The 71,604-nt window shown below is 37.5% G+C and overlaps 4 protein-coding genes and 4 long non-coding RNA genes across 13 annotated transcripts; 3 read left to right on the forward strand and 5 right to left on the reverse strand.

Annotated features, from left to right (window-relative positions):
• Nucleotides 1-2,025: 2,025 nt before the first annotated feature.
• Nucleotides 2,026-3,790, forward strand: LOC149667280 (uncharacterized). Its single transcript, XM_089841403.1, has 2 exons — nt 2,026-2,446; nt 3,455-3,790. The coding sequence occupies exons 1-2, from the start codon at nt 2,156-2,158 to the stop codon at nt 3,713-3,715; spliced, it is 552 nt and encodes a 183-aa protein (XP_089697529.1). The 5' UTR covers nt 2,026-2,155; the 3' UTR covers nt 3,716-3,790.
• A 10,964-nt stretch (nt 3,791-14,754) lies between these two features.
• Nucleotides 14,755-15,196, reverse strand: LOC149667281 (uncharacterized). The gene is made up of 2 exons (XR_016368179.1): nt 15,053-15,196; nt 14,755-14,850 (listed from the first exon to the last, which is right to left on the reverse strand). It is a non-coding gene; the product is annotated as an uncharacterized LOC149667281 (long non-coding RNA).
• A 5,894-nt stretch (nt 15,197-21,090) lies between these two features.
• Nucleotides 21,091-22,436, reverse strand: LOC149667282 (uncharacterized). 2 transcript variants are annotated; one of them, XM_089841406.1, is made up of 5 exons: nt 22,213-22,436; nt 21,892-22,078; nt 21,563-21,825; nt 21,314-21,485; nt 21,091-21,244 (listed from the first exon to the last, which is right to left on the reverse strand). In XM_089841406.1, exons 1-3 carry the CDS (start codon nt 22,249-22,251, stop codon nt 21,686-21,688), a joined length of 366 nt encoding a protein of 121 aa, XP_089697532.1. In that variant the 5' UTR covers nt 22,252-22,436; the 3' UTR covers nt 21,091-21,244; nt 21,314-21,485; nt 21,563-21,685. The 2 variants fall into 2 exon arrangements, with proteins under 2 accessions (XP_089697532.1, XP_089697531.1); XM_089841405.1 differs by having other exon boundaries at nt 22,154-22,436.
• Nucleotide 22,437: 1 nt separating this feature from the next.
• On the reverse strand, nt 22,438-23,543 carry LOC149667283 (uncharacterized). Its single transcript, XM_089841391.1, has 5 exons — nt 23,417-23,543; nt 23,190-23,345; nt 23,005-23,125; nt 22,781-22,934; nt 22,438-22,705 (listed from the first exon to the last, which is right to left on the reverse strand). Exons 2-5 carry the CDS (start codon nt 23,277-23,279, stop codon nt 22,438-22,440), a joined length of 633 nt encoding a protein of 210 aa, XP_089697517.1. The 5' UTR covers nt 23,280-23,345; nt 23,417-23,543.
• Nucleotides 23,544-24,207: 664 nt separating this feature from the next.
• On the reverse strand, nt 24,208-35,781 carry LOC149667284 (uncharacterized). Of its 5 annotated transcripts, XR_016368181.1 has the most exons (7): nt 35,599-35,781; nt 35,269-35,474; nt 26,492-26,579; nt 25,479-26,428; nt 25,038-25,394; nt 24,429-24,797; nt 24,208-24,357 (listed from the first exon to the last, which is right to left on the reverse strand). It is a non-coding gene; the product is annotated as an uncharacterized LOC149667284 (long non-coding RNA). The 5 variants fall into 5 exon arrangements; XR_016368184.1 differs by having other exon boundaries at nt 24,429-25,394; nt 26,492-26,576; XR_016368180.1 differs by having other exon boundaries at nt 24,429-25,394.
• Nucleotides 35,782-47,214: 11,433 nt separating this feature from the next.
• Nucleotides 47,215-47,912, forward strand: LOC149667285 (uncharacterized). Its single transcript, XR_016368185.1, has 2 exons — nt 47,215-47,667; nt 47,732-47,912. It is a non-coding gene; the product is annotated as an uncharacterized LOC149667285 (long non-coding RNA).
• Nucleotides 47,913-48,209: 297 nt separating this feature from the next.
• Nucleotides 48,210-48,750, forward strand: LOC149667286 (uncharacterized). Its single transcript, XR_016368186.1, has 2 exons — nt 48,210-48,453; nt 48,518-48,750. It is a non-coding gene; the product is annotated as an uncharacterized LOC149667286 (long non-coding RNA).
• A 1,356-nt stretch (nt 48,751-50,106) lies between these two features.
• LOC149667287 (uncharacterized) lies at nt 50,107-55,863 on the reverse strand. Its single transcript, XM_089841392.1, has 4 exons — nt 55,126-55,863; nt 54,757-54,801; nt 54,258-54,633; nt 50,107-50,189 (listed from the first exon to the last, which is right to left on the reverse strand). Exons 3-4 carry the CDS (start codon nt 54,622-54,624, stop codon nt 50,107-50,109), a joined length of 450 nt encoding a protein of 149 aa, XP_089697518.1. The 5' UTR covers nt 54,625-54,633; nt 54,757-54,801; nt 55,126-55,863.
• Nucleotides 55,864-71,604: the final 15,741 nt, after the last annotated feature.

Raw genomic sequence — 71,604 nt, forward strand, 5'->3', positions numbered from 1 at the left:
TACTCCTCAATCTCCCATTGACGTTTTGTTTTCCCGGTTCAAACATACAAAACCAAAAACCGGACTCCTTTCCGCATGTATAAAATTACATGACGACAGTGAACTAACTACATATACTTCAGAAGTGATACCTTCATCGGACGTTCTGGTAATTAAATACTATCCAACATCTGAAATAGCTTACGAATACTCGTCAGAATGGTGGCGTCATTGTCAACTAGATATGACCTTACCTTTATTAAGTAACGTAGAAGACGACCAACCAATTTTAAACGCCTTGTCGATCTTTATGGGATGGGCCATGAAAATAATGGACTATCCAAAAACGCAAAACTCAACAAAATCTATTCGCTCTTGGAAAGAAAAGTAAGTTTTCCTGCTTGGCGCAAGGGAGACGTGAATATAAAAGAAATTACTTAGTAAAATATATAATTAAAAAAATTTAAAATATTTTGTGAAAAAAATACCCAAGTAGCGTTACTTCACGGGAAAGACTACATTGCAAGGGTGGATATATCTGGAAGTAAACTTAACGAGGTTTGAGAAATAAAAATTGTTACAACTTGTGGTTTGCCCAATAATGTCATAAACAAAAGACTCCACCTTTACTCTTACATTCTATTCTCATGAAACTCAATAGTTCTCCAAGACAATAGCAATTTATCGGCTAGCACGCTTGAGAGGGTAAAGGTGTGTGCATTTCGAGAAAGTCAACTTTACTGGGGGTTTCCAAGTAGCAATACTTCATGGGAAAGACTACATTACAAATGTAGGTATTGCTGGAAAGTACACTTTACGGAAATTACCGGAAAGACTACGATACAAGGATAGGTAATTCTGGAAAGTAGACTTCACGGGGAATACTAAATTGCAAGGGTAGGTATTGTTGGAGAGTAAACTTTAAGGGGATTACCGGAAAGACTACGTTACAAGGGTAGGTAATGCTGGAAAGTAAATTTTACGGGTAATACCGGAAACACTACATTACAAGGGTTGGTAATGCTGGAAAGTAAACTTTACAGAGGTAAAACAAGGTGCGCAAGGCGTAATTATCCGGCTAGAAAATCCGCTGAACGAAGACTCCTCCCTACTCATGCCATTTAAAGTCAGTAAAAGAGTTGGCCGCAAGCTGTAATTTGAGATGGAAAGTAGTATTTTGGAAAATTTCAAAGCCTACTAAATTGATTTCATAAAGGTATTTTAGCTTCGGCAACAAGCTTAAAGTTCTAACGGCCAACAGTTGAAAGCCCAAAAAATAGAATGTTTTGCTCGCATATTTGAAATCGGTTAACTAATACAATTCCCACCGGTTAGTATGACAGTAAAGAGAAGGACAAAGGTCTGTTTTAGTTCAACGAAAGGTTCACTATTTGGCGCTTGGGACATTTCGACGTCGCACCGGCTAGCCACGAAACTAAATTTAAACCAATCGTTCGAAAGGCTGTGGTTCTACTGGGGTTGTCTGTTACTTAACAGATAAGCTTAATTAAAAGAAAAAGATTTATGTTACAATATACTATAATGCATTGTTTTCTTAGAACCAGTACAATTTTATTACGAGAACGTACGAATTGAATCATTATCATACAGCGGACAAAATTTTCCATGAATTCCTCGTGTTTCCGACAGGGAGGTAATATTTCCATCGTCAACATTAACAATTTTACCAGAGAACATAATTTTTTCTCTATTTCAGGGTGAATGTTACGTTCATTGCTGTGATGGAAAAAAATTACGCAGAGGTATTATTTCTACATGACACACTTGTGGAAAATTATATTGATTTTATGTTTCGTTTTAGCCCTTCGATGTAGAAATTGATTATCGTAGACTTGACAGTTCTTGCGTTCATTCAATGAATGAACATAACGAAACTTGCACGCACCCCTTTTGGTTCACAGAGCACAACATGCTTTCGTATTTCCGCGAAGCCGAATACCAAATATCATTGACCGGAGTCCTCGAAGTCTTTCGTCCTCAGGCATGTTTGTTTTCTAATTTTTTATAACTGGTCAGCAGGTGGATGAATATGACTAGAGCTGTGTTCCACAATTTCACATTTCAAATAACAATGGGCAGAAGCTAACCATTTTTACATTTAAGATTTTTTAAATTTACTTTTTAGGTGTGGATTTTAATCAATCTTTTCCTCATCATGTTCAATTTCAAACTTTGGAATCTCTTGTTTGCATATGCCGGTCGATTCGTGCCCGGACTACGATTGGTTCCTCTTATCTTGGCTAAGAAATGCGACACTACCAAGAAGTTTATATTTGTGATCTATTTCGTCGGTTGTTTTATTTTGGTAGAAAACTTTAAGGCACATCTGTCAACGAAATTGACGGTACACATTGATCGCAACATAAATAACTTCGACGATATTTTGAAATATCCGGACTTGCGTATTCTCTTACATGATGATGTTGCCAGCTACGATTATGTTAAGGTACAAAGTGGCTTCAAGTTTAGTGCCATGTTAAATTCTGTGTTTCTTTGAAGTGAGGGTTGGGAGGTATCATAATTCCGGTTTTCCCCATTTTTTAATTTGGCAATAGTATAGCTTTAAGCTAGGTTCTCACTCGGTAGAAAACACGACGCAAACACGGCAGAAATTTGTTCGACGGAAATTTTCTTACGCTGAGCTCGACGGAATTGCTCTTCGGTCGGACAGAAATCGTGTTCTACTTTTTCCGTCGAGCGCGGCGTAAGGCTGGGGTATTGTCCAATGAGATTTCGAGCTACCTATGATGTACGGGCTGCCTGGGATGAACTTTGGTTTTTGTTTTTTGGAAATCTATGCGTAGTTTTTCTTCGGCCTTATAATGCCAGCCAAGAAAAACAAGAAACTCTCTGATTCAAGCGAAGGAATAAAATTTGGATGAAAACAAGGAAATAATTAGAGAGAAGTTTAGAAAATGTCCATATCTCTATAATTTAAGCCATAAGGAATACAAAGATAAAATTTTAAAAGAGAAGTGATGGAGATCTATTAGAGCGCTTTTTTAAAATATCGATCAAGTAAATAATGTGAAAAGTTTTATTATAATTAATCTAAAATCAATTATTGTTTATTTAACAAACAAAATTGAAGTTGTAAATGCTTAAAAACCTTTTATCGTCACTGAAAAATCCTCCATTTTCGTTTTTTCTCGCCACACTCTCTATCTCGCGACTTAGCGCCAATTTCGTGAAAACGCGAGAAAATCCTTCCCATTGATTACGTGACAAGATACCTTCCGTCAAGTGTGAACGGTCATAATTTCTACCGGCGGATTCATGATTTCCGTCGTGATTTTTCTGTCGAGTGAGAACCTAGCATTAGACGTAAAGGACCAACTCGTTTTCTGAGGCTCAGAAGGATGTATAGACCAAACCCATAAAACATTATCATGCCAACCTAGCTTATAATGGATTTGGAGAATGCAATGTTGAGTTAAAAAAATTCCATTAATAGGCCACCCGCCAGGATATCTTTAAAGAAAACAGAAGAAGATCGAAGCAATTCAAGACGGAGGGGAGCAATGATTTCATCTTCAACAAGGGAAACGCAGTTTTTATCAGCACTCTATCTCATCTGGAATATTTTTGTCTTCATGGTTACAAACAGAAAAAGGCGTTATACTACGGGAAAGACCCTTTCTTATCGATATTTTCAAGTGTTACAATGTCAAATAACGCATCTACTTTTATCAAAAACGTCATAAACATGAGGTAAAATATTCCACTCGTTATGAAGGAACAGGTATATCATAAGTTAGGCACTTAGGGCTCTATTTTGTCCAAAACTACATCGCGGGAAGCATAAACGGTAACTTTAAGTATTCGTTTTTGAACCAAAACGTAAAAAAGCATGCACTGCTATTCGACAGCGTCAAAATTAGGCACAATATAGATCCTTTCCAAAAGTAAGGGGTAAAAAGAGCCTCTTGTTTGACCACTTTATTTTCCTAAGAGCGGTCATCCAGTCTGTGGATCCAAAGACGTTAAATATGTAAAAGGATTTAAGTGGACTGGTAACTTTCAAGCCCCTAGCTAACCTCTTTGGATCCATATACCGGTTGTTCCATCTTATTCCTATAGAAAACAAACGATGCGGCGGAACTTCTTTTGAAACGAGTTCTTGAAAAGGGTTTTCAGGTGCAAAAGACAAATTTTATCCCACTTTTATTATACGCTTTTATAGCAAATACTGTTAATTGGCAAAAACGTTAAGCGGAAAGACTTTTGGTAACCAGAGCATGCTTTATGATTTTTACGTCCTGAGTTCTCCAACCTAAAGTGCTTCCTAAACCTGTGGTAGCAAAGATAAGCGCACTCAATGGTAAAGGTATTTATACATATACACATATACAAAAATATCTCGGTCAAGGGGGCGAAAGGGTGCCAGGTCATACGCGTTCTATAAATGCCCTATCCTCTTTGAAATCGACCGAACTTAAGACCATAGGTCCGGCGTTAGGTGAAAAATGGGGCGAAAGTAACTTAGGCGTGTCACGTACATTCTTTGAGGGCCACGTTAATGCTGTCTTTATGGGGCACGATTTCTTCCATTTCCCCAGGGTTCTTATAATCTATGGCCCTGCGAGTCCCGGAAACAATCAAGAGATCTACGCCTAAAACTTGTTACTTTACTTGCTGTTTCAAGTATTTTTTGCGTACTTATGACAAAAGCAATAATGTAGTTGGCTGAGTCGTGTTGAAATTCCGAGGCTACAATTTTTTTGTTATATGAAAAACCCATTTTATCACGGTTGGAAATTTGTTTAGATTTGGTTAGTTTTATAAATAGTGTTAGAATTACGTCCCTTTGTAAAAGACCAATAATTGGAGGTGCTAAAAATCTTTACGCTTAAAACAGTTTTCGAGTAGAATAAATAGTGACTCACCGACTCATTCACCGTACACGATGAAATGAACAAGAACATCACTGCCAGTTTCAAATGCATGGGATAAAAAATACGGAACCGGACATTTGGGCGCCGACCTTTAGCCGCCGGTCATTTAGGCACCGCCACTTAGGCGCCGCGACATTTAGGCTCCGCGACAATTTGGCGCCGCGACATTTAGGCTCCGCGACAATTTGGCGCCGCGACATTTAGGCTCCGCGACATTTAGGCTCCGCGACAATTTGGCACCGAGACATTTAGGCGCCGAGACAATTAGGCGCCGCGACATTGCCGTAAAATTTTCGTGAAAGATTTGAGATATTTAATAAAGGAACATGACAAGTACTTTTAGGCTTATATTCTTTTAATTCAACTGACATCAGAGTTCAACGATGTTGTTGTTTATCTTCATTGACTTCCCAAAATAATATGCCTTTTCCAAATTTTTTTTTATCTTCTTTGACTTCCCAGAATAATATGACTTTTCCAAATTATTGTTGTTTATCTTCATTGACTTCCTAAAATAATGTCTTTTCCAAAATATTGTTTTTTATCTTCATTGACTTTCCAAAATAATATGCATTTTCCAAATTATTGTTTATCTTCTTTGACTTCACAAAATAATATGCCTTTTCCAAATTATTGTTTATCTTTTTTGACTTCCCAAAATAATATGCCTTTTCCAAAATACTGTTGTTTATCTTCTTTGACTTCCCAGAATATTATGCCTTTTCCAAAATATTGCTGTTTATCTTCTTTGACTTCCCAAAAAAAATTTGCCTTTTCCTAAATATTGTTTTTATCTTTATTGACTTCCCAAAAAATTTGCCTTTTCCTAAATATTGTTTTTATCTTCATTAAATTCCCAAAATAATATGCCTTTTCCAAAATATTGTAGTTCATGTGCGTTGACTTCCAAAATAATATGGCTTTTCCAAAATATTTTTTCTGGTTATATTCATTGACTTCCCAACTTAGGTTAGGTTAGGTTATGTTTATTTTTATTATTTCAAGATTGTTTTGTGAAAACAAGTAAGGTTTCGTGCCCTTTAATGGGGATTGCGAACATAGTCATGCAGTGACGCACAGGGACAATACACGGGTTGCCAAATTGAGAAGTCTTTACGAATATTTAGAAGAAATAATGGAAATATTATTGGCACGTAAATGGCTCGACGCCTAAATGTCGCGGAGCCTAAGTGTCACGGTGCCGAAATGTCGCGGCGCCTAAATGTCGCGACGCCTAAATGTCACGGCGCCTTATTGTCTCGGCGCCTAAATAACCAGCGCCTAAGTGGCGGCGCCTAAATGTCACGGACCGTAAAAAATACTCCCAATTTTTCGTAAGATTTTCATCCCACACTTTAAAGGAAAAAAAAATATATAGAACTAGGGCTTTCATACAGCCGGGCTGCCAGATATCTAGTTGGGGATTGCTTTGCAAAAGCAGTCTATTTGGTTTTTCGTACTGAACGCATTGCAATTTTTAGTGTAAGGGATTCTCACTCACTATTTCCCAATGTAAGAATTTTACAACTCAAAACGTTTCAAAAAAAGAAACTCGCCGTCTCTAGTGTGGTTTCATAGTTCGTATTTCCAAAAATAGTTCCTTTTTCGCATTATATCAACGTTTTTCTCTTGGATCCCTGATATTGTTCTGTTAACCCTTGGCTAGCTGAGTTGTAGCCAAAGGGTCGATAGTAGAAACACTGTGTAAGTTACAGAGATAAGACTTCAAAAAAGACAAAATAGTGAACCGTTGCTTGTCCATTTTGGAAATAGATATTTAGCGTTTGTCTACTGTTACATATTTCCTACCTCATTAATGGACTGGTGCATTTTTTAAATGACTTGCCAACTGTATGTGATTGGCAAGAACTCGATGTTCATTGTCTGCTAAGTGAATATAGTGGAAAAACACAAAAAAGGTCAATATTTTGTTATAATCTTAAACAATTCTAACATTATCGACGCAAATTCGATTTTCCCACAAACCTTTATCGAACAAAACATTTAAAACTTTAATTATGTTATCCCCCTTAAATTAATCCCTCCTTTACATTTAATGTGCCAGCCCTTGCTGGAACCTAAACCAAGATTCTGTTGACAGACAGTAAAGTTTTATTCTATTCTATATATATATTTTTAAACCGATATAAGGACTCGGATTTTGTGGTTGAGATGACAGTCCGTTGATTTTTGAATGTAGTTCGGTTCTTTCGCTCGTCAATGTTACACGTGTGGATCAAATAAATGTCATTGTAAAGCGAGCTAGCGCAATATTGGAAGCGATTTCAATGAAACGCCAAGTCCTTTAGATTTTTTCAGCCTTTTTAGTAATGTATGTAATTCCGATTGCAGAATAATGCATTTTTGGGAAACTGGACATATGGTCCGAGCGAATTACCTTCTGAACCGACAACGGTGCTCGAGATATATGATTCAAAAAGGAAATATGGAATTTTCAAAGACGTCTTTCCATGATATCAGCGTCTTGTTTATAGTATTCGGGGCTTTGACCATGCTCTCCATTCTGGCCTTGATCGGTGAAATCTGGTACGCCTCGAAAAATTGAAGCTTGGAGCGACCTCTCAGAGAAATGGAACAGGATACGTATTTCGGTTAAATCTTGAAAATTGCTTTTCCTGTAAGTACATTCTATTCAAGTTTATTTTCTCCATCGAAGTTCAATTTTATACTTCTCAAAGACTGTAGTGTTGTCTCAAACGTCCCCTTCTTTCATTGATTCACTTGATTATGTGTGTAAATAAACTTAGAATTTTTTGCAGCAAGAATATCTATATATAGTTCACTCTCCCTTTGAGCAACAAAAAGATTAGAGCTCACACCTACATCTAACATTTTTCGTTGTACATTTGAATTCCCTAAATTTTATTAAGAGTGACTTTCCTCACAAAAATAATCACACAATTTTTTCAAAAACTTGTAACGTGTTTAAAACGTACCACGTTACATTTTTGGGTGTAGACAGTAAATATTGACTTAAGTGGAACAATAACAATTGTTTAAAGTTATTATTTCTGCATGCCACGATGTATAAATATTTTTTTTGCTCTTGACGCGAAAGTTCAAACCAACTCAAATAGTGCACGTTTGACATTGCCCTACATTAAAGGCTAGAAATGTATAGTAAAACGATGTTGCAGCGATTAAACAGTTTATGGGACTTTGTCAAACCTAAAGTCCTTATTCACACTTGAGGTTCGAAAACCTTCCAAATTTAATTGTAAACTGATAATCGTGAACCTAATTACAACTACTCTTTCCTTACTTTCTCTACGAACCAACTTGAAGGTTCTACTATTAAGAATATTGTCAACTGGGATTAGGATAGTCTTAAGTACACACGTTAGCTTCTTGCAACACCAAAGAAAATATATATATTCTGTAGACTTTTACTATCCCATAGAAGCTATTGGCCACAAATACCGAAACCACCCTAATCCAATGAGAATAATAAGAGCCTCTGCAGACAGTAATTATTAGAACGTCTTTAAGTGTGAGCTAGGACTGTCAAACTCGCTTAAAATTTCAACCTTAGAAGAAATTTCAAAACTAGTTGGACAAACCAGTTTTTAACCAATTCCCATGTAATTTTGAACATATCTTAAAATAATTGTCAAATTAATCAATAAAGAAATCCATTGGTTTTACTGTTTTTCCCAAGACCTATAAAGTTTTTCGAAGCTTAAATTAGACAATTAGCATATTCCCTTTGTTCCCGCTTGTGTCAATCATCAGAAAACAAAACGTGTTAACTCATCAATATTCCAACGTTACTACATAATAAAATATCCAGTTATTGTTCATATACGAACTTACTAAGCGTGTGTTTTAAGCGTAAATTTGCACCTATTGAAATTCCACTCGGTTAATCCACTGTTAAGTAACGTGTATTGGTTAATTATTGGTAAAGCTACACTTTAAAAAATTATGGTACCTAAATAGTGTTGTAGTGGTGAAAATGTTATTCGGCACTATTTGTACACCTTGACCGGTCATTGAAATGGTATGAAAATAGTGCCATATTTTATTAACAGCATTAGCTATAATGAATGGAATAAAAAAAGTATTCAAAAAACATCGTTCGATAAAAGGTGCTCAATGGATTAAACTAACCCCGTCGATTATACCAATAAATGGTGTTAAAATAACATGAAATTGGAGCTAATTTTTTAAAAACCATTTGCTCACAAATAAGGTGTAAAAAACTCCATTTAGAGGTGCGCAAATGATACCTATGTTAAATAAAATAACCCCTTCGCACACCACAATAAAAGGTGTTAAACTAATTTGGAACAGAAGCTAAATTCTTATATGCCATTTGATTAAATAAAAAGTGTAAAGAAGCCACCATTTATTCAATGAAATTTAAATAGTGCATCAAATAGTAACTAGAAATGGGATGAATTAGGCCTTGAAATAGGGAAAATAGGGGTTTGAATTGGTGTATATAAAGGCTCGAAATATGGGTAAATGTGGACTTGAAGTGGGGTAAACAATTATTAGAAATATGGTGATTAGGGCCGCTTTGAAATGGTGTAAACAATTATTAGAAATATGGTGATTAGGGCCGCTTTGAAATGGTGCAAATAGGAACTTTCAAAGGGATAAATAAAGGTTTGAACGGGAGGGAGGTAAATGTAGACTAAAAATGAGGTATATAAGAACTTGAAATGGGAGAAATAGGGACTTGAAATGGGAGAAATAGGAACTTGAAATGGGAGAAATAGGGACTTGAAATGGTGTTTTAATGGGTTTGTTTTACACCACAATCGTGCGGCTAATATAGAAAAATAAATATTTAACTAATTCACTTCATTTGGATTAGTAATGTGACGTGGCGTGATTTTGCCTAATTTTAACATCATTTAACTTAGTAGTAATATTAGAAGTCCAACAGACTGCCCAAAGAAGATGTTAAAAAGCACTATAAATGCGTAATAATTATTTAGTATTTGTAAATAGTATTTTTAAATTAAACATAAAAATGGTGTTAAAGTACACTTTAAATGGTGTAATAGTTGGTGTCGAAAAAAGCATACACGGTTTTTGAATGCACAGTATTTTTAGAGTGTAAGAACAGTAATAGTGCATTAATAAGAATGATCTACTATTTATCGGTAATTCAAGCGGTAAAAGGGATAGCGTTTTTAAAATTCTTATGCAGGTCTGCAATTGGATGTACTTAGTTAACTATTAAGACCTAAACACCAATTCTAGTTAACCAAAAATTCAAATTTTATTTTCAAATTGTTTAATTTTTAAACCTGAACGGTTATAGAACTGTTTAGGATTTTGAATCTAAAGCTACCTTCGCAAGGAAGCAGATAAGGTGAGGGAAGCTTAAAGCTGAATCTGAAACTGGTCTTAAAAGCTGGCTTATTTTTGTAGGAAACCAATTTTGAGTTTACGAAACCACTTTCATCTTCCCATCGGACCTTTTGCAAATGAGATGTTTTAAGAATCGGGTTTAATTAAAAACAAGAAATCGGTCAAAGTAAAATGCCGACGTTAAACAAGGAAGTTTTATTACTGTTATTATTGTAATGGAAATAATTTCTGCTAAAGAAAGAGAACAAGAAACCAAAAAGGTGCGATCGTGGGAACATCCCATATGGTGAACTTGACTATAGCATTCATTGTGATGGCTCAACACGAAAAGGTCATTTCGCGCCAAAAAAAAGAGATATCGCCTTTTCTTTCTTTTACCTTCTCTTTATTGGCTAGTGAAATTCACGTGAAATATCAAAATGAAATTGATTTTTGAGCTTGGTTTAAAAAGACCTGATTTGATCGTCTGCTTTTGAAATTAGGTTTCTGATTTGCACTCCTTTGCGAAGGTAGCTTGAGCGTTTATTGGGATTTTCTATAATTTGGAATCTGGGCTTTACTTGGAATTGTTTCGGATTTTAAATCAGAGCCATCATTAGAATTGTTTAATTTTTAATCTAAAAGTTGATGCCATCAATAATGTCGAAAGTATTTTTTTTTTTGCTTAGGGCAACAATTTCCGCGGAGATCGTCATGGTATTCACCCTAGACGGAAATAGATGGATTCGAACAACCCCTCCCAAGTTGTGGTGGGAACACAGCAAGGGGAATAAATGCTCTTATTAACTGAGACTCGACAGAACGATACGTAGGAAGCAGGCACAGTACAAAATTAGTGACTCGCCCACTCTGCTTGTCAACAAGATAATTTCCCCTCGTCCTTAGGTGAATTTCATGACGAACACCGCTGGAAAAGACGATGATTCGATTTATAGCAAATGTGTTTCATTGACGTTGTACATAGTTTATTTTGTTTTATCTGTAAGAGTTGGAACAAAAACATTTTTCATACACCTTGTATTTTGCAATTAATTAAATATTAAATGTCCATGTTTGTCAATATTTTTCGTTATTTAAACATATAAAATAAAAAGAAGAACAAGAAATTGTTTACTAAATTGGTCCTCCTAATTGCAACAGAAACACCGACTCATAAAACTTATTTAATTCATTTATTATTTTACCTAGATTTAAATATGCCACCTTGCGAAATCTAACCGACAAGTAGAAATGAAATGAGCCTACGAGAAATTGATTCCAGCAGCTAATTAATGGTGAGGACGATTGTTGACTTCATGTAGGGATGTTAACATAAAGTTTCATTTTCACCAAATTTGAAAATACCCCAGTAGCACGTGAAGTTCTAATGAGAGTTGGGATAGAGTCTCAGCAGTCATGCTAGAGACGTACAATCTTGATATTATATTAGAGGTCAAATCACTTTGTTCGCCAACAGCGTTTATCAGTGTGATTCTACAAATTTTTCTGAGCTCTAATTTTATGCGGTCTGCCGACACTCCTTTTGTTGGCCATTTTTTAAGGAATACATTTCAACAAACCGATCATTCGGCCAACTTCTCTTTTGATGGTCTTATCGATTAGTCGGTTGGCAGTCTGCCCGGGAGTAGGGAGAAAAGGGGGGTTCTAACTCGCGGTACAACCATGTTATTTCTCATAGGGAACCCTTTGGAACCCACACTATATATTTTCTATGGCTACGAGAATCTAATATAATCTCTCCGCGCGTTGAGTTTTTATGACGTAAAGAATGAATAACAATAGCACGACGCACATCTTAGACCTACCTTAAGTTCTTTTTTTTAAATATAACACTCCTACGTTAAAACCATTTGCATGGTTGCCAAATTGGCGTTAAATAATTATAAAAGATGTTTAATAAGCCTCTTCTATGATAACTTTGTTTATTCTTGCTTAATTATCTTCCATGATTTTAAAATCCTAGGGGTTACGTATATTTTATGATATTCCTACGAGATATTATTTTACCGTTATTTCATTGTTGTCAAATCTCATTTTTAACGAGTCAATCCTTTGAGATACTTCGAGGTACAAGATAAACACTGCTATTTTCCAAAATATCAGCCGATATTTCTAAAACAGCAGTTTTGAACAACGCCGCTGTTTTTTGGAATCGCGGCTGCTATTTCGAGAACTGCTCTTCTGGGAACTGATGATACGAGGTACACCGAGTTTCAAGATGGCTCAAAATTTTGGCAGAAAAACGTTTAGTTTCGTCCAGGAATATCTTTCTATGTGGACCAAAGTCAACCCTTTAACTTAAGCTAACTCATGGTTCCCCCTATTGTCAACTTCTCGAGCATTAAAGTAAATTATTTGATTTCATCCTTTCCTAACGTGACCCTTTATTGTGGAGTCTTTTCATCCATTGTTTTGTGAGTGATGCAAAGCAATAATCATATTTTTTAGCTGATGTGCAAAGCATTAAACATATTTTTAAGCTAATGTGCAAAGCATGAATCATATTTTTTTAGCTGATGTGCAAAGCTAAATACCGCAAAAGCAAAAACACCGTAAATGTGTGTGAAATTAATAATCCCTAACTTTGTCTATGAAGGGATTTCCACACTAAGCCTGTGGCTTGTTTACAGGTGGGTCCCTTTACAATGCATAGAGGGGTGGTGGCTAGCTCCTATGCCACAGCTTACCTACAGTGCCCTATACTAACTATTACCGTTAACCTCTGCAAGTTTTGATGGAAAGGAGAAACCGGGTTAGACCGCGGAGGAAAACTCCTTTTACCAAGCGGGGAGAGAACTTGCAAACTATACGCAGAAGGATTTGTTCCCAGATTTTCACCCAGTGCCACAGTCCGGGATCGAACCCGGGATCCTCTTGCTGCGAGGCGAAAGCGCTAACCGCTACGCCATCCCACCTAATTCTGACGAAAGTCGTGAACAGGCTATTTAACGATTTGACATGTAGAAAAATTAGAGTTCATCAGGGCCAGACTTCTTTCTCGGTTACTCTCCGTAAAATGGAAGTGAAAAGTTACTGAGTTACTTTCTCGTTTACTCTCCGCAAACTCTTGGCGAAAAGTAACTTGAAAGTAACTGGGTTACTTTCTCTGTTACTCTCCGTAAAGTGCAAGTGAAAAGTAACTTGAATGTATCGTCAAAATAAATTTGTAACATTCTTCAATGAAAAATGAATATATTTATTAAACAATGAAATTGTTACAAAAAGAATTTAAACACTTTTTCAATAGTGATATTTGTACTCTTTTAAAATATAACACTGACAAAATTTAAATTTTTAAATTTTGGAATTATACAAAAACAATGAATTTATTACAAAATTAATTTAGTTATATCTTTTTATACACTTTTTAAATAGTGATATTTGTACTCTTTTAAAATATTACACTGAATAAATTTTACGTTTTAAACTTTGGAATTATTTCGAAACTACTATCAGAGTCTGAATTTTCACTCTCACTTTAACTACCGATAAAATCACTTTCATTTTCTTCGTCCTCTTTGAGATTATCGTCTATATACAAGGAATAAAATTAGGAAAATATATTTAGGGAACTAAAAATTTCACCTTTGCCTTACACTCCGCAAACTCGAGGCGAAAAGTAACTAGAAGTAGCTGGGTCACTTTCTCTGTTACTCTCCGTAATGTGGAATTAACAAGTAACTTGAAAGTAATTGGGTTACTTTCTCTGTTACTCTCCGTAAAGTGGAAGTGATAAGTAGCTTGAATGTATCGTCAAAATGAATTTGTAACATTCTTCAATTAAAAATGAATATATTTATTAAACAATGAATTTGTTACAAAATGAATTTAGTAATATTTTTTATACACTTTTTAAATAGTGATATTTGTATTTTTTAAATTATTGCACTGACTAAATTTTACTTTTTAAATTATGGAATTATTTCCGAACTACTATCAGAGTCTGAATTTTCATTCTCACTTTCTTTACCATCGAAATCACTTTCATTTTCTTCGTTCTCTTTGAGATTATCGTCTATATACAAGGAATAAAATCAGGAAATTATATTTAGGAACTAATAATCTCACCCTTACCATTAGACTCTTCGATTGCAACTGACTCCTCACTAAAATCGTCTTCCTCCTCTTCTGCTTTTTTATCCTTCTCCCATTTTTAATTTTCTTCTTTGTCTCTTAAGTTTAGTAGTTTATCCTTTTTGGCATTTTTTTTGTTTATCCTCTTTGGTATTGTGCCTTTTCTGCTTTTCTACCATTTTTTTTACCTCTTGCACCTTTTTTCTTTTGTCCTCTTCAAAATTTTTTCTTTCTTCCTCTTTCTTTTGTATTCTTGAATTTTTTGTATTTTCTTCTCCTCTATCTTTCTTTTGTTCGACTTAAGCTTTGACTTTTCAATTACATGACTATTTGGAATTTCATTTTTTGTTTTTTGGAGGTTTCGGTTGAAGGTGTGGCTTTTCCTTGTTCTAGTGTGGTCGAGCAACTCTGTTCTCCCATACCTTCTTTAAAAATATGTACTCGTTAGCGTTTCTTTAAATAGTGTAAGTAAATCGCCAACCCTCGAAATTTCTTCCAGGAGTAGCTGGAATCGAAGAATCCTCACTTTCATTTTCTAGAAGAATAAATATGATTAAAAGAATATAAAGATTAGAGAATATATGTATCCTCTAAACGCGTTCGTGTAGGTACATTCCACAGGGCATTAGACCAATGAACTGTCAAAGTTACACTTACGCGTGTTGCCATTACCTAAAGGCCCACATGTATCATTTAACATTGCATTGGTCCAATGCATTTTCGAATGTCTAACTAACCTGAATCAATAAAAAGTCCTTGATTTACATCAATTCTTTTTAAGGTTTGGCAAAAATCTTCGTCGCCGAAATGAACTTTTATTCTGCTCAAAATGTCCAATACTTTCTGAAAGTCAGAAGGAGTCATGGACTCTTTCACCATAGCCCCCAACCTCTCGTACTCTTCTTCTTCATTAACTCTTTGCTTTAAACGGTTGATTTTCTTTAGATTCGATTCAATTTTATCCTCAATCATTTTAACTTCGTTTAAATATTTCCTTTTGATTGCTTCTAAAAAGGCGTTTTCATTTTCCAATCCATCAATTATGCTTGGAAGTTGGGAATAGGGGCCGTCTACATTTATCTCAGGCATTTTCAAGATTCCCCCTATTTGCATAAAATTATTATTAACGTGATGAGATTTACCTGCGCTCGCAATGGCGCTGAAACCTGCTGTCGAAGCTGAAGGATCAATATCATTTGATGGTTTCTTCTCAACGTTTCAACATTCGTAAAAAACCTCATTGAATAAGGCCCATCTTTCAGCTTCGGCTTTCATTTTCAACTTTCAGCGAACCCTGAAATTAATAAAGCAAATATAACCTTGGACGCCAAAACGCGGTTCCAAATGAGTTGAATCTCCGCAATTCGGGTACATTTTTAAATTCTCTTGATGGCAGACACAAGGGCTTCGTCCATAATGCCTCTTTTTGCAGGTGTTTTCGTAGCATCTCACCACGCTTTCGGGTAAAAGGTCAGGAAGATCAACCCGAATCCCTTTATCGCTTGTAACGGAAAAGATTGAATGTCCGTTCCGTTGACAAGGGCGTTCAAATCCTTTAACTTAAATTAGAAGGCATAGCAAGCGGTTAATCAAAACTTTTGATTTTATTCACATAAACTAAATAAAAAATTAAACATAACTGAAGAGACTGAACCATGAGGTTCAGTAAATTATAACGACTACATTTACCCGGGTGTTAATGAGAACTGCCTTATGCAATGGAAAATTTCTCTTTATATATAATTCCATTTGGATGCTAACTCCTATCCGCAAAAGGGGGAAGGGTGGCAACCGGAACGATCTAGGATGTTTGGGGTTGATGTAGTTACGCGACAGCAGTGGACTGAGCATAAACCGGAAGTTTTAAAATGTGAGGCTTCCGTCCACTGTCGTCTGCAATGGGTCGTCTGCAACGGTAGGCCTGAACCGTTGCATCCTACCCCCCCCCCCCAAAGAAAAATTTTACATTGGTATAAAGTTAATTAAAAATAAAGGATTTTAATCTAGTCTGCATAGCGCGTCTTCAACTGTTCCTTGGGATGGCGGTGCGGATGTCCGATGGTGGTGTGGTTGTCCGATAGTGGTGCGGTTGCGGGGAGTTCGTCGGTCTTGGGATGTGGCTTACGTCTTGATGAAGGATCCGTAGTGGATGTCAAGAATTGTGTTGTGGATTTCCATTCCGGGATCAATCTGATCTGCGGCGGCGATGTCCATGTGGGGTCTCAGGTTCAGTTTTTCACGTCTTAGCCGGGGATTGTCAAATCCGCAGGCGCGCGATTTTTGGTCGGTTTTGTACATATCGTTACGACGCGCAGCACTATTACGCCGGAAGTTAATACTTGTGGCCCATCTTGTCATGAGACGTTAGTCTGGGTAGTGGAATACTCCGTAATTACGCGAGACTTTAGTTATTAATTAAGCGCGAGTAATCGAAATAAATCGAGAAAAAAAAGGAATAATAATTAACCCTTAAATCGCGAGAAAATAAAAAAAATCATAATTATCTCTTAACGCGAGATACTAAAAGAAAAAAGAACCCTTAACCCTTAAGAAGAATATGGAAGAGGAGCAACTTGTCGTAAAAACTTAAAAACGTGAAACTATTTTGATAAACTGACTTTAAACTATCCAAGAGGTTAGCTGTATGTTAAATGATGAAATTGAACCTCCAACCAGCTCTACTAGTACATATGAAAGCCCATTAAAGTCAACTACCCGTCACAATTTAAGTATAACCACCAATTTGAATTCGCCGGTACGTTTTTTCCACCAACAACCAGTACACCAAAATCATGCACGACTCAGCTTTCACTAAGAAAGTCACCATCCAAAATGAACCAAGAAAACCAAGAAATGGAGGATGATAATTCGCTATATGATTTCAATCAACACGAAGAAGCAGGTCTTGAATATTTAGCGGGTTGGGTCGGAAAGAAATTTATTTCTAAATACCCTAACTTAAATTTAATGTCAAAATGCAGAAGCAGACTTGAGCATGATTACGGAGTTCCATCGTGGGTCTCTCAACTGTCGTATGGTGGAATAATTGTACCATCAACTGAATTCGTAAATAATGTTAAACATTTTGAAACCATTTTTCTCAACCATCATTGTAATAATAATAATCTACAACCTACAGTGTCAAATGAAGTTGGAATCGTCCGCAATGTTACCGATAAGATTGGTCTAGTATTCACATTATACCCTAGGGATCTTGTTCATACATTTGTAAAAATGCGCACTTTCATAAGAATGAAATTTGTTACCTAAGAAAAACAAAGATAAATTCAAAGATACCTGATTTTTTGAAAATAAATTATTCTCGTTGTGATAAATTCAAATGATACCTGATTTTTTGAAAATAAATTATTCTCGTTGTGATAAATTCAAATTATACCTGATTTTTGAAAATAAAAGTATTAAATAATTTCTATTTAATAGGCTTCCGTATTGAAATTAAATATATATTAGTAATTAAAAAACGAATTATAAAAAATCTCAATTCCGAAGGTAAAAGATTCCCGCTATAACTTTTGAATAATATCTCAACTTGTGACGTCACACGTTATATAAAGCAGACGTCACTTCAAGCCATCCCAAAACTTTTTTCAAACCGTAGAGGGATCGAGACCCCCTTGGTATCGGAGCACCCCAAAAACTCATGGACCATCACCTTCAGAAATGCTTATAGGCCGACGTATTAGAACACCATTGACAACAAATGGGGAATCTCTTAAACCACACTACCCAACGAATCACATTGACCGTATATTAATACGAAATCAAGAAAGAAGCAAACGACAAAAGAATGCGAGAGTTGTCCTTCCGTCACTTCACGTGGGTCAAAACGTGAGATACTTCGCCGCCCATAGAACATGGCTTCCTGCCGTCATCACAGCTCGAGCGAAAGAACCGGAATCATATTATATACAAACAACGAGAGGTCAAACGTTCCGGAGAAATCGCATACACTTGAGGCCAGACACTAGTTCACCGACATCATACCAGTTTGAGACCACCAAACCAGTTTCACGAACTCCACCTTGCTATCAGTACCAGAGACCAACACCAGAGAGTCATGCTGTACGAGTCGAGATTGGACCTTCTGATCAAGACACTACACGACAATCACTGCCGGTTCAACCACTACGACAACCAGATCCACCACTTCCGGCTCAATCACTACGTCAAGCAGTATTCGCTCAATCACAACAGCAAACATCTCCTTTACCTCTACAGCCTGAAATAACAATCTTCAACCAAGACAATCCTCGTCTATCAACACGAGTTCGACGTCCTCCAGAACGCTATTCCGATTTACAAAATTTTAGATATTAAATTCTTTTAACTATGTATATAACTTAAATTTAAGAATTATAATATTAACTTTATTTATTACAATGGAAAAAGAAGGATGTTATGAAGCGGAAGGGACATTTGGGCGCCGATATATAGACGCCGGTCATTTAGGCACCGCCACTTAGGTGCCGGGACAGTTAGGCGCCGCGACATGTAGGCTCCGCGACAATTTGGCGCCGCGACATTTAGGCTCCGCGACAATTTGGCACCGAGACATTTAGGCACCGCGACATTGCCGTAAAATTTTCGCGAAAGATTTGAGATATTTAATAAAGGAACATAACAAGTACTTTTAGACTTATATTCTTTTTATTCAACTGACATCAGAGTTCAACCATGTTGTTTTTTATCTTCATTGACTTCCCAAACTAATATGCCTTTTCCTAAATTATTGTTTATCTTCTTTGACTTCCCAAAATAATATGCCTTTTCCTAAATTATTGTTTATCTTCTTTGACTTCCCAAAATAATATGCCTTTTCCAAGATATTGTTGTTTATCATCATTGACTTCCCAAAATAATATGCCTTTTCCAAAATATTGTTGTTTATCTTCATTGAATTCCCAAAATAATATGCCTTTTCCAAGACATTTTTGTTTATCATCATTGACTTCCCAAAATAATATGCCTTTTCCAAGATATTGTTGTTTTTCTTCATTGAATTCCCAAAATAATATGCCTTTTCCAAATTATTGTTTATCTTCTTTGACTTCCCAAAATAATATGCCTTTTCCAAATTATTGTTTATCTTCTTTGACTTCCCAAAATAATATGCCTTTTCCAAAACATTTTTGTTTATCTTTATTGAATTCGCAAAATAATATGTCTTTTCCAAAACATTGTTGTTTATCTTTATTGAATTCGCAAAATAATATGCCTTTTCCAAATTATTGTTCATCTTCTTTGACTTCCCAAAATAATATGCCTATTCCTAAATAATGTTGTTTATCTTCATTGACTTCCCAAAATAATATGCCTTTTCCAAAATAATGCTGTTTATATTCATTGACTTCCCAGAATAATATGCCTTTTCCAAAATATTGTTGTTTATCTTCATTGAATTCCCAAAATAATATGCCTTTTCCAAATTATTGTTTATCTTCTTTGACTTCCCAAAGTAATATGCCTTTTCCTAATTATTGTTGTTTATCTTCATTGACTTCCCAACTTAGGTTAGGTTATGTTTTTTTTTATTATTTTAGGATTGTTTTGTAAAAACAAGTAAGTTCCCGTGTCCTTTAATGGGGATTGCGAACATAGTCATGCAGTGACACACAGGGACAATACACGGGTTGCCAAATTGAGAGGTCATTACGGATTTTTAGAAGAAATAATGGAAAAATTATTGGCACGTAAATGTCTCGACGCCTAGATGTCGCGGAGCCTAAATGTCACGGTGCCTAAATGTCGCGGCGCCTGAAGGTCACGGCGCCTAAATGTCACGGCGCCTAATTGTCTTGGCGGCTAAATTGCGGCGCCTAAATAACCAGCGCCTAATTGGCGGCGCCTAAATGTCACGGACCGCACGTGGTAGGCTATTTTGCACTATAGTAATTTTATGTGTAGAAATTATTATAATATAGACTAAAAACTTTTATAGGTGCATATATCATCAGTGTCAGGTAATGGAGACTGAGGAGGAACGTATTTGTTGTAGAGAGCAACTATAGTTGTGAGAAACAAAACTGATGAAGAAAATTACGGGTGCATAACAATGCACCAAGACTTTCCCGGAGTATGTCTCAATGTTGCAGTTTTGGATGCAGTGTGGGTCCTCTACACCCGTAGAGAAATGCGGCAACAACACCTTCAAAATGCATTAGATCCAAACAAGTTGGTTTAGGAAATTGTTGGGGTTAATTCCGTTAACGTGAATCTCGCCAAATAGTTTAATCTATATTTCTAATTTCAACTCCAAATATGGAAATATCGCTACACAGCCTATCGTATGTTCATTGGTTTTGTTTATCGCACAAATCTTGGAAGAAACAACAGAACAGTGATACCAGCTTGTGTAATCAAAAGTATCAGAGAAAGATTTCCTAGTCCTGACAACGTTTGCAAAGGATTTGTGGATATTTAATAACTTTCAGCAGCAACAATGATTTTATTTTCAATTAAAATTAGCCATAAAATTTGTGATAAAAAGTTCCTTTACAAGATTATATGTCATATTTTTTAAATCTGCTTTCACGGTTTCTTTTCAGTTGTGCCTTGTCAGGTTTTTCGTATGAATGCGAGGGGGGTGGGAGTGGTATAAGGCTAGGTTCTAAATTCTTATCAGCATCTACATAATTAGGATATTGCTCTCTTCTGCGCAAAACTTCCTTAAATAGATCTTGTACGTAAGTACGTAATCTAAGGACAATGTCATTGATAATTAATGTAGGTTCAATAAGTTTTAAATGCATTTTAACTCACTATAAGTTGAATTTTCCTTTTTGTACGATAAAACTGCTTCACCTTTCTTGGCTTTTGGGTATTTCACTGTGCACTGAGCCTCATCATCCTCATTATATTTAATTTTCTTTTCACAGTTTTCGTTATGATGCATTGCTGCTAATGCAATCCTAAGAAAATAAATACTCTTGAAACAACACATTAACCGAAAGACCTTTTAAGAAAATAAAATAGCAAACCTTGATTGCATTCCTTCGTAGAAAAAGTGGGTATTTTTTGGAGCAAAATGTAAAATTGTTGAATGAAATACCTGCAAAGAGCTTGTTTCACCATTACCACACATCATAGCAATATCTTTCTGAAATCTTTTGTTCTCAACAATTTGAAGGATTTTATGATGTGGCATTGTCCCTTTGTTGGAAGGAATTGATTTATTTTATAATATGATTCTGTGATAAGTAATCAGAAATAACTCGATAGGAATTTACCAATCTTTATCCATTTCTCTTTTCGCTTTTTTAAAGCTCGCCTGCTAAAGGGAGCATGTGTGCATTTTGGAAATAATTTTCCTTCATGGTTCTTATGAATATTGGCTACGTGATTTGGAAGACTCAACCACTTATCCACTTTTTCCTCGTTAGTAGTACTAGAAGAAGCGCAAAAATACAGATGGTTGGAAATGCTTTGAGTCCATTCTGAAATGATGCCACATCCAGCTGATTGTGAGGCTTTGGATAGTTTTTTAACACAGCTGAAAATATAATACACATTAATTAGTTACACAACGCTATTGTTTCTTTTTGTTCAAAATATTCACTTTTCACAAGGTGCCAAGCGTCAAATTCGTGTATAATATGTGGACATTTTTCTCTTAAAAACTTTCTTGTCTGGACATGTCGATCGGTAATTGCTTTATTTACAGTTATATTGTAACTATTAAGCAGAGCCATACATCTTTGAAAGCATTCTAGCTCCATGGTGTTCGATGATTTTACTTCATTTGACTAAATTATAATCAAATCAAAGTTCATAAATTTCGTGACAGTTCAGTTAAATAGTATTGATTTGGCTTCACTTGCCTGAACAAGATGGAAAGTTATTATTTTGTTAGAATCCATGTCCATAACTGTATAACTACCTTATTTTGCGCAGTGTCCCGGAGAATCACATCTTGCATCTCCTCCAATAGTTACCTCCTTGAGCCCTCGAACAATTTATAAGGGTATTTCGTTCTTGATCTCTCCACAATTTCATAATTGAGGGATATAGATAGTATTTCTGTACAGTGTAGTACGTAGACAAAGATACGAATGCTATTTTTAGTGACTTGAACATTCTAATAATTGACGTTGCATGTTGGCCATTAAACTAACAGATTTCCAACTGGCATCTTTCTATCCATTGGTTGGCTCATCCACGAAAAAGTATGACCCTTTACGCACAACGCCTGTATACAGACTATAGACCCCTTGATATATTTTATACTGGCCGTAGTTTCATGAAAGCATGTTTTACAAATAGTAAAAAGTTGCATAAGGCAACTAAGAAACACTATAAATTTTGAATTATCGTTTTCATTTTTATTATCTCTATTTGTTCCCTCATCGGTATGGTAGTCTGTTTCATCACTTCTGTTGGAAATATGTCGTGAAATAAATATTTCTTCTAAGGACTATGTTTTATTTTGGCTTGATGATGATACTTACTCTGACTCTGATGGAATGTAAAATGGTGAATTTAGGTCCTCAACCTCAGCAATTTCTTCTATAACAATATCTTCATGAAGATATTGCGTGCCAGCATCTTTCAATTCTTTAAACGAGCCATCTAGGAAACCTCCTTTTTTATATTTATTGTCAGCTAATTTATATTAATTTTGAATGTAATGCTAATTATAGAGCTAGTGGTACATGTTACTTTAGTACTTTACCATCACGACAAAAACAAATTCCAAGAGTTTGGCAATGCTTTGAACGATATTGTGGTTTAAGTGACTGAGTTTTCTTTGATTTTGTTTCTAACAAATCAGCTGTACTAGATCCTTCATCAATCTAGAAAATGATCGCATCCAGATAAATATTTATTATCAATATAAGATATTATTTCTTTAAATACCAAAACATAAGAGGTCGTTTGGGTAAACATATCAAGCCCATTAATTGCTTCATTCTCTTCCAATTGTGGTAATGTGTCGAAGGTTTCCATTTCTACACTTTCTTCTACCTCAGGTGGTTTGGAAGTTGTAGCATTGTTTAAAATGTTTGTTATTTCCTAACCAGTGGAAGGATATGTCATTAACTAAGATTTTGGTATCCAATAATCAACTTCTATAAACAAAATACTTAGACTTTCTTTACGCCGTTTCTCAGCAGCCATTCTTGGACTCTTAGACTTTTTTGTATAAACAAACAAAGTTGGAACCGCGTTGGCCTTTAATTTTGGATAAGTTCGGCTTGTACTCGTTACTCCGATTGTTTTAAGAAAAAAACTATTTCCACTTAATTCAAGACAGTCACTTTCAAAATGTTTATAACACAGCCCAGAGTATTGGGTAGGCTTAAAGTTCTTCCTCTTTACCTTTAATAACCACTGCTTTAAAAGCTTTGAATTTTTAAACGGAAATTTGAAGAAACTAATTCCCGGTGCACTAACTGTGTTGCAACCAAAAGCCGAGCAAAAAACCATTTTAATTCACGTTAAATTTAGCTTTTAAATTGAAGAATTCTCCTTCCTAGTCCTAGCTAAGTAAACAGACTACGACTCAAGTGACGTCACGCGTTTAAAGACCAAGAAACTCGCGTTGCTCGCGCCATCTACCAGAACAAACGCCACAGTGAGAGATTTTTTCCTGGAGGTGTCCTTTAAAGGTGATTCTGTTGAGGCTTTCGTAAAATCTTTTTCAGCCTATGTAACATTAATAACCCAAGTTTAAAGGTTATTATGAAACACTTTATTTAATTGCGCAAATGATAAAAACCTTGGACTGCAAAATAATAAAAAAAAATTTGGGGTTAAAATATTAAAATAATAGTTAAAATAAATAATATAGTAAAATACTTAAAGAATGGGTATTATTATGATAGAATATATCCATAAAGTTTACTCACACAACTGATTGCCAATTAGTGGGATAACGTTGTTCCCTGACTTTATCCAAGTGATTTTTGCGTGCAAGTTCCCTTGTTTGGGCATTAAAATTGTTCCTAAGATCTTCTTTGGCTCGCTTACAAATGCTGTCGTATTTAGATAAATTTTGAACAATTCCGCTATCAATTCGTTCAATCTAAATGATGAAATTAGGCTTAATCAAAGACTGAAAATGTTTCTTTCGAGATTTAGGCCTAGGCTAATTACCTCGGCCGTTCTATAATCTTGTAAAATGATGGCTAAATTATCAGCAAATGCAAGCGAAATTTAAGATACATTTGGAAAGTTCATCTCCTTTATCCCTAACGCTGCTGGATAATTTTCTTAAATAACCCTATAAGCCTCGGCAGATTTCCGAAAGATGTTTTTCTAGTTTTCTACTATTCCAATTCGATTACCAACGAGTGTAACTTGAATTTCACTATTTAGCGGAAAGTAATTGATTTTAATAGCGAACCACTACCACGCCACCCAGCTCTATAATCCATTATTTACACAATGAAATCGGTTTTCAAAATCACGCCCAAGTAACCACGCTTCTCGAAAGGTTTTTGAAATTGACGGGGAAACAACAAACTACAAAGAAAAGACCTAAATCGTAAGCAGACGAAAGGTCACGAGGAATGTGATGCTGTCAGCAATCTGCCACCATGGAGCAATATTGGTATAGACGTAAGTACATTTAAGGCAATTTTAATAGAAATACCATTATCACTCCACTAAAACTACTCCATGGAAAATGGCAAAAAATGTAAGCCTATTAAGGGCCAGCGCCGATTGGATGGCCCACTATGTGACGGTGATTGGCTTGATTACCGAGTTGTATTTAAAGCGCGAAAAATAGTTGTTGTTTGTGACACGCTTTTGGTGATTGCAGCGAGACAGTCCTTATATTTTGTTCTATCTTTTAATTGTCTAAATTCGCGCACCGTTATTAAGTTCAGTTTTATTTTCACGTCGCTAGATCGCCATCAATTTACTATAATGCCACCCAAAAGTAAACAATGGTCCCAAGGGAAACCCTTACAATTTTGTCACGCTTTATAATGTATTTTAGCAATGTATAATGAACTCCATATTGATACAATAGCAAAGGATAATTATTACAAAAACTATATTTAGGCACTATATAATTTATGCCTTAATAATAATATCTCCTAAACAGTTTTTCTTCTGTAAAATAATGAGTAAATTTACATGAATATTCAAATAATTTTTACTGAGTGAAATTATGTAAATGTTTAAATAATTTAATACCTAATTTTAAAGAAAATAATAGTCTCCCGCAGTTGGATTCGAACCCACCCGCCGCTCCGTAATATTTTGACTCTATCATAGATGGCGACAAAGTCACTTGTGATAGGGGAATAGTTTAAAGAGGGCGAAGGCGAGACGACGACGAAAAAATGCGACGACGAAGGCGGAGCTAATTTTCCGTTTTATGTCTCCGTAATATTTTGAATCCATCATAGATGGCGACAAAATAAAAATCATCCAAGAAAGTAAAGCAACAAAATGAAGGCAAATCATTGCTTGAAAACGTTGAGGCGCTATGCCAAAATGAAATAAGAAAACTGAAAAGAGGTTTCGACTCCAAAGTAAAAAACCTGACGGCCGAGTTTCAACTAGCCGTAGAGCAGATACCAAGGGTAAGATTGTAACTAATCAAAACGGTAAAAGTTTGTATAACACATGTAACATGTTACATTGTGTCACTCTAGGAAGTTGTACGACAGATGAAAATGGGCGATGACCTAAAATTAGATGGTAGATTATTAACTTGCCTCGCATTGTAATGTTCTAGTTACTGGTAATTACTAATATATATATATTTACATAATTACTTATAGCCAAGCAGCTTCAAGAGGAAAAGGGAGCCACAGCAAATGCTGTGGATGATGACAGCGATAGCGATAGCGATAGTGAGATGGATTTATCTGGAAAGAAAGTCTTCACCGAAGTTAGAGAAAGTAAAATCTACTACAGACCTCTGGGTGGAACGAAAAAAATCACCAACATTACACCCAAAGTTGATCTCAGGTATAATGGGGGGAGAATGGTTCCATGTTAAGTAGATGTCCGTTATTTTATTAACAATTGCAAATATTTCTCTTTATAGCAAACCTCTCGCGGGTTCATCAATGAGGAAAGCACTCCCGGGTGAATTACTCCTTTCCTTGTCTGGCAGTCCGGTGGACTATAGTTCGCTTCTTGCCCAGGTGAAAATTGATAAGGATATAAGTTCTAATCATTGCATTAAAAATAATTACAAGCATTATCATCTTCTTCTTTTCCTAGCCCCAGACTACAATTGCCGCCGAGTTGCAAAAGGCAGCAGAAATGCCGTGAAAGAGTCTGCTGCAAAAATAGTTAATAGTTTTTTTAATTTTATAAATTTGTTTTTCTAATTTCAACTAATTACATGTTAAATATTATTTTGAATTTTATAAATTTGTTTTTCTAATTTCAACTAATTACATGTTAAATATTATTTTTAATTTTATAAATTCGTTTTTCTAGTTCTAATTAATTACCATGTTAAATATTATTTTTAATTTTATAAATTCGTTTTTCTAGTTCTAATTAATTACCATGTTAAATATTATTTTGTCTAAATTTGTTCTCTAAAATTATTCTTGGAAAAAAAAATTAGTTCATATCTAAAACGCCTAAAGTTGATATTAAAAAGTGTTCGTGCATTTTCTACAATAAAGAATGCTGGTTAAAATATATTTACACGCTCTTTGAATATCAAAATATGATAAATTATCAATTGCAAGTTAAAAACCACATCTGTTTAAATTATTGAAGAAAATACAATCTATTAATTACATTTTTATTGTAGCCAAGAACCTTATAGAAATCTCAGGGAAATTTGTTTTCCAAAAGTTGTATGAACCCTGGTATTTTTGTCGTGAAACGCAAATTTAAATTCTAAAATAAGTTTTTGTTTCTTTGTTTGTTTGTAGGATCACGAATGAGATGTTAAATTCATCAAAAATCATGTCATCAATTAGTAAATGAATAAATTTTAAAAGTTGTCCATTTTTTAACGTAACAATCGCGACTCAAAAACAGGGAAATAAATAGTTGACAAAAAACCCGAGGGGAAATTTCGAATTTTTAGAGGGGCCGAGTAATTAAGCAAAAATGTTCGTAAACATACCGCCCCCCCTCCTCCATAGGATTAACGTTACACTCAACTTTGGAGGCTCATAACGCTGGTTATATTAGAGATACGGGGATGTCCTTTGAGTATGTTATAGTCCAATTTGTTCCCCATCCAACCATACTAAAAACATAGGGCTACGACAAACAGGGGCCGAGGAATTGTACAAAACGTAATCAAACTTAACTCCCTCCATAGGATTAACATTACACTCAACTTTGGAGGCTCGTAACGCTGGTTCTACTAGAGTAGTCGAATGCTTCTCCCCCGTCCTTCTCGCACTAACTTATTGCGCGACTCCTTTTTCCTACGCACTGTCCCTCTGTGGAATTCTCTTACTGACACCGCTATCAAAAGTCTATAAGTGCATAACCGTAAAGTGCGACTCCCAGAACGATGAACTTTCTGAATAATTGTTTTTGGTCTCTGGTTAATTTACAGATACTACCGAAATGTAAATAAGTATAGAAACTAAGAAGAAATGAAGCATATTATCATTAATAACTGTAATCTCCTAATTAATATTAGCTGCGTTCCATCCTGGCAGCTATTATCATATGGACATTGGATTGGAATTCCATCCAATGTCTACCGCTTATTACGCGTCATATCTTAACATTGGCGCTTGACACTCGGCCCGTTTTCAGGAGAGAGTTCCCTTCGCCGTATGTCCTAGCAACACGGTAATCGAAGTTCGTGGCAAGAAAGTGCGAGGACGCAAATATCCCTGGGGCCTCGTTAAGGGTAAATTGGTTTTGCCCTTAGAAAAACCAGAAGTAAGATAAGGGACTAGAAGTGAAGTGCTCTAGCATTGGGTAGTAGCAATTGATCCTGCAGGCACTAGTGGAAAAATTTGAGAGGATTTTATTCGCCATCGCTTCCATCCCTGTAGGGCCTACACTTGAGAGAGAGAAAACAAGGGTTGGTCGAGTTCCAAAAAAAACGGTTTCCTACCCCTGTTCCGTTCCCCTCAAGCTAAAGCCGGGGGTGTACACGGACGCCGATGCTCGAATCCAGTTCGGCCCCTGTCTTCCGCCCACGCGTCTCACCAGGGAGGAAGAGGGAAAATTGAGAAACCGCCGCTACCAGAGGGCCAACCGTTGGTGTCTTAACAAGAATATTTCACTTTCGCCAAGCGAAGAATTTTAGTAAACTCGATACTTCTAGTCTCTTATCTTACTTCTGTTAAAACGGATAACACGTATTTTGTTGAAATCGGCCGTGGTGTTTAGAGATAGGCGTATACTTTAAAAAAAATATTATTGTTCATAGTGGAAGACTTGGAGCATTGCGATTTCGTCGCGTTCAGGAACATGGTCATCAGGACGCACTTCCAAGACCTGAAAGACGTCACTAGCAATGTCCATTACGAAAATTTCCCTAGGCGAAAGCTAGCCTAACTTATAGAGTACCGTATGTAGTTAAGCCTATTTAATTAACAGTAGTTAATTAGAAAGGCTTAAATAAAAAAGGTGGTTTCAGTTTCAGTCTGAATGGGTATTTTTCGAAGTGTAAAGAAGCTAGAACGCCAAAGACCCCTGAAACAAACGAGCATCGATTCATCTATGGAAAACCCCAACTTGACTTTGCCAACATTAGACTTTTAATTTCGTTTAGTTTGGGCTTTTTCAATTATAGCAAGTACCTGAATTTAAAACTTTTAGCGTGATTGAGAAAAAAAAATTAGTTTAAAAATTTGTGAGAGAAACAAAGAAAAAAAAATATAATTAATTACGCGAGAGAGCAACAATATTTTTGTAAAAAAACGTGTTTTTATTTCGTAAAATATTAAGTGTATATATAAAAAGTTTAAAATGTTTGGATGTTCCGATGGTAAACCCTTTCTTTTGTACATATCCAAAATGCTACACTCGAGAATTGTTATTAAAAAATACGCTTGAGATTTCTTGGTTTTTAATAGAAAATGATTCTGAACTTGAGATTTTTAACAATAACACCTCATTAATAAGGGTAAAGAGGAAAAACTTTACGCTTTAGCACGCACATTCAAAATAAAGTTTTCCCAATAAATATCATTTTTTTTCCATTATTTCGTCGAGCTAGGGTCACAAGGGATCATACAGCTCCAATACTATATACATATACATAGATAGTTACATAGTCACAAGGGATCACACGGCTCCAATGCTATATACATATACATGGATAGTTACATAGATAGTTATATTAAAAATTGTGTCTGAGGGTTAGATATTTAGAAATTTATTTAGTCCTAGTTTAAATGTGGGAAGGGTAGTCGAGGAAACTAGTTCATTAGGGAGTGAATTCCATATGGGAATTGACCTTCGAAAAAACGAGTGCTTCATCGGGTCCTTACGGGAGGGCGGAAGAAACAGCTTAAAGTCGTGGCCGCGGGTGGTATACAAAGTAGGGGCATTTCTAAAATAAGGCTGACCGGGTGTGTGGAGTATGCGAAACAAGCTGACGAGGTCTAGATATGTACGTCGCGATGACAAAGACCCCCACCCCAAGGAGGAAAGCCTAGAGGAGCGAGGGAGCTGCCGTAGATGAGAAGGGATTTTCGAAGCACGAGCTTGGACGTTGTTAACTAATTGGATATCACGGGCTTGATAAGGGTTCCATAGTTGACTACCGAATTCCAATATAGGAAGGACATAACAGTTAAATAGGCGTGTCATTAAGGGATTCGAGATTTTGGGGAAATTAGCTTTGATCGTTGCTAATAGGCCATTGGCACGACTACAAGCTTTCTTGATGTGGCTATGAAAAGTTAAATTGTGGGAGATGTGCACTCCTAGATCGCGACACTCATTGACCCGCTGTATGTTTTGATTGTTAAGGAAATAAGGGGATGGAAAATTGACGTCAATTTTTGAACGCTGAATGGACAAGACTAAAGGTTTTTGGCCATTGAAGGCCAGACCATTTATTTTTGACCAAGCTTCAAGGCGAATAAGGTCAGACTGCAATAGGTGCACATCATTATAACAACGGATCACTCGATAAATTTTTAAATCGTCCGCAAAGAGGCACAGCTGGGAGACGAGGTTAGTAGGGAGATCATTGATATATATTGGGAACAATAGGGGCCCAAGTACGCTTCCTTGGAGACACCGCTAGTGACTGGAAGGGGATCACTAAGACAGGCACCAACACGTACCGATTGGGTTCGATGGAGAAGATACGATTGAATCCAACGATAAATATTATTACAGATGCCTAAGGCCTGAAGCTTGGCCAAAAGACGCTGATAGGGTACCGTATCAAAAGCCTTAGCAATATCCAGATAAATAATGTCCACACTGTGACCATCATCAAAAGCCTGATACCATGTGTGAAGGGCACATAGGAGATTGGACTCAACTGATCGATTGTTTAGGAAACCGTGTTGAAACGAACTTAGGTGAGGGGTAACAAACTCTAACAGGGGTACGCGGAGACACTTCTCTAAAACTTTGCAAATAGTTGAAGTAAGGCTAATCGGTCGATAAGTTGTCGCGTCACTTCGACTGCCCTTGCCCTTATAAATAGGGGTTACATGAGCGGTGCACCAATCCAAGGGGAGAATGCCTTCGGAAAGGGAGAGGCTAGAAAGAGCGTGAAGGGGGTGAGATAGGGACGAAGCACATGTTTTTGGAAGGCGATTTGGTATGTTATCCGGGCCAGAGGCACTTTTTGCATCAAGTGCGTGGAGTATATGGTAAATATCACGGCTAGTGGGAAGGAAGTCAGGCATGGTAGATGAGAGCTGTGACGGTAGGTCGGTAAGATCTTGATGGTTAGAATTAAAGTTGCTGACGAGGGTCTCATTGAGAAAGTTTGCCATTTCGTAATCCGAGTCTGTTTTCTGGCCATTGCGTAAGTGGATATTGAGACGTGACGGAAGCGAACGAATTTGATTGCGCACAAACCGGTAAAAAGCACGAGGGTTAGTTTTAACAGATTTGAGTTTACGCTGAAACGATTTGGCTGTAGCGGAACGGAGACAATTTTTGACTAGTTGGGTTTGGGTTTTGTACTGAAGTTGTAAGGCGGAGTGACGACGCTGGTCCCCGGTATTAGCGGTATGACGTAACTTCTTCCAAAGACGTTCTTTTTTTCGGATCGCACGCTTGGTGGACAGAGAAAGCCATGGCTTGGGATTGCGTTTTGCCGAATGGTTAAATAAAGGTATACTTTGAGAGACGTAGTCAAAGAGAGTGGTTTTGAAGTATTACCAAGCTTCCTCAGTTGGTAATTGATGTAAGGCGGACCAGTCATGACCAGCTAGTAATAAGTTAAGTCACGTGTAGTCACCCTGGCTGTAGTCATAATCGAGGACATAGTTTTTTCGGGTAGGTTAGTTACTGAAGGAAGGGGATAGATCGCATGTATCGTAGCGTGGTCACTGCCCCCAACTGGCGTAAGGGAAGTAACTGTCGGTTTAACGTGAGACTTTGTTATGAAAAGGTCGAGAGTACTTGCTTTCGTTGATGCGCTCTGACTGTAACGAGTTGGAAAAGTTATATGTTGACAGAGGGCTGAAGAGTGAAGTAAATTAATAAAGTCGGCTTGTATAACAGATGAGCCAGATGTAGTTGTCACGGTATCCCAACAAATTGTCGGCATATTAAAATCGCCAGTGATAATAGTTTCGCTATTACGGGTAGAAAGATTTTTGATATCGTTGAGGAGTTTATAAGAATCTTCTTTAGACGATTTCGGAGGACGATAGACGCATGCAAGGGTAATCCAAGATGATGATGAGTGTGGTTTAAGTTCGAGCCGTAATGATTCGGGATGGGTCACCGGGACGTTAGTGAAGTTTGTGAAATACAATATCTTCACGTATAAAAATCAATACCCCACCACCAGTGCGATCCTGACGATCACGACGCACGACAGTATATCCTGGCAGATTATAAACTGCATCACTATGGGTTGGGGTAGCCCAGGTTTCAGTAACGCAAATGCAGTCAGCAGTCCAGGAAGGAGAAAGGGCTATGAGATCGAGGCGTTTACCGTAGAGATGTTGGGCGTTAAAAGCATCACAACAAGATTGGAGGGTGGGGGTGGGGTTGTATTTAGTTTTTTAGAGCTTGGAAAGGCGGGAGAGAATGTTGTTGGTGAGTGAGTGGTACGCTGACAGAGGCAGATAGGGATGGAGACAATTGAGGGCCAGGATTGGCGTAGGATGGTGCAATTACTGTAGGGACGTAAGGGACATGATCATTGGTCGTTTTGGGACGGGAGTGATTTCGAACAATTTGGCCTTGGCGAATCACGAGTTTGTTCACCGTTTGCGCGACGTTCATGAAGTTCGGCGACCAGTCGTCTGCGGGTAATGCGTTGAGATGCAGTACGATGTGGGGCGACAGGGTACTCGAAGGCATAGTGGTATCTCCACTCAGTGAGACCCTGAACAAAATATTGGCGGTGATTTACTGATTGAAATTCGAAACGTAGAGGCCGATTTTTTCCAGGTTGGTAGTGGCCAATCCGCGTGACACGAATGGAGTTACGTTGGTAGTAGTCAAAGTCTAGATCTTGAAGAATAGTGGTCGAAAAATGGGCATCTTCATCCGAGTTATCGGAATCAGGGACTTGGAACACAATGGCATTAAGTTTACGCCACGAGATTTCAAGAGTCTCATCAGAGTGATTGTTAGAAAATTCACGATGGGCGCTTGTGGTAGTTGATGAGTTCTGATGGTGGCGGGCAGAATTGTGGTAGGATAGGGTTTGATTGCGCCTATTGTTGATAGGAACTGTAGTAGAAGAATCGCTGGCAGTGATATTGGCGTCCGGATGAAGGTTCAGTACAGTGTTCGACTTACTGGCTACTTGAGACCGCGGCTGCTGAGCGGGAGTGCTGTTAGTATTTGAGTCTTTGGCGCTTGTAGTGGGGGGGGGGGAAACTGGGGCCGATGGCACGGTTAGGCTTGACAGGGAGGATTTCAGTGACAGTATTTCATCGCTTTGAGCCTCTAGTGGTTGCGTAAGGATCGTCTGAAAATACTTCAGAGACTCAATGTCACACGTGAGTTGGTCAGATGGTTGAAGAATAGGGGGAACTTCGACCGAACCCTGCTTGCTGGTAGGGAGGCCAGATAGTAGTTGTTGGGAACGTTCTTCTATGTCCTGAAGCTTGGCCAAGGATGGTATAGTATTGCGAAGGTCGAGTAATTCTTTTTTTAGGACAGTAATGTCAGCAGTTATCCCAGGGAACGAGGCAAGAAGGGGTCTACAACCATCTTAGTGGAGGCAGCTTCTTGGGAAAGAGTTGATACCGCTTTGAAAATCTTGGGACCCAATGTAATACAGTTTGGGCAGAAAAAAACCAGGCTATCACAGGGATGTGCATTATGAAAGTCAAATAAGTCATCGGAGATGTTGACACACGAAGTGTGACACCAAGCTAGACAAGCTTCACATTGGAAGGCTTTGTGATCATCACTCACTAGTTGCGAGCAGGTTGGGCAATTATTGGTAATCTTCTTGGTATTGCGTTTAACAGTTTGAGTGGTGGGCTTGGGAATGGTTACGGAGACTGTCTTGGGTTTGAGATTGTGTTTGGCCCAGAGAGTCATCGAAGAGATTGATTGCTAATGAGTTTGTACTTATGGAGACTGAAGATGGTAGAGTGGAATCACTAGAAGTATCACATGTGAGGATTGACTGGGAAGCAACATCTAAAGGACAATCCTGTTGTTTCTTTGGTTCATGAATATCACAGGGTTTATCACAGGATAACTCATAAGTTGTGGGACTAGACGGAGTTGTGGTTGTACAATTGGCAGGAACATCAGAACCAAAGACTTCAATATTTGGGTTATTACTCGTAGTATGCAGGAACTTCGATTGATCTTCACAAAGTTTTTCAACTGTCGGGGAGAGCATCTGAACGCGGGCTTTGAGCGATTGGATTTTAGTTAGGTCAGCGGGTGAGAGCCGTACGGCAGGCGGCGTGCGAAAAAGTAAGTGGGGCATCGCTAAGCCTTGGCGGGCAACAGTAGTATCACAGTAGTATAAAGTTTAAACGCTTAAAGATCACAGTGGTGCAATTTGGTTACTCCTTTAGTTTTGGATCACACTCGCGACATTAAATCACCCGAAAAAAACCGGCTTAATAAATGTTAATACAGTTATCCTTGATATCAAAGACGACGAGATAGAGAAGTTTGAAGGCCCAGAGTTCCGAGTTTAATATTATTTGTTTTATGAATAACAATAACATCTCGTGGTGATTTCTTGGAGGTTGATAATTAATTATATTTAAGTCGCAGAAACTATTTTAATCGATATTTTCATGACCTAAAAAACCCCACCAGTTCCTTCTTCCTAGCCACCAAATACCATGATAAAATATCTAAAAATACATATAACCCAACCCAACAAATTGGACTATAACATGCTCAAAGGACATTCCCGTATCACTAGTAGAACATGAGTTACGAACCCCCAAAATTGGGTCTAAGGTTAATCCCAAGGAGGGGAACATTTTGCTCAATTACTCGGTCCCTGTTTATTCGATCCCCTAGTTTTTAGTATGGTTGGATGGGGGACAAATAGGACTATAACATACTCAAAGGACATCCCCCTATCTCTACTAGAACCAGAGTTATGGGCCTCCAAAATTTAGTGTAATGCTATTCCTATGGAGGGGGTTCTTTGTTTACGTTTTGCTTCATTACTTGGCCCCTGTTTGTCGTAACCCTAAGTTTTCAGTATGGTTAGATGGGGGACAAATTGGACTATAACATACTCAAAGGACATCCCCGTATCTCTACTAGAACCAGAGTTACGAGCCATAAAAACTAAGCCTAACGTAAACCATTTGGAGCCTTTACCTTTTGAGTTCATTTCATTTTAATGCTATAATAATTGGACACCATAATTAATTAAAGAGGTACTTACCAGGCATTAAGCGCAGTGTTTCTTGAGTTTCTTCAAACTGTATCTTCAAGTGATCTTTCAGCGGAGAAAGCTGTTCAGCTCCTTGCCACGAACGTCTTTTGAGTTTGACTGAAGATAACAGTTTGTAATTGGATAACACGACTGGTTTTAAACGCCCCAAGTACTTCCGAGGGGTTGTTTTCATCCATTATAGCAGCGGGTTACCCCTAATATTAAAATAAAATGTGTTAATTACATTTGAATAGGCCTATCTTCCGTTCTTCTCATTAAACAAACATTGCATTTACTTAAGCCTTGGCCCTTTTCCATAAACATTGCTTTTTCGATTACCTTTGGCCTTTACAACTGTATAAAATACGAAAGTTTCTTGCACGGAATCATGGTTTGAACACTTCTTAACCATTTTTAATTGCAATTAACGAAAGAACTTGGTTAAATTAAACTAAATACAAACGCAAAGTCGCAAACACGTACAGTAGTAGTGGAATAAATAGACCCGGACTGCCAGGCAGAGTTGCCAGATCAGTTTTGAAGATCCTGCCCAACCCAAGCGGAAATCAGCCCAAATTACCGCCCAAACAAAAATTTTGTTTTTGCAGAAAAGCGCCCAATTTCCGCCCAATACAGAAAGTCTTTTTAACAATAAGCCAGGTTATTAACTTACAATATAAACATATTTAATAGATGGTAATATCATAAACTTGTTTAGTTACAGTAGTTTCCCTGATACACTGTCCAGAGACTACGGTATTACCTTCGTTTTTATTTAACAAAAATATCTTAGCTTAAAAGTGTGTTAATTTTGTATTAGATTTTCGACTTTCCGACGAGTAGAATCCCTAAATTAACTTTGTAAACCTTCCAATGCTAAAAAGCGGCCGGCCGAACCCCTCCTCCACCGCGCTTACCGCCGGCCTAGAGTGGGGTGGGATGCGGCAGTAACCTTACCAGCCCAAAAAACCGCCTTCCGCCCAACCATTTTTTCCCGCTACATAGATCGAAAAGAAGCCCAATTTGGGCTGTAAACCGCCCATCTGGCAACTGTGTACATTGGAACGGGAAACGGCTAAATATAGCGCTTTACCTTACGAACCTCGCATTCGTAGTAATAACGACGTTTAAGCATACATACTCCGTGGTTTAAGCTAAAGAAGTTCGGTACTTCGGTTACGGTTTATGATTTAGGCGGAGGCTCCGTTTTAGGTGATTATAATTATTTTTATGTTTTATTTTTAAGGATTTTATTCCCCCCACGTTTTATCGATAGTTCATTTACTAAACGGTGTCGACACTGAGTGTATGTTAGGTATAATAGAGTGCTGTCAGTTGTGACGTCAGATCCAAGGTTAAACGTCACGAGTCTGCCTTTAGCAATGGGCGGCCATGACAGTTACCGTTTTTTCTTTATGGGAAAACAGCATGGGTGACGTCACACCGGCGCTTCTGACAGTACTCTATAGTGAACCGTGTAAATCGAAGCTTTAACCACAGCCCACTCGATCACGCAAGTTGAACGCGTTATAGAAGCCCGCTCAATCGACCCTAAAAATGAGAATAACATAGGTTCGGTCTAAAATTCAAACCCGTCTGGTTTTAACATGGGCGTCTATGGGAGGGGACCAGTTTTTTCAATGTTTTTGACAATATTAGTGCATCTACTGGTTCAAATCTCATGAATTTTTAATGAGACGTGTATTGAAAGGTTTGATATTATCCTGTAAAATTTAAAGTCTTCAGCTATAATAGTTTTTTATAAAAAATAAAAATCATCACATAGTAGAGAAATTGAAGGATTTCTCTACTATCAATTTCTCTACTATGTGATGATTTTTATTTTTTATAAAAAACTATTATAGCTGAAGACTTTAAATTTTACAGGATAATATCAAACCTTTCAATACACGTCTCATTAAAAATTCAAGAGATTTGAACCAGTAGATGCACTAATATTGTCAAAAACGTTGAAAAAAACTGGTCCTCTCCCATAGACGCCCATGTTAAAACCAGACGGGTTTGAAAGTTTAGACCGAACCTATGTGACGCGCTGCATTCGCGAGTTAACATGTAAAAAAAATCGTTTGGACGGGCTTCTAGAGCGCGTGCAGCCAGCGTGCGTGATCAAGTGGGCTATGCTTTAATCAAGCGTCATGTGCCAAGGCTGAAAGGGATAGAATCAATGTTTTCCGACTAGTACAAGATGAGGGCAGTTTTAGGTAAAAAAATGTGCCTAAAATTATGTGTGCTAAAAAAATCGAATTAAAACGTTTAAAATTAAGAAAAGTACGTTAGATATTTTGAAATTCAAACTACCGCGAAATACCGCCCAACTTGTTTTTCACACAGTGACGTTGCTAATGTCTCTTGATTCATTGGTTGTTTCGAAATAGGAGAATGTAGGGAGCTCTAGACCACTGTATAGTAGCTTTTCACCTTCACTGGAGAAGCCGCGCATTATTGAGAAGACCCTTGTAAACATAATTCTGATTTTTAATGTTTATTATCCTTTGTTCTCTTAACTCTCGGTTACGTTGAAGAGTAAGGATGATAGAGATTTATCAAAATTGTTACAGGTAATGTCCAAAACACCACTTTTTTGCGCTATTTTGGCAAAGGCTTAGCTTCCATGTATAATAATAATGGTGTGACTTTATTTTAGCCTAATGGCCCTAATCTAGGCTTTAACATATTTTTAATTGTAATTAAACATAGTAAAACTATTACTTTGAACACCAAATTTACAGCAAAACTATTTACCTTCCTTTTTAACTTTCAATTAATTAATTAAATTAATTAAAAATAGTTAAGTTATTAAAACTATCAATATCTATATTTTTTTGAAAACGTAATTTTTGGTTCTATCTGATTTAAAAAATGAATGCTTTTCATTATTAATAAAAACTGTCTTTGCAGACAAAGACTTGAAAAAGTAAGAGATAAGTTTATAAATTAATTGCCTGAAGTAACAGATATTAAAATTTTGACTTTTGAAGACATGATTATAAAACATTTAATATTTGAAAAAAGTTCTTATCTTAGTTTTTTTCACCAAAATACCTTTAGTAGAATATTTCATTATGAAATATCTGCATCGTTTTAAAAACACATGTGCATTTTACTTTCCATTAAAAATGTACAGTTAGGTTTGAGTATTCGGCTCTAAAAGGAGAATAAAATGTACTAAAAATCTTTGATAGCTGATAAAATAAATTTAGTATTGAGACAAAACAAAACGTGTTCGTTAACTTTAAGTTTTCGAAGTACCAAACATGAACGTGTTGTATAGCTCTCAAAAGATCACGATCAAGGTACAGATCTTTTCGAATTTAATAACTATATCACAGTCAAACGGCCTATGTTATATTCCGCTTCGCAATATTTTCAATATTAAAATATCAAAAATTAAATTCATCAAGTTAAATTTTTCAGATATCCGAGTAATTGACCTTCTTAAAAGCAGTTATTAATAAATAAAAAAAAAACACTGGTATAAAGCTAGTATCCATAATCCCTTAAAATATTCTTGGAAATACCATTTTTTCTAGAATTATTATTAAGAGCAAAATACTTGTTTAAATAATGTTGAAAAATATTTTCACCAAATTAAATTTTGGTGAAAAAAACTAAGATAAGAATTTTTTCAAATATAAAATGTTTTATAATCATGTCTTCAAAAGTCAAAATTTTAATATCTGTTACTTCATGCAATTAATTTATAAACTTATCTCTTACTTTTTCAAGTCTTTGTCTGCAAAGACAGTTTTTATTAATATCTGGAACTTCAGTCTTAATATTAATTAAAGTTGTTTAGAACTAACGTTTTAAACCTTAGGAGAGAAAAGCAGGAGCTCCTTTTAAGGGTTTTGCGTGTCCATTGTTTAAAATTTCATCCTGACTGGTTGACATGACAATCAACGCCCAGTCCAACTCAAATAGCTTTCCCTTCGTTTCCACAGTGAAAAGTTACCCTTGATCGCTAACCTAGTTCAATTACCCTTAATCGCTAACCTAGTTCAATTACCCTTGATCGCTAACCTAGTTCAATTACCCTTGATCGCTAACCTAGTTCAATTACCCTTGATCGCTAACCTAGTTCAATTACCCTTGATCGCTAACCTAGTTCAATTACCCTTGATCGCTAACCTAGTTCAATTACCCTTGATCGCTAACCTAGTTCAATCACCCGTGATCGCTAACCTAGTTCAATCACCCGTGATCGCTAACCTAGTTCAATCACCCTTGATCGCTAACCTAGTTCAATCACCCTTGATCGCTAACCTAGTTCAATCACCCTTGATCGCTACCCTAGTTCAATCACCCTTGATCGCTACCCTAGTTTAATCACCCTTGATCGCTACCCTAGTTCAATCACCCTTGATCGCTAACCTAGTTCAATCACCCTTGATCGCTAACCTAGTTCAATCACCCTTGATCGCTAACCTAGTTCAATCACCCTTGATCGCTACCCTAGTTCAATCACCCTTGATCGCTAACCTAGTTCAATTAACCTTGATCGCTAACCTAGTTCAATCACCCTTGATCGCTAACCTAGTTCAATCACCCTTGATCGCTAACCTAGTTCAATCACCCTTGATCGCAAACCTAGTACAATCACCCTTGATCGCTAGCCTAGTTCAATCACCCTTGATCGCAAACCTAGTTCAATCACCCTTGATCGCTAGCCTAGTTCAATCACCCTTGATCGCTAACCTAGTTCAATTAACCTTGATCGCTAACCTAGTTCAATCACCCTTGATCGCTAACCTAGTTCAATCACCCTTGATCGCTAACCTAGTTCAATCACCCTTGATCGCTAACCTAGTTCAATCACCCTTGATCGCTAACCTAGTTCAATCACCCTTGATCGCTAGCCTAGTTCAATCACCCTTGATCGCAAACCTAGTACAATCACCCTTGATCGCTAACCTAGTTCAATTAACCTTGATCGCTAACCTAGTTCAATCACCCTTGATCGCTAACCTAGTTCAATCACCCTTGATCGCTAACCTAGTTCAATCACCCTTGATCGCTAGCCTAGTTCAATCACCCTTGATCGCTAGCCTAGTTCAATCACCCTTGATCGCTAACCTAGTTCAATTAACCTTGATCGCTAACCTAGTTCAATTAACCTTGATCGCTAACCTAGTTCAATTAACCTTGATCGCTAACCTAGTTCAATTAACCTTGATCGCGAACCTAGTTCAATCAACCTTGATCGCGAACCTAGTTCAATCAACCTTGATCGCGAACCTAGTTCAATCAACCTTGATCGCGAACCTAGTTCAATCAACCTTGATCGCGAACCTAGTTCAATCAACCTTGATCGCGAACCTAGTTCAATTAACCTTGATCGCGAACCTAGTTCAATTAACCTTGATCGCGAACCTAGTTCAATTAACCTTGATCGCGAACCTTGTTCAATTAACCTTGATCACGAACCTAGTTCAATCACCCTTGATCGCTAACCTAGTTCAATTAACCTTGATCGCTAACCTAGTTCAATTAACCTTGATCGCTAACCTAGTTCAATCACCCTTGACCGCTAACCTAGTTCAATCACCCTTGACCGCTAACCTAGTTCAATCACCCTTGATCGCTAACCTAGTTCAATCACCCTTGATCGCTAACCTAGTTCAATCACCCTTGATCGCTACCCTAGTTCAATCACCCTTGATCGCTAACCTAGTTCAATTAACCTTGATGGCTAACCTAGTTCAATCACCCTTGATCGCTAACCTAGTTCAATCACCCTTGATCGCTAACCTAGTTCAATCACCCTTGATCGCTAGCCTAGTTCAATCACCCTTGATCGCAAACCTAGTTCAATCACCCTTGATCGCTAGCCTAGTTCAATCACCCTTGATCGCTAACCTAGTTCAATTAACCTTGATCGCTAACCTAGTTCAATCACCCTTGATCGCTAACCTAGTTCAATCACCCTTGATCGCTAACCTAGTTCAATCACCCTTGATCGCTAACCTAGTTCAATCACCCTTGATCGCTAACCTAGTTCAATCACCCTTGATCGCTAGCCTAGTTCAATCACCCTTGATCGCAAACCTAGTACAATCACCCTTGATCGCTAACCTAGTTCAATTAACCTTGATCGCAAACCTAGTTCAATCACCCTTGATCGCTAACCTAGTTCAATCACCCTTGATCGCTAACCTAGTTCAATCACCCTTGATCGCTAGCCTAGTTCAATCACCCTTGATCGCTAGCCTAGTTCAATCACTATTGATCGCTAACCTAGTTCAATTAACCTTGCTCGCTAACCTAGTTCAATTAACCTTGATCGCTAACCTAGTTCAATTAACCTTGATCGCTAACCTAGTTCAATTAACCTTGATCGCGAACCTAGTTCAATCAACCTTGATCGCGAACCTAGTTCAATCAACCTTGATCGCGAACTTAGTTCAATCAACCTTGATCGCGAACCTAGTTCAATCAACCTTGATCGCGAACCTAGTTCAATCAACCTTGATCGCGAACCTAGTTCAATTAACCTTGATCGCGAACCTAGTTCAATTAACCTTGATCGCGAACCTAGTTCAATTAACCTTGATCGCGAACCTTGTTCAATTAACCTTGATCACGAACCTAGTTCAATCACCCTTGATCGCTAACCTAGTTCAATTAACCTTGATCGCTAACCTAGTTCAATTAACCTTGATCGCTAACCTAGTTCAATCACCCTTGACCGCTAACCTAGTTCAATCACCCTTGACCGCTAACCTAGTTCAATCACCCTTGATCGCTAACCTAGCTCAATCACCCTTGATCGCTAGCCTAGTTCAATCACCCTTGATCGCAAACCTAGTTCTATCCTCCCTCAAACCCTCCTTATACATTAAAGTCAGTATGAAGTCTTATCTAAGAGAGCAACCGCTCTCATAGAATTAGTCAAAAGATTGATTCTATAATTTTGTTTATAGGCCTAGTGCAAAAGCGGCGAAACTGGAAATTTGAATTTAATTCTGGATTTTTGATAACGCTTATGGGGAAATCATAAGAGTACCTTTTACGTCACGCAGCTATTATTCGGTGCCGCACGTACACTGACAGTAAGTATTAAAATTTAATGAAGAAGCATTCTAATGCAAAAAGGTTCTCTGATTTAATGAAATGTTCCATCAGACTATCAATATAATAGATGTTACCCTGGTATGAATATTCTAATGGAGCATTTTTCAACAACATATTTTGATATCACTGTAGCACTCCTAGAGTCCCCTTTGTATTATATTTGTTAATTGATAAAATTAAGACTCGCTTGTTATGTTAATGTTCGGCTGTGATTTTGATTCCTTACTTTGGTGGTGGTGGTGGTGGGTGGTGGTGCTGGTGGCACTCTTACGCAATTAGCCTAATTATTTTGGCATAATTAATTTAGCTCTCGTTTATTTTTAGGCATAATAATATGGCCAGCGCTGTTTCCACACCTATTGTTGGAAGAAACCGTAAAGATAGACTGAGCCATGTAAGAATACAATCCCTGATGGAAAGCCCCAACTTAGTAGACACGACGTTAGCTGATGTTTCTCTGCAAGAGAATGATGATGAGAGAGAGGAATCAAAGCAGGCAATTAAGACTCTTAGATGATCAAGAAAAAAACCTTAATAGCCCTTCAACCCCTTCAGGAAGGTAAGATAGGCAATTTTTGTAAGTTAAAATGGTAACAATGATAACCGCAGTTTTTATTGTAGGAGGATAGCTCTAGGGACAGCCTTATCAGGTTTGTCTAATGAGGAACTGTCTGAGCATTACGCAGAGTGTGTCAGACCTCCACTGAAAATATAAGTTATAATATATTTTTAAGCAATTACAAACTGTATGCTAAGATTTTAAACCAATGGCTGCCCAGGCCGATACCAGCTTTAACGCTTTCAAAGTGAGACTGTTTAACAAGGAATTAATTTCTTTTCCAGAAAATAACCAAGAAAAACGCCTTCCAGTTGCAATTGATCGACTACATGGCATATTTAATCAAAAAAAGTGGCAATAATATGAATTTCCAGGTAATTAATTGTAATAGATAGAGTAGTGGCATTCAATTTTAACTACCCATATTCTGCCATAATGTAGTCAAAGGCAGGGAGGGAAGTGCTATTATCCAGTCCTATTATATCCTGAGAACACTTACATAAATGTTTCCTTAGGTTGTAAGCTGCGCTTTGGAGGCAAGTACAAAAATATACGGTTACCGCGTTGATGCGTTAGAAGCAGACACTCTTAAATTGGCCAGTTATTTGTGGAGAGCTCATGAAACAACTGAAATTTTTAATTTTTTAATTTTTAAATTTTAATTTTTTTTTAAATTTTTATTTTTTTTAAATTTTAAATTGATGCATTAGAAGCAGATGCCCTTAAATTGGCGAGTTATTTGTGGGTATCTCTTGAAACAACTGAAATTAAATTTTAAATTAATTTTTTAAATAAATTTTTTAAATTTTAAATTAATTTTTAAATTTTAAATTAATTTTTTAAATTTTAAATTAATTTTTTAAATTTTTAATTAATTTTTTAAATTTTTAATTAATTTTTTAAATTTTAAATTAATTTTTTAAATTTTGAATTAATTTTTTAAATTTTAAACTAATTACAATTAAATGATAATTTACTTTAGCAACTTATGCAGACTTTTTTTCCCCGGACTCGTATACTAAACTAACAAAAAAATTCCAGTTTTAAATATATCATTGTTGAGCGAATTTCATAATTTTTATAATTTAACATTTTAATTTTCATGGAACTTTTTTATAATTTAACATTTTAATTTTCATGGAACTTTTTTATAATTTAACATTTTAATTTTCATGGAACTTTTTAGAAATAAAATTGGACTCATTTACAAATGTAAAAATAACAAATATTTCATGTTCAAATAAAAATTCACTGATATTGATTTTAGAAATGAGTTTCTATTTATTGAAATAGAAATCGAATTGATCCGTGGGTCTGCAAAATTAATTTGTAGACCAATCGCGGTGATTGCATGGTTATAGGGTAGAAGGATCGTCTGCTCGATAGCCTAAAAATTTTGAATCGAGCAGTCTAGAAGTAATGAGGAGTATATAAGAGTTTCAAATTAATTTCGCGCTTTAATAATTGACTAGAATACTAGTATGAATATGGAGAGTGATTTGAAAATTTTCTCAACCCAATAAAAATAAGTGAGACAAAAAATGAGTTGACGACGATATTGAGGTAGCCTCAAGTTTAAAGTATCCTTGCATGGGGGGCAAAGAGGACCATAACGTACTAAAAGGAGATCCCCGTAGCTCCAATAGAACAAGAGTTACGAGCCTTTAAAGTTCAGTGTTAAAATCATATGTACAGGGTTCATACAACTTTTGGAAAACAAATTTCCCTGAGATTTCCAGGTTTTTCCCCACATACTTCCCTGAATTTTCCAGAGTTACGAGCCTCCAAAGTTTAGGGTAACGCTATTCCTATGAAGGGGGTTGTTTGTTCACGTTTTGCTTAATTACTCGGCCCGTGTTTGTCGTAGCCCTAAGTTTTTAGTATGGTTGGATGGGGGACAAATTGGACTATAACATACTCAAAGGACATCCCCGTATCTCTAGTAAATTGTAGCTAATTTGGCTTAACTATTAACCAAAATTTTGATTTAAGTTCACTAGATCGAGTCGCGTACAAAAAACTAAATCCAATTTTATAACGAATAAATAAATAAATAAAATGTGGAGAAATCGGAATCCTCGAATTCTTCGCGTAATCAATCACGTACGTCGAGAATGGACAATTTTGCCTCGATACGAGAGAGGGAAAATAAGAGTCGGGGAAAATAAGTTTTCCTTCTTCTAAATCTAATTTCGCGCGACACTTAGCTCAGACAGAACTCTTTCATTCTCTATCTTACTTAGACCACCACTTCGATTTCCTGCGATTTCTACGCTCCCATATCAAAGAATATAATACGACATCAATCAAAATCAAAGTTTACAAGTCCAAAATATAATTGCCAACCCCCGTCCCCCCTCCCTCCCTCCTTCTCCCGCCAAATCAACCAACTTTCGATAGAAAATTTCCCGCCAAATATTCTACAAACTGCATGGGAATAAAATCATACAGGCTGAAATAACATTGATTGCATGGGTGAAAACAAAGTGGGCCTGGAATAGAAGTTTTTGGTTCCGATTTCATCTACGCGTTGTCTATGAGCCTCCAAAGTTTAGTGTAATGTTAATCCTATGGAGGGGGGGTATGTTTACTTAATTACTCGGCCCCTGTCCCTGAGTTTTACTAAAAACTCGCAAATTTCCCTGAGTTTTCCCCTCGGGTTTTTGTCAACTATTTATTTCCCTGATTTTTTCCGGTTTTCCAGGTTTGTATGAACCCTCCAGAAGCTTTAGGTGGTACGGGGCTTAATTTCTATTCCAGCGTAGTATTTTCGGTTGTGCCATTACTGTACGGATCCTTGGCTTTATTTATTTGGCCAGTCTTCTTCCGAGCCAGCGATCGCCAAGCAACTTTTTATTTTCAGATCTTTTCGATCTCTAACTTCTATAACGTTTATGGGGGTTTTCCCCTTTAGAGGTTTGAAGGGCGGGGGAGGGGGGGGTGTCCCTGTCATCCTGCCAAAATTGACTAATGGATAATACGGCTGGGGGACAAACCCCCACCCCTTACTTAAGACTTATTTCGCTTCAAATAAAAATGAAGTTTCTTGGCCGCGCAGAGTATTTCTTGACGCTCGCTTCTAATCTAACCGAGCTAAAGGAAAAGGCGACGATAGTGGAAAAAACGGGATGAAATGGAATGAACTCAAAACGGCCGAATAGGAAAAGATAGGAGTCTTCCCCGATTCTCATCCCGAAAAGATCCTTCGGGGCGCTACAAATAATAATAAGCGAAAAGATTCGAATTCTATAACACAGGGTTCATACAACTTTTGGAAAACAACAAATTTCCCTGAGACTTCCAGGTTTTTTCCCGTACACTTCCCTGAATTTTCCTGGTTTCCCCACCCCCATATGGAGTATCCTATGGTGCAAATGTTAACGAAGGAGTAGGGGGGGGACAAATAGGACTATTACATAATCAAAGGACATCCCCGTATCTCTAATTATAACCAGAGTTATAGGCCTCCAAAGTATAGTGTAATGTTAATCCTATGGAGGGGGGTATGTTTACGGACATTTTGCTTAATTATTCGGCCCCTGTTTGACGCGCAAATTTCCCTGAATTTTCCCTGAGCTTTTGTCAACTATTTATTTCCCTGATTTTTCCAGGTTTTTCCGGGTTTTCCAGGTTTTGTATGAACCTCGATAACAGAAATAAATCATTTCGGGTAGAAGGACATATTCTACAGGGCCGGTAGGCCCTTGTAGATATGACTTGATACCGTTTTGTAGAGTTAAAGTAATATTCACCCGCTTTTGCTAATTTCCTATGGAGATTAACATGGGTTTTTCGTGATTTTTCCCCACCGATAACTTAAAAACTACAGCGAAGGTACTTTTCGGAATTATCTTAAATTAACAATTAAGTATTCAGGGTGTGCTATCGGCCAGCTTGATCAAAACAATTAAGTCTAAGTATGTTAATTTTACTTAATTACAGAAGTACGGCTTTGACCATCGTGATTGGACATAATAATTAGCTATATCTCTTGGAAAACTCAGTGTTACTACGTATCTGTAGTGTGGTGGTTATCACGTCCGCTTCACACGCGGAAGGTCCCAGGTTCGGGCCCTGGTACATGTATTGACCATCGTGAGTGGGCAAAAGAATTAGCTAGATATCTTGGAAAACTCAGTATTACCACGTATCTATGGTGTAGTGGTTATCACGCCCGCTTCACACGCGGAAGGTCCCAGGGGCCCTATTCTACTACGATCGTTCTCGTACCGATTTCAAATATACCGCTTGTGTTACCGTCGCTCTCTTAACTATCCTCTTAAAAAGTGCCATTCTGAAAGGGTCGCTTCGAGACATCGGCAAGTCGTTGAGCGGTACGTGCTTTTAACGACTGTCGGTAGAGGGTCTCTCTAGCTACACGTGTTTCCGACTTAGCGGTCCAATCAACGCGCATATTTTTGTTTACATTTTTTTTGCCATCGTCTGCTACATAGAGCGCCAAAGTCTTTGTTATCAAAAAGTCGAAGCTTCGGTTATCATTGTAATTGAAAGGTATTGCTTATATTGTATGAATTACTATTATCATGTGCGATCAAACAAGAAAGCGTGCGGCTAAAATATCTGACAGACAGCGGGAACTTATGCTCGAATTTATGGAAACTAATCCTCAAATGATAAGCAATAAATTTACTCCCACTTTTACCAAAAGAACATGTGACACTCTGTGGGAAAAGCTAACTCTCAAGCTAAATTCTGATGGATTAGGAGCAACTAAAGACACCAAGAAATGGAAGAAGGTAAAACGATGAATCTAATACTATACTTGTATGAATTTGTTTTTGAAATTAATTTCCTTAATAGTCATTTACGGATTGGAAATCGGATTCAAAAACTAAAGCCGGAAATTTAAAAAAAACCTAAAACTGGTGGAGGAGAGCGTCCTTCAACTGAGCTAACTGAGCTAGAGCTAAGGTTGTTAGCATTAGTGGGTTCAATTTGCGTTGAGGGTAATCCGAATGTCCCAGAGGCTGGTTTTAGGGATATCCAAATGGTATGTTTTTATGAATATTATCATTGTTTTGAAACGATTTTTTAACCTGATATCTAATATTTAAGGATGAAGATCCAAATAGGCTTCAAGCTGTAGTTGACAGTGATAATCAAGGAATAGGTGGCAATGAAAGGGCCAAAACTTCAAGCGCTACTTTGGATGAAAACTTGATCCTAACCCATTGTGATACGTCGATTGACAACCCACTTACTTTTATGGTTGTTGCCGATAAGCCTGAAAAGGCTGTAACAGTTGAGGAACTGAAAAACTGAATAGTGGTGAGTTTTGTCCTAGTGTAAATTATGTAACTTTTATTATAATCAATGTTCAAGTAAGACATATTTGAGTAAAAGTGAACCTTTAAACATTGAATTTTAAGTATTAGCTAAAACTTTCGTAGAGGTAAATATGTAAATAACCGATTTAAATAATTGTTTAATTGAGAATATTAAATTAGATTCAACTTCGCAACAGCCAAGTACCTCTGGAGAATGTGATAAATTACCGTCCAATAAAACACCTAACAGAAAAAGTATTATCATAAAATCATTCTATGACATGTTTTAATGTAGTTTAATGCTACAATTTAATTCTAGGAAAACATATGGATGCTACAGGGTTTGAAACCGCTTCTACGGAATTGATCCAAACCGAGCGTGATAAAAATGATATTTTAAGAGGAATTCAAGTGTCATTAGAAAAACATGCTGTGGCACAAGAAGCTATAGCTAGTGCCGAGGCTTCAAAAGCTATTTCAATCGGAGTGATAGCTAATGCAATATGTGATTATGTAAAGAATTTCAAAAAGTAAATCCTAAAGTCAATTCTTGAGTTCCTTGTAATACATTTTTCATCCCACTTTTTATGATCTCAATATATTAAGAATAAAAGTTTTCTTTAAATATGCAAGTTTTGATGGTGTTTATTTAATAAACTGAATACAGACATTTTGAACAATATGAAGACATTCTTTTAAGCATATAAATTGACAATACTAAATGAAGCCATTTCCTCTGGAAACGTCTTTACCTTCTAAATCGCCTTACAATTTGTTCCCTGACTCTTTCACCAGCTCTTAGAAAGTTGTCATTCCTTTGGGGCACATAAGGTGGTACATCTACGTGTTGTCTAGCCCTCCTTCGATCTCTAATTACTTCATCATCACCTTCGTCGTCACTGTCTGAGAATTCGTCATCGGCTGGTACATGAGTTGCATCTCTTCGAAGGTTATGCAGTACGCAACAAGCGTATATAATTCTTCACGCAGCTGTCGGATCGTAGTGCAGTGTTCTGTGTCCAAGGAGACAGCGGAAAACCTGCTTCAAAATACCTATTGTACATTCAACAATTTGCCTGGTTTTCGTAAAGGCGGTGGTGTATCTTTCTTCGGCGGATCCAGCAGGCGCATCCAAAATGGGAGTCATTAGCCATGGTCTTAGTGGATAGCCACTATCGCCAATTAACCATGAATGCTTCCCTTCCCTTATATATGCCCTTTCTAGGTAAGCGGAAACTTGTGACATTCTAAATATGTGCGAGTCATGAGCAGAACCTGGGAACTTTCCATTCATGTTCAGAATACGGTAAGTGTGATCACAAATGATTTGAGCATTTATGGAGTAAAATCCTTTCCGTTTCACATATTGCGGTTCCCTAAATTGCTCATTTTGTTGTGATGGTGCAACAATTGCTCCTATCACACCGGGTATTTCTCCTATTTTGCAAAATCCAGTTTTTATCTGTAATTCCTCTTCTTCGATTGAAGGAAACTTTATGTGATCCGCCATACATAGTTCTATAATAGCTAGACTAACCTTCGAGACGCATCGGCTTACCGAAGGTTGACTAACAGTCAAGAATAAATCTTGACCAACTGATAATTGGTAACATCCAACAGCAAAAAATCTAATTGCTACAAGAACCTTTCATTAAAAAAAAATAAGTTTAGGTCGTTTATAATTATCCTGAATTAATGATATGAAATACCTTCACATCCACGGGTAAAGCTAAAGCGTGATTGCCATCCAGTCTATGTCTGAGAGTATCACACAGTGCGTTGATTGAGTCCTTGTTTAACCTGAATAATCTCTTGAATTTATAGTCGGACAACATTTCAAACGCAGCACATCTCTCTCGCATAACTCTTTGTCTTCGTAAGTCCCTTTGCGGTTGATTATTTTCCATTTCATATAAGTGCCATAATATCTCTAATTCGTGAAGCATGAGCGCCATTTTCGATCGTTGGTACCTCTGAACTACAGGCTGAAGCTGTAGTTATGATAACGACTCTTTCAAGCGGTCTTTAGAGTCACCGATCAGTTCAGAATACCGAAATTTTGTCATAGCGACAATTTTATAGCGCACCAACCGGAAACTGTCGGTATGGATCTCACCGATCGGAGTAGAATAAAGCCCCTGGCAGGTTCGAGCGCTGGTAGATACATGTATTGACCATCGGCATTGGACATAAGAATTAGCCAGATCTCTTGAAAAACTCAGTGTTACCAAAAACGGATTTATGGGATAAGAACGTCGGATCGTAGCTTTAGCCTCTAGTACCATCCTCCCATACTTTATTGAGAAACTTCGTCTGCTTATATTTTGACTCCACCCACAAATTCTATCTCTAGAATACAGAATTTGTGGGTGGAGTCAAAATATAAGCAGACGAAGTTTCTCAATAAAGTATGCGAGGATGGGGAGTGAATTCGCTACCTCCGACGTTCTTATCCCATAAATCCGTTTTTGGTGTTACTACGTATCTGTAGTGTGGTGGTTATCACGTCAGCTTAACACGCGGAAGGTCCCAGGTTCGAGCCCTGGTAGATACATGTATTGACCATCGTGATTGGACATAAGATTAGCTAGATCTCTTGGAAAACTCAGTGCTACCACGTATCTATGGTGTAGTGGTTATAACGCCCGCTTCACACGGGGGAAGTCCCAGGTTCGAGCCCTGTTAGATACATGTATTGACCATCGGGATTAGGCATAATAATTAGCTAGATCTCTTGGAAAACTCAGTGCTACCACGTATCTATGGTGTAGTGGTTATCACGCCCGCTTCACACGGGGGAAGTCCTAGGTGTGAGCCCAGGTAGGTACATGTTTTAACAATCGTGATTGGACATAATAATTAGCTAGATCTCTTGGAAAACTTAGACTTACCACGTGTCTGTGGTGTAGTGGTTATAATAAATATTTAACAATTATTTCACTTCACTTGGTTTAATAATGTGACATAGGTAGCTTACTTTTTCCCTATTTTTAAAACCATTAAACTAAGTAATATTAGAAGTTCAACAGATTGTCTAAAAAAGATGTTAAAAGCCACTGTAAATGGTGCTTAAATGCCTAATATTTCCTTAATACTTGCAATAATCTTAGTAAATGGCGTGAATTGATCATAGAAATGGGGTTAAAGTACACCCTAAATGATGTCTTTTTTGGCACTGGAAAAAACAGCATATATGGTGTTTGAATGCACCATTATATTTTAGAGTGCAAATGTATGACGGTAAAGCAAACATAATTATTCAAAATTTAATTACATTAAGACTGAAGTGACAGATATTATATAAAAACGTCTTGGTTTGGACCAAGGCCGAAAAAACAAACGATATGTGTGAGGTTTATCAATTGACTGAAATTTCAGATATTGAAATTTTTTTCTAGTTATTTTTATCCACTCAGTCCTTAATCAATATTTAATTCAATCAATTGATTTTACTGTTAATCGATCTAGTCCCTCTAAATTAATTGAAAAAATTACATATCTACGCTTTTTCAAGAACAATTACATTTTCGAAAACATTTTATCATGAATTTAATTATTTTGAAGGGATTTCGTGTCGATGCTCACTATCTTGCGAGCACCTTGACCGACATAGTTTTAATTGTCGCTGGATTGACAAATTTTCAAGTTTGCACCAAAAGAAGTTTATATCTGTTTTAAGTTGTTAATAAGACTGTCGTTTACAGTGAATGTCGTCTACTTAAGACAAAGCAACAAAGTTTATCCTGTGTGGTAAAGGATAAAGATCACATAAACAGAAATACTTATCAGTATTTGTTATATTCATTTCCCGCGGAAATAATATGGTTAAACACATCATTCATTACTAGTTATGCCAAGAAGGTCACATTTAACTCCGACACCCCCTCCCTTCCTCTATTTTCCCAATATATGGCATTTTATAATCACCAGTGGTTTCAGTGTATGGTCATCTGAGCCGTCGCAACACACTCAGCCAATATTACCATAGACTGAGTTATGACCAAGAAATTCTTAAGTACGGAAATGGAAGTTCCAGTGCAACTTTACCATCGTAGAGGCGACAATAGAAATATAGCATTTCGATATACGAAATTAAATGTATAAATTCGCATAACACCCTTGTTTGGCATCCACGATTAAATATTTACATTTTCCATTCGAGTTATGCCAAAGATCGCTTGCTCTTTTTAGACATCCAGTAGAACATTTCAAATATTCAATACTGTACCCTCAACACGTACTCCATTCAAAATAATTAATTTCATGATAAAATGTTTTCGGAAAATGTAATTGTTCTTGAAAAAGCGTAGATATGTAATTTTTTAAATTAATTTAGAGGGACTAGATCGATTAACAGTAAAATCAGTTGATTGAATTAAATATTGATTAAGGATTGAGTGGATAAAAATAACTAGAAAAAATTTCAATATCTGAAATTTCAGTCAATTGATAAACCTCACACATATCGTTTGTTTTTTCGGCCTTGGTCCAAACCAAGACGTTTTTATACAGGGTGTTTCTGAAAAGTCCATCACAAATTAAGGGGCGTGTTTATGGGACCAAACTGAGCGGAAAGTACCAAAGAACATGGGGTGTACAACATTTTGTTACGGAGATATGGCCTTCCAAACATTCGCCCCTAAAACAAGGAAATATCCAAAAATGAGGAGTAACACTTAAGACCGACTAACCAGCTTGTTTAAAATTACTAGACAATTTCAATAGCCTTTAATCGAACAATTGATTTCTACCTTTACTAATCAGAAGCGTATAAATGAGTAGAAGTATGCCTACGGTGGTAATGTAAAATTAATCCCAAGTGACATGATGTTTCAAGATCTTCCCAGCACCAAGTAAAATGGTTCTGATTGAAGGGACTTTTATTAGCACAGCGTAAACAACGTTATTTTCAGGAATTAGTCCAAATGTCCACGGGCGGCATTACAAAAACGAGGCAGTCTTTCGAATGATACTTGGACATGTTGGAAGATCCCTGGCTTGTTCCTGTTATCTCAAACCGTAAAAAGCTACGCAAATCTTCATCATCACGGACAACACTCTTGTACGTTAGGTATGACCTTGAGAAAACCTAAAAGGACATCTCGAATGTATTTGAAAAACCCATCTCCAATTAAGGGGCGTGTTGTTTGTTTCCAACAGAGTAAACTCGCCCAGAGAACAATTACAATGCAGAGCCACGTTTCGGCGTTAATGGCCCACAAAGGTGGTCCCAAACAAAAGAACAAACTTTAATTTGTTTCGTTCAGTAAGTGTTTCATGTGTCATAGATAAAACGCCATGATTAATGCACGAAGAAAATGAATTTATTGACAAGTTTTAACATTTAATTGCAACTAGTTACAAAAATTGTTCAAAGTGTTCACCACCCGCGTTAAGGCACACATTAGCACGTCTTACAAATGATTCCCTTACACGTTGAAAAATGCCTGGAGTTTCGCGAATTGTTTGACAGCCGTGAATTATTCGTCGACGTAGCTCTTCAACATCGGGCACTTCAGTCTGATAAACTAAGTCTTTCAGGTGGCCCCAAAGAAAGAAATCACAAGGGTTCAGATCGGGTGATCGAGCAGGCCACTCCACAGGTCCACCTCGACCTAACCACCGCAAAGGGAAGGTCGCGTTAAGATAATTTCGGACCGCGATGCTGAAATGTGGTGGTGCACCATCGTGCATGAACCACATTCTGTTTACCAAACCTAAGGGTACGTCTTCGAGTAGTTCCGGTAAATCGTCCCGTAAGAACTGCAAGTAAGCCACACCGTTTAACCTGGGCTCTAGGAAATATGGCCCAATTAAATTGTCACCCACAATACCACACCACACGTTTAAACTGAATTGTACTTGGTGACTTCTAACGCAAGTTGCGTGGGGGTTTAGCTGGGACCATTGATGTTTATTATGTAAGTTAATAATACCATCCCGTGAAAAGTTAGCTTCGTCAGTAACCAACAAATCCCGTGTGAAATCGATATCGTTTACTTTAGCCAGAAACCACTGACAAAACGCCGTGCGTCGTGGGTAGTCCGCTGGATTCAAACCTTGAACTTTTTGAACATGGAAAGGATGAAACCGGTGGCTTCCGAGGATTTTCCACACGAGCGTGTGGTTTACGCCTAATCGGCGACCAACTTGGCGGGTACTTGATTCAGGCTCGTCCTCGAAAATGGTGAGAACTTCGTCTTCTACGGCCTCTGGGATGGCTCTCGCTCTAGGTTGAGGTCCAGCCGGTTGGATTCGTCCATCTTGCCTCAAACGTCTGTCCACAGCCTCGAACGTCAGTCGATTTGGTAGTCGCCTCTGCGGAAATCTTTCCTGATACAAGCGTACAGCTGCAGCGGCATTCCCCTCGGCTAGTCCATACATTAGGTGCATATCCGCATATTCGGCATTTGTGAAGAAAGGCATTGTAACAGACTTCGTTGAATTATGAGTTTAATAAAACAAACACATGTACGTGAAACCTCTTTTATTCCTTTCTTAAAAAACATAGTGCTCTGTTTTAGTGCTCTGCTTTTTAAGAATAGGCGAAGTTCTCACTATTTTCGAGGACGATCCAAAAACAAGCAGCCGCCAATTGGTTTGCTGATTAAGAAAAAACCACACGCAACTTGCGTTAGAATTCACAAAGTACAATTCAGCTTAAACCTGTGGTGTAGTATTGTGGGTGACAATTTAATTGGGCCATATTTCCTAGAGCCCAGGTTAAACGGTGTGGCTTACTTGTAGTTCTTACGGGACGATTTACCAGAACTACTCGAAGACGTACCCTTAGGTTTAATAAACAGAATGTGGTTCATGCACGATGGTGCACCACCACATTTCAGCATCGCGGTCCGAAAACTTGTCAATAACATTTTCTTTGTGCATTAATCATGGCGTTTTATCTATGACACATGAAACACTTACTGAACGAAACAAATTAAAGTTTGTTCTTTTGTTTGGGACCACCTTTGTGGGCCATTAACGCCGAAACGTGGCTCTGCATTGTAATTGTTCTCTGGGCGAGTTTACTCTGTTGGAAACAAACAACACGCCCCTTAATTGGAGATGGGTTTTTCAAATACATTCGAGATGTCCTTTTAGGTTTTCTCAAGGTCATACCTAACGTACAAGAGTGTTGTCCGTGATGATGAAGATTTGCGTAGCTTTTTACGGTTTGAGATAACAGGAACAAGCCAGGGATCTTCCAACATGTCCAAGTATCATTCGAAAGACTGCCTCGTTTTTGTAATGCCGCCCGTGGACATTTGGACTAATTCCTGAAAATAACGTTGTTTACGCTGTGCTAATAAAAGTCCCTTCAATCAGAACCATTTTACTTGGTGCTGGGAAGATCTTGAAACATCATGTCACTTGGGATTAATTTTACATTACCACCGTAGGCATACTTCTACTCATTTATACGCTTCTGATTAGTAAAGGTAGAAATCAATTGTTCGATTAAAGGCTATTGAAATTGTCTAGTAATTTTAAACAAGCTGGTTAGTCGGTCTTAAGTGTTACTCCTCATTTTTGGATATTTCCTTGTTTTAGGGGCGAATGTTTGGAAGGCCATATCTCCGTAACAAAATGTTGTACACCCCATGTTCTTTGGTACTTTCCGCTCAGTTTGGTCCCATAAACACGCCCCTTAATTTGTGATGGACTTTTCAGAAACACCCTGTATAATTGATAATGACATTCCTTGAGTGTTAATATTTCTTCGGACAGTATAGGTATGTATAAGAAAGGCGCTCAACTAGCCATAAAACCGCGGTCAAAAATTCCACGGCCATGTAATACGCGTCAAGAATGTTAAAAAATGTTTTCATCTAGCCTCTCATCTCGTCTCATCCATTTTCCAAAATATTTCCCCCCCCTCACTGTTGTACCACTCAATCAATACATCGAATACAAAAGAGGTACGACCCCCTTAGTTAAAAACCGGCGTAGTTATGGGAGGCAGGAACACCAAGATGAAACGAACTCTATAATATTATATTGGAAAGCCTTTAGTGTGTAGTGGGTGTAGGTTTGAAGAGGCAGAGTAGAATTTTGACACCTATGATGGGATGGCTATGTAGGCTCTCTATTTAATTAAGAGGGTTCCATTTTTTTGCCCCCCCCCCCCGGTTCTTTTTTTTTAGGGGTATGGACCCCTCAATACCTCGTTTCACTCCTGGGCAACTCTTTAGGGGGCGGGGGGTTCCTCTTGAAGGTTTTTTAGAGATGGAAGTTCTTATTTTTTCACGGATGGCCATTAGCTATATGGGACTTTTATTATTAGTGAACGAAGGGGTAAGAAGGTATTACCCGATTTCGATTTTCATAATATCTCAAAGAAAAAAGAAAAGTAATTTCAAATTTGGATGGTTTTTGGATGAAAAATTTGCGTAATTTTATTGACGGAGAATTTTCGGTTTAAGAAGATGAATATTTTAATCGTAATTTAAAGGAATAATATTAGTATTACCAGAAGTACATAATACTTTTCTTGGAGAGAAGTGTACCGCACAAAGCGGGGTAATTGTAACGTCATTCTTCCAAACATCACTCGTTCTACATTTGGAGTGCGCAAGGTTACTAAACCGAATCACATACGCAATAAAGATAAATAGTTCCCTCATCATTAATCTATTAGCGTTTAAGTATTTGGCAAGACGCATGCATGCGCTTTCCCGTTTTGTCCCAGCACGTCAAGACAATCAAGGTTTGTGTCTACTTGATTGCTGGGGATTTAGTAAATACCAAAACATTTATAGAATTGACCCTTGCACGGTGCGATGCCCACCTATAGAGCTATCTCAGAGGCTTTTGTGTGACGTCACCCATGCTATTTGCCCATGGAAACAAAGTTGTACCAAACATGGCAGTCCACTGCCAAAGCTTAGCCCGTGAAGTTTTACCAAGGCACTGACGTCACAAATGAGATAGCTCTATAGTTTGATGAACGGGAAAGCAAACTAAAAGGGTAATTACCTCGCTTGGTAAGAATGACGTTACATAACTAAAGTATTAAGACTAGGATACAGAGTGTCACACTTCCTCTATTATCCCCTTCTGCTATTATATTATTATAAGTTAATAACGACTTATTTGTCGAGAAGAATTAACTCGTTTTCATCTCAATAACTTAATGAATTAATACAGACATGGGAGGATAATTTGATACCATTTACACCAGGAGACCAGGCTACTTGTCCGCCAAGTAGCCCGGCCGGCGTACTGGTGTAGTCTAAGAACTACTACGTATTGTCAAATGAAAAATAGGAAAAATAAATAGGACAATAATTTCAAGATAAGATTGATTTACCGTGATTTTTTTCTATTTCGGTATTACCTATGAAAAATACCTTGGTTATACTAAAGGCTATTAATAACAACACCAATAAAAATTGTTTCAAACAACCCATGCTGGTCAGGGAGTTTTAACTCGGGCATTTAACAACGTTATAAGAATGTGGGTGCTCAAGAAACGTAACCGTACGTTTCCCGAATTCGTAATTTCAATAGCTCCCCGTATAAACCGTACGACACGACGTGAGCAAAATTCAAAAATACTATACCCCGCCGTCCTAGCTAGAGTTAAATTGATTTAGAAAAATATTTCTTTTTGGGGGGAGACCCGAAAGAATAACTACACAGAAACTGCTACCCGTTAGCCGTGTCCTAGTGGAAAAGCCTTGACATATCCCTGGCCCGATATTTTACCCGATCCATCAATTAAACCGATATTAAACCGATACCGATATTTTACCCGATCCTTCGATTAAACCCATACTAAACCGATACCGATAAATTAACCGATATCAATATTCAATAATAACAATAAATAAGAGAATTGATGCTAAAATATACAAGCACAAGCACCAGTACAAGCACTTAAACAAGCACAAGCACCAGTACAAGCACTTATACAAGCACAAGCACCAGTACAAGCACTTATACAAGCACAAGCACCAGTACAAGCCCTTATGCAAGCACAAGCACCAGTACAACCCTAATAACGTTTCTCCCCAAAAAGGGACAGATATTATACAAAAACGAGTTTTGCTTCGCAGTCCTTAAAAAACTGAATTTATACACAATCCTTGGTGACACTTTTTCAAACCCAAAAAAGGGGGGCCAGAAACTAGAAATTATTATATGTATTGCAATTTGAAATGAACTTTAATCGTTATGAGAAGTTTTCTTTTAATTGCGTAGTTCAAACATTTGTTATGATTAGAAATTTTACAACAAAAACGGGTATAAATGCGGCGTTTCGGACCAAAGAGCTAAATTGAGGACGATTATGACTCGAGTTCGAATTGAAGTTTCAAACTTATACAAGATGTAACAACACACTGAATGTATGATAAATGTCAGAAATACGACACTGCTTTTAAAGCCACAAATCAGAATGAGGGACCTCATTTTAGGAGTAGTAAAGCGACATTTTACTCGAAATAAGTGTTCTTATCTCTTCCACATTGAAAAATTAAAATGCTAAAAGCTCATTTTGTAGTTTTTCGCCTTAATTATTTGACATGGATAAGTTTTTACCGGAACAGATTCTATATAATTTCGTACGTGAAAATCTAAGCTCCCTTTATCTCGAAACGCGGCATTTATACCCGTGTTTGTTGTAAAATTTCTTATGGGCCCTGCATGTTAGATAAAGTTTTGCCGAGACTTTGCTTAGGGTATAGTTTAGTCCGTTAAGTATTTGTGAACGTTAAGAAGATCAAAATTCAAGGTAGCTGGTTAATACTCAGAAATGGCCATGAGTCACCATGCAAGGATCGAAACGCTCACCAAGGACAACTTTGATACCTGGAAACTGCAAGTTGAAGCACTACTAGTCAAGAATGACGTATGGAGCTACGTGGACGGAACCTTACCAAAACCTATCTTGGTTACGGGAACGAACGGAAATGAAACACAAGTCACGGACTGGGAACGCCAAGACCGAAAAGCTAAGTCAGATTTAATCCTTGCGATCAGCCCAACTGAACTGAAGCAGATTAAAAATTGCGCCACATCTCGAGATGTTTGGTTGAAGCTTGAATCGACTTACCAGTCACGAGGTCCAGCCCGGAAAGCAACATTACTGAAAAGATTGACACTAACCAAGATGAAGGAAGGCGAGGATATCCACGAACACGTAAAGAAGTTTTTTGAAACCGTGGACACACTGGAAGACATGAACCTCAATATCAATGATGACCTTCTAGCGATTATGCTTCTTTATAGCCTTCCCGAAAGCTTTGAGAACTTCAGGTGCGCAATCGAAACCCGAGATAATCTCCCGGATCCAGAAGCCCTGAAAATTAAAATCATGGAAGAGGCCGACGCGAGGAAGTCCAAAGAGAAAGACACGGTTCAGAATGCAATGGTAGCCTTCAAGAAGAACTGGCGCAAGAAACCTACGAAATCAATTGGCGAATCCTCGAAACTAACAGAGAAGACTATTTTCAAGTATAAGTGTCACCGATGTAAGAAGCCAGGTCACAAAGCCGCTGATTGCAGGTCGACTATGCAAGATAAAGCCGGCACCGCTGAAGAAAAGGCCAACGCAGTACATGTATGCGGAAATCCAGAAGAATTCGCCCTATACACTGATCAAAATGAAAAGGACGACTGGTGCCTAGATAGCGGGGCTACTTCGCACATGACCTCGAACGAAAAGAAGTTCCTAAACATCGAGGGAGTCAAGAAAACGTTGAACCTAGCAAACAATAACTCCACCGACATCAAAGGTATTGGATCAGTCAAAATCAGCGCAACAGACGGTAATACTGAAAGAATCCTAAACCTGGAAAAGACTCTTCTCGTTCCTGACCTGAGAACAAACTTGATGTCCATCTCTAAGATAACGGACAAAGGTTTCGAAGTTCTCTTCAAGAAATCTAACGCAATCATTCTGAAAAACGACGGAACAACAGTTGCCCTCGCTGATCGTACAGGAGACTTGTACTTCTTGAGAAAAGATCCGGAAACCGCAAACAGCGTACAAGTAGAAATCAATCCAAAATCCACACTGGAGGATTGGCACCTCAGAATGGGTCACGTAAACGAAAGAAGTCTAAAAGACATGTCTCGGAAGAACATGGTCCATGGTCTAAAGCTGAATAAAGACGAAGATCTGGCAACGTGTGAAATATGTATCCTGGGAAAACAATCTCGAACACCATTTCCGAAGGCACAAGAGAACCGCACCATCGAACTATTGGAGATAATTCACACAGACCTTTGTGGCCCAATGCGAGTCTCGTCTAAAGGTGGAGCAAGATACTTCGTCACATTCACAGACGACAAGTCAAGATGGAACGAAGTATTTTTCCTGAAACATAAAGACGAAGTCTTCAAGGCATTCGTGGAATTCAAAGAAAGAGTGGAACTTCAGACGGGACGAAAAATCAAGACATTACAGTCCGACAACGGGACTGAATTCTGTAATAAAGATTTCGACAATTTCCTTAAAGAAAATGGCATTGCTAGAAGACTTACAGTTCCGCAAACGCCTCAACAAAACGGAGTTTCCGAACGTAAAAATCGCACCCTAGTAGAGATGGCCCGCTGCATGCTGATCCAATCAAAGTTGCCACCCTCATTCTGGAGTGAAGCAATCGCCACAGCTGCGTACATCAGAAACCGATGTCCTTCTCGCAGTATTAACGGCGACCTCCCATACACAAGATGGACGGGACGAAAACCAATCTTGAATCATCTACGTACGTTTGGCGTAAAAGCGTATATCCTGGACGAAAATACGTCGAAGGGAAAATTCGATCCGAGAAGCAAAGAAGCTATTTTTATTGGATATTCAGTAGAATCAAAAGCATACAGATTTTGGCTGCCGAACGAAGGTAAAATCGTACGGAGTCGGAATGCTAAGTTTCTCGGGAAATTCGATTGCGGGGACGAATACGAAGATTTCATTAGTCAAGAAGTCTACGCCAAATATGGTATGGAACCTGGAGTCCAAAAGAACGATTCAACGAAAAGTGATTTCTTCCAAGTACAATTGAGTCCACCCTTTGAGCAAATAACCGAACCAGCAGTCAAGCCAAAAGACGAACAAACTCCTAGAACAGAATCCGATCGCGAAGCCAAGCTACCTGAAACGAAGAAAGGACCTGGAAGACCCAGATTGGAACGCACTGGAAAACCGGGAAGACCCAAGAAAGTCTTCAACATGGTTACGCTTCAGAATCCTCAAGACGAAGTCAAAGCTAATCATCAAGACGAAGCCGCAAACCTGATCGGTATTCCGGACCCAATGAACATAAAAGAGGCGTTATCTTCAGAAGATGCGACTGACTGGAAAAGAGCAATTAAAAGCGAATTCGTATCCCAGATAAAATGCAAAACTTGGGAAATAACCTCGAAGCCAGAAAATCGCCATCTTATCGGAAACCGTCTCGTTTTCCGAACGAAGTACACCGCCAGTGGTAAAATTGAGCGACGTAAAGCCCGTCTAGTTGCCAAGGGTTTCGCACAACAGCCTGGAGTAGATTATCAGGAAACGTTCGCCCCGGTTGTCCGATCAAGTTCAATCAGATTGCTGATGGCACTAGCTGTGAAACACAACTTGATGGTACACCAAATGGACGTGGTAACCGCTTATCTTAACGGTGAAATTGAAGAGGAGATCTATATGGATGTTCCAGATGGTCTTGAGGATGTTCTCCAAGAAATCATTGACCAAAATGAAGAAAATAAAGAAGTCATCAAAACGGCACGAAAATGGCTCTCCGATTTAGAAGATCCTAGCAAAGTTTGCCGAATCAAGAAATCTTTGTATGGCCTGAAGCAGTCCGGACGGCAATGGTACAAAGAACTCGACAAACATTTGCGAGAAATCGGAATGGAACCCCTGAATGCTGATCCTTGCATTTACATGACGAGAAACGACGAAGACATCATGCTGATTGCCATTTACGTCGATGACTTAATCATCTCTTGCAACAATGCCAAATGGACGGAGATGATTAAAAACGAACTAAAATCGAGATTCGAAATGAAAGACCTGGGCGCCATTCACCACTGCCTTGGCATTGAATTCCGTCAAGATTTCGAAAATTCAACCATTACAATGTCACAGGCCAAATACGCGGAATCCATATTGCAACGTTTCAGCATGCAAGACTCAAAACCAATCGCCACTCCCTTGGATGCTAACGTCAAATTACAGAAGCCTGAAACGTTATCTGAGGAGACCATGGAAAAATTCCCATATCAAAGCCTCATTGGATCATTAATGTATTTGGCAGTTTCTACCCGACCAGACCTTTCGTACGCCGTCAGTAACCTCAGTCAATACAACACTAACTTCAACGAAGAGCACTGGAAGGCTGGAAAGCGCATATTACGTTACTTAAGGGGAACCACTCACCATGGTATCCTCTTCCGAAAAAACGATGAAGAACTACAAGGTTTTGTCGATGCTGATTGGGGTGGATGCCTAAACGACCGACATTCATACACCGGCTACGCATTTAAACTCTCAAATGGAGCCGTAATGTGGGAAGCAAAGAAACAGAAAACCATCGCACTCTCCAGTACTGAAGCGGAGTATATGGCCATGTCGGAGGCGACCAAGGAAGCGATTTACCTCACGCAATTCATGAAGGAGATTGGATTCCCCGTGAAACCTATCAAAATCTACAACGATAACCAAGGCGCCCAAAAGCTTGTCCGAAATCCGGTTTTCCACTCGCGTACCAAACACATCGACATTCGGCACCATTTTATCAGAGATGCATTCGAATCTGGACTAATCACCTTGGAATACATGACAACGAACGATATGCCTGCAGACGTCTTAACGAAAGGGCTTTTCGCTCCAAAACATCAAAGCTGTGTCCAGTCCTTAGGTGTTCAATCAACTACCACAAAGAAAGAAGCCTTAGACCAAACATCATGACCACGAACTTTAAGGGAAACTGTTGTAAATTGAAAATATAAAGATCGTTGGTATAGCCTCCCCTGTTTAGTTTTTTATCATCTTATCTAACTTACGATGTCATAAAGAATTATACATGAAATGTTTTTTATTTACTGTATAAATACTCTGCTTTCATAATATTGTAAGCTCTTCCTATGTCGACTTTGATTTGAATAAATCGTATTAATCTTAATTACCCGGGCTGTCGTCTTTTTAACAACAACAAATGTTTGAACTAAGCAATTAAAAGCAAGTTTCTCATATCGATTAAACTTCATTTCAAATTGCAATACATATAATAATTTCTAGTTTCTGGCCCTTTGTGGGTTTGAAAAAGTGTCGCGGATTGTGTATAAATGCAGTTTTTTAAGGACTGCGAAGCAAAACTCGTTTTTGTATAATAAAGAACTTTGGCTAATCAAATTGGTAGGCCAATTAGCTAGCTTAGTTGCCATTTTAACTCTTTCTTGTCCAACTAATTTATAGTTACAGATTTTAATTTTAATTTAATTTATGTACAGATTAAAGCTAATTAAATTGGATTACCATTGAAAGATAATTAAACTGAATTACCAATTAAGACAATTAAACAAAATTACCGATTAAAAATCATTAAACTAGATTACCAATTTAAGATCATAAAACTGGATTTCCAATTAAAGATCGTTAAACAAGATTACAAATTAAGGGTTTTTAAACTAGATTACCAATTATAGATAATTAGACTAGACGACAAATTAAAGAGAATTAAACTAGAATACTAGATTACCAATTAATGATATTTAAACTAGAATACTAGATTACCAATTAATGATATTTAAACTAGAATACTAGATTACCAATTAATGATATTTAAACTAGAATACTAGATTACCAATTAAAGAAATTTAAACTAGATTACCAATCAGAGAAATTTAAACTTGATTATCAATTAAAGAAATTTAAACTAGATTATCAATTAAAGAAATTTAAACTAGATTATCAATTAAAGAAATTTAAACTAGATTACCAATTAGAGAAATTTAAACTAGATTAAAATTAGAGAAAATTAAACTAGATTACCAATTAAAGGTACTTAACCTAGATTACCAATCAATGGTAACTAAATTAGATTACCAAAACCATGATTTTTTTTATTATAGGTATTTTCTAATTAAGTTTTTTGAACTATTTCTTGGAACCTTTGAAAATATCTTTTATAAATACTTTATTTTAATCAAATGATTTTTTTTAAAAAATCGCTTGATTTAAATCAAACAACCCTGGTAAATAAATCTATATAAAGATTTCTTTTTGTGACCAGGTCAACGACTTCTGTTTGTGCATAAGTCAATGAAATTTGTTTGTGCACAATTCTATGACATCCGTTTGTTCACAAGTTTAAGACTTCTCTTAGTGCAGATGTCTGTGTAATCTGTGCACAAGTCTACGTTATCTGTTTGTGCACTGGCCCACGGAATCTGTTAATGCGCAGGTCTACAAATTACTATTGTGCAATGGGTCTTAAAATCTGTTTATGCACTCTACTGAATATTTTTGTGCAAATAGGTAAGAAATTTATTTGTGCACTGGTCCATGGAATCTTTTTGTGACAGGTCTATGCAATAATTATGTTCTCCGGTCTGGGGAATCTGTTTGTGCACAAGTCATCAGATTATTTTTGTGCAAAGAGGTTAAGAAAGTGATAGATATTAGATCCTCATTAGAATTATGAGGATACGCAGGGAAATGTTAAACGAATAAACCTTCACAAATGACCTTCGCAATATCTTGACAATTTGAACTACGTATTTCCGGTTTTTCTCACTGGCTGGTGGACCTGTGTTTAGATTAGAAAGTAAATTCGTCTGGGCTCGGAGAGGTTTATTTTGGTTTTCCCAACTTGTTTCCACAGCGTGTGCGTACAAAGCGTTTGCAATGAACATTAGCAATCTTATATATTATACCATATTTTAGCGAGAATCATTTTTATTAAATCAGTGTTTCTGGATTTCGGCCATACGGTAAAAAATAAAATTTTTTTGCGGAAACCTTTTGTTTTAAATCGGTGTTTCTGGCTTTCGCCCATTCGGAAAATTCGGTATCGTCGGCTCGTCTCCTTAGTCCGTCATTTTTGATCCCACCATATCAGAAGTTTATAAGATATGTTCCATAAGTGTGTCACTCGTTAATGAGAGTTTGTCATGAAGTGACGTAGTCGAAACGTCATAGATTCTCGTGAAGCGACGCCTGGTGAGGCGCTGTCAAAGGCTTGGTATAGAATAAATAGGAGGATGGACTGCAAATACGAGTGTAGTCAATTCTCACGTCGTTCTTGAACTAGCTCTCATTAAGCCACTAGCATTACGAAGTATAGGTAGTGACATACTTATGGAACATATCTTATAAACTTATGCCATATTGATTGGGTGTCCCGTTGTAAATTGGAAACAAGCGGTTGACGATAGAAAAGGTATTTATGATTCTACTAAATTTTAATATCAGTACTAGATGTATCTATAGTGTTACATTTTATAACCGTCAATTAGTTCTTAAGAGCTATAATATTTGCTGACGGGTAAAGGCTTCTTGTAAATCTCAACCAAAATGCCCCATACGGCCTCGATTGTTAAATATGACATCTTGACCCTCCATGATTATCCATGAATAACTGATTAACCAAAATTCTGTGGATTATCTCGTCCAAACGCCGACCACTAATCATGGATGTAGGAGCTGTCATCCACTCCGTGATTCCTCATGCAGGACGGAGTTGAGAAAGACTCAGAGATTAGACATTGTTTGGGACTCTTATTAGAATGCTTCAATAAAGGGAGAGACAAGATGCGACAGAGGCAGTGGTGTTCGAATTAAGGTAGCTCCTAATGTGCGGCTGCCTAAGAACTGGTCAACGTTTCTTCGTCACCCACAAAACAAGACAGAACTTGTATTTATCGGACGCTACTATCACCAGTTTTACGATCCCAAATTGTAATTTTTATATCACGAGTGGAGACAGTGTGCGACACGTTGGAACAGGGAGTGAGATGAAGGGAAATATCGACCACGAAGAAGCTGACACCAAGATTGTTCTACACGTAATGCATGCTTTGGCAGAAGGGTCAAAAACGGTTCTTGTGAAAACTGTAGATTCGGACATTGTGACTATTTTAATTCACCACTACATCCATTTCGTCAACATTTCGGAAAATGCTACCATTGCTGTTTCTTTCGGAACTAAGAAGAACGCAAGACTGATCGACATAGGGCAATTAAGCAAGGCACTCGGATTACATCGAAGCATCGCCCTTCCACTTTGGGTAACTCTTACTGGGTGTGACTCCACGTCATCTTTTGGAGGTCGATCAAAGAGAACAGCTTAGAATTCCTGGAAAAAATGTCCAGAAACTGTAACGAAAGCCATGGAGGATTTAATGGAGCAACCATTTACAAAGCTTGAGCTTCGGTCAAGCCAATTCAAAGCTTTGGAGACCTTTTTCATTGAAGTATATGGAGGTTCAGAATTGTTTATCAACAAGCAACGCAAGGAGATCTTCTGCCACAAAAACCAAAATCCTGAAATGATGCCTCCTACTCAAGAGGCACTTCTATAGCACTGCCGACGGGAAACATATCAAGCCAGCATTTGGGCATCTGCTCATAATTCAGAAATCAAGGCTCCATATCCGTGCGAGAATGGCTGGAAAAACAAGAGGATAGACTTCTTCCTGTTTGGATTACAATTCCGCAGGTCAGCGATGCCTGCCAAGAAATGGTGAAGAGCGGTTGTAAACAAAAATGTGAAAGAGGATGCAGCTGTAAAAAAGGGGAACACTTTGCAAATGTTCTTGTTAAGATGAAGTTGAAACGGACCATTTAAATTTTTATCCGTTGTGTTTTGTTTTTTTTTTTCAAATTGTTATAGTCCTACACCTACCTATGTAGTAAATCTTGTAATCATAAAATAAATCTATATGAATGTCTATTCAGAATAAAATGTAACCGTTGTTTTTTGCAAGTACCAGAACATAGGAATTAAAAATATGAAATAAGCAAAATGTAGGTTTTATTCCCACTTTTTCAGTTTTAAGCCTAATATCTTTAAACCGGCTTAGAAACTTTCGGTGTTGGAATTTTATTAACACGCACAATATATTTCTGAGCATTTGGAACCCAAGAGCGTTTAATTTGGACAAGCGGTTGCTGAGATATTTCAATAATTATATCGGAGGCAGTTTTCCAAGATGTCGGACTCTGAAAGTGGCCCCCCGTCTGAAAAAAATTTATTTAGTCTAAGGAACAACCCTCGATAATCAGCCAAACTTTTACAAGCATGGTAACCCCCAACATAGGATTCACACATACTATTGCGCTAAACTATAATAAAGAAAATTTTGTTGCTTAATATTATGGTATTATAATGCTTTCACATAGCAATTACATTTTTCGGACTGAATCGGGATTAGTAGAAAACAAGATCGGTAGAGAATTGTTATCATTTTCGTTTGTAGGTAAAACTAAACAATCTTGCATTGGCTTGGATTCGTGAGTATTTGAAGAATAAAGAGTAGGATCTTGAAATTCAATTAGATTTCCTGAAGTAGGCGTTACGTTGACTATTTTTTGTGAAATTCTGGTGTTTCGTTGTTGCATCATCACAGTTTGGTTACATATTTTGGGTGTCATTTGTTTTCCCGTTGTCTTTGAACTTATTACAACGTTGAGCTTGTTTAAAGGTTCAAATGAATCGTGAGATGTAACTAGTAATGGACTAGCTCTTCCTTCATTAGGCAATGGATTGTTGGGAGATTGAATGTCGCGAGCTTGATTTGGCTCAGATGGATATGGGGAAGGGCCGTTACGTTGCTGCTGGTTGCATGAAGATGGATAAGGTGATCGAATGCTATTTACTTGGTTGAGTAGACATTGATATAGGGAAAGGATGTTACGTTTCTGCTGGTTACATGAAGGTGGGTAAGGTGATCGAATGGTATTTATTTGGTTGGGTAGACATTGATATGGGGAAGGGATGATACGTTGCTGCTGATTACATGAAGATGGGTAAGGTGAATGAATGGTATTTACTTGGTTAGGTAGACATTGATATGGGGAAGGGCTGTTACGTTCCTGCTGGTTGCATGAAGATGGCTAAGGTGACTGAATGGTATTTACTGGCTGGGTTGAGATTGAAGGGCTGTTACGTTGCTCTTGGTTGCTAGAAGATGGATAAGGTGATCTACTGGTAGTAACTTGGTATGGAAAAGAGCTGTTACGTTGCAAATGGTTGCATGACGATGGATAACGTGAGCGAATGGTATTTACTAGGTTGCCTGAAGAGGGATTTCATTGGGGATCGACTGGGTTGTACTGGGTTACTGGGTTGAAACAGGAGTAAGGTGTAAATCTTTTGGACTGCTTTGATAATGATGACACTAGGTCGTTTGGTTGGTCCATATGTAACGTATTTGATTGGTGCCTCCTTGGAAGGGTTTTTTATCATGTGAGAGACTTTTACATCGTCGCGTAATGTCACACTATGAAGAATCGGTTGGCGTATTTGGCAGCACGAGTGAATTCGGCGAGTCTCTTGTTAACGATGCATTACAGTTGCCAGCTCTAGCACTATGGTCACTAATGTTTCTATCACCTTTGTTCGTTGGATAAGTATGTTCCAAAATTAGTTTTTGCACTTCTAATTTGAAGTATTCTCTTGATTTGGGATCCATAGATTCCATCGAGAAGGCAACATGTTTTCCAAGCACAGAATTCTCTGTTTCTTTTTCATTTAGAACTTCTACTGCTACGTTTAAAAACTCTGTTCTCTTTTCTGTGAGTGAGTCAGATTTTTTCTTTTCGGAAGTCTCATGTTAGCTTCCGATTCATTTGCTTGATTTTTCGAAGGTCTAGAATCATCAATTTCAACATTTGTTTCAAATGTTGGCGAACCGGGTTCTTCCTAAGACAGAATTAAAGGCTGCATTAGATGATGAAAAGGCAAAATTATCTTAAAAATATTCCTTTCTTATAACTATTTCATCTACGTGAGTATCTATTTGACTGCTAGCCTAACTATTCTAATTCAAATTAGAATTGCAGGGACCCGGAGTTACACTGTCTTTAAGGAAAATACATTTTTCGTAATATTTACAGCTTGATGTATACGATGCGCAAAAACCGTCGCATGAAGTTTGTTTCGTTGTTTTATTATATTCCTTACGAAATGTATCTCTCAATCCCTTAAATCTCTTTTTATCTCGGAAACTGTAATTCATGGAATTAGTTTAATTTAAATTTAAATTTAAATAAACCTCCAAACACCATAACTATAACTTACCAGTAAAGGGGGAATCCATGGAACTGGCCAGTACCGATACACATGCTTCTCTTTTTGACGATTTAAAATAATCGGAATTCGATGGGCTCCAATGGAAATTAATTTCAGAATAATATTCAATGATCTGAATATCGTCTTCCGTAGAAAAGAGTTTTTCTTTGGACCAATCATTATCGCGTAAGCGCGCCTTCGAGTATGACACCAAAAACTAAACTAAATAATGTCCAGTTAAAGGAATCTCTAGGTAAAGAGTGTAACCGCTTTTTCCTGGTTTCCCTGAACTAGCGGAAAACATAAAATACTAGGCTTCTCGTAATCTAACTGTGGGTTCAATTCAAGTCTAGGGTATGAATATAGGAGTAATAACTAGAACTGGTTTAAATGTACAAACTAAATCAAATTTAATAGCATTCAAATACCTAACCAAGGCAGAAGGCCCTAGCTAACAAAAAATAAACAGTTAATTTTAATCCCCGTATTCTATTTACGTTAACCCATAAAATAATATTAACATGCACACTATATAGATATAAATAAAAGGAACCTCAAAATAATATTCGCATGCACACTAGTCCCCCAAATAATATTAACACTATACGGTTCGAATTTAAAATTGTTTCAACAATACCCAAGCGTTGGCTCTCTCTCTTTTCTTTCACGCGAACGAAGTGAACGCGCACAAATTTCGTAATGCGTAATGCGTTAACCCGAAGCAGTATTAGCTGACGGGAGACTGGACTGGTCAGTGGTTCTTCAGAACTACTATGTCGCTGGACTCTTTCCTCCAAAACGGCTATGTCTCGAGGCTGAAGACCGATTTTGGTTTCTCGAAGTTGTAGTAAAGCGATTTTGGTTTCTCGAAGTTCAAGTGGAGCGATTTTGGTTTCTCGAAGTTGAAGTAGAGCGATTTTGGTTTCTCGAAGTTCAAGTGGAGCGATTTTGGTTTCTCGAAGTTCAAGTGGAGCGATTTTGGTTTCTCGAAGTTGAAGTAGAGCGATTTTGGTTTCTTGAAGTTGAAGTAGAGCGATTCTGGTTCCTCAAAGTTGACGAGTGGTTCTGGTTCCTCGAAGAAGTCGAGCGATTCTGATTCCTCGAAGTTTGGAGTTGACTACTTCTTGCATCTTAAAACAATTTCTTGTAATATGGCCTGTTTGTAAGCACAAAGAGCAAAAGTTCTCATTTGGTAAAGTCAATTTCATTTTGCCATCAACAAACTGCATAGCAACGTTTAACTTTTCGAGACTTTGAGACCCGAGAGTGATAGCATGTTTGGTTTGTAAAGACACTAAGATGTTTTCTTTAATTTGTCTTGAATTTATGAAAATGCTTATGCCAGCAACAGCTGTCCCAAGGATGTCATCACCGTAGTCCTTAGTAGAATGTAATGGTAGATTTTGGTTTGAACCCTTCCAGAAAACCAAACGAAATAATAGTTATCTTTGATTGAGGATTAATGACAGCGTCGCATCTTATTTCATTTATGTATAAGTCAGTTTTTGTAATAATGCTAGGAAAAGGGAGAAATAAAAAATGTGATTTTACAGAAACAAAGGTTTTAATAGGGACTTCGCAGTTGAGCCTTAGCTGTTTTCTAGAGTAAGTAGAATTGCCAAGTCCCTCTTTTGAAATATTTCACCTACTCGTTGGTTGTAGTGTCCATGTTTAAAATTTACGGAGTGACCACATTAATGTATTTAAAATAACTGTGCGCATATATTTAATTTGTTAATAATATCTAGCGTCTCATAACTTGTTCATTACGATTAATACCTAATAAAGCGTTCAACTGTCTAACTATTTCATATTTTGTAACTAAACCAATAGTAAACTAAATATTTTTAATTTCAACTGAGCGAAACAAGAAATTTACAAGAAAAACTTGTCCATACTCGCAAACTTTGAAAACCAGAATCAACTGATTTAGTAACGAGTCACTTCCTGACTGAAGTATTTCAAGTAGGCATGCCAGATTTACTTATTTATTTCAAAATAGCATCAAGGGTTAAACGGCTTTGGTAGTTGAGCGACAGTATGAACAAATCCCGTTGGCGTAAGATTTTTATCCCATCTATCACTGGGAGTTCGTGCATTGTCCGAGGCATGAAACGTTTGTGTTAGAATTTTCGGTTGAGTGTTACATGATGAAGAGTTCTCCATATCT

Source organism: Phalangium opilio, unplaced genomic scaffold (assembly GCF_054372755.1).
Source record: "Phalangium opilio isolate 3A_F unplaced genomic scaffold, DU_Popi_V2 ptg000059l_1, whole genome shotgun sequence".
NCBI classification, from domain to species: domain Eukaryota; kingdom Metazoa; phylum Arthropoda; class Arachnida; order Opiliones; family Phalangiidae; genus Phalangium; species Phalangium opilio.

Bases quoted from the DNA above. Each gene is read 5' to 3' on its own strand.
- LOC149667280 (XM_089841403.1), top strand. From the start codon at position 2,156: ATGTTCAATTTCAAACTTTGGAATCTCTTGTTTGCATATGCCGGTCGA. The intron at 2,447-3,454 runs GTACAAAGTGGC...TTCCATTAATAG, and splicing joins CCAGCTACGATTATGTTAAG to GCCACCCGCCAGGATATCTT.
- LOC149667282 (XM_089841405.1), bottom strand. From the start codon at position 22,198: ATGGACATGGATTCTAACAAAATAATAACTTTCCATCTTGTTCAG. The intron at 22,079-22,153 runs GCAAGTGAAGCC...ATTATAATTTAG, and splicing joins TAACTTTCCATCTTGTTCAG to TCAAATGAAGTAAAATCATC. The intron at 21,826-21,891 runs GTGAATATTTTG...TTATATTTTCAG, and splicing joins CGCTTGGCACCTTGTGAAAA to CTGTGTTAAAAAACTATCCA.
- LOC149667283 (XM_089841391.1), bottom strand. From the start codon at position 23,279: ATGGAAACCTTCGACACATTACCACAATTGGAAGAGAATGAAGCAATT. The intron at 22,935-23,004 runs GTAAAGTACTAA...AATATAAATTAG, and splicing joins AATTTGTTTTTGTCGTGATG to CTGACAATAAATATAAAAAA. The intron at 22,706-22,780 runs GTAAGTATCATC...TATTTCCAACAG, and splicing joins TACATTCCATCAGAGTCAGA to AAGTGATGAAACAGACTACC.
- LOC149667287 (XM_089841392.1), bottom strand. From the start codon at position 54,624: ATGCCTTTCTTCACAAATGCCGAATATGCGGATATGCACCTAATGTAT. The intron at 50,190-54,257 runs GTTTGAATCCAG...TCATAACTACAG, and splicing joins CCATGTTCAAAAAGTTCAAG to CTTCAGCCTGTAGTTCAGAG.